Source organism: Pseudorca crassidens, chromosome 8, assembly GCF_039906515.1.
Source record: "Pseudorca crassidens isolate mPseCra1 chromosome 8, mPseCra1.hap1, whole genome shotgun sequence".
NCBI lineage: Eukaryota > Metazoa > Chordata > Mammalia > Artiodactyla > Delphinidae > Pseudorca > Pseudorca crassidens.
Window position 1 is genome coordinate 81,773,556 of NC_090303.1, and position 72,089 is coordinate 81,845,644.

General features: G+C 35.2%; 1 long non-coding RNA gene across 1 annotated transcript; it reads right to left on the minus strand.

The window, feature by feature from the left end:
• Positions 1-7,301: 7,301 nt before the first annotated feature.
• LOC137228635 (uncharacterized) lies at positions 7,302-33,752 on the minus strand. Its single transcript, XR_010945323.1, has 3 exons — positions 33,642-33,752; positions 26,921-27,126; positions 7,302-7,327 (listed from the first exon to the last, which is right to left on the minus strand). It is a non-coding gene; the product is annotated as an uncharacterized lncRNA (long non-coding RNA).
• Positions 33,753-72,089: the final 38,337 nt, after the last annotated feature.

Here is a 72,089-nt window from a genome sequence, read left to right on the forward strand (position 1 = left end):
TCTTTACCACGGCAGCTCACTATATACCTTTAGACATATACACACTTATTACAAGTCCTTAATCCTTAAATGCCAAGTATCTTTTGAAGACACTTTCAATATTTTGTTGATTTTCCGTTTTGTTCATCCTACCTCGGCAAGGTAGAAGTCTGAATTTGCCTCTCCAGCCTTGCTTAGAGATACAGTATAGGTTTGTGTGTGGCTTAGAATCCTTCAAAGCATCACTCAGAAGAACGTAACAGGAGGATGGTGGCCTTGAGCAGATTCAGTATGGCTGGAGCGGGTGGTGGTGTGCTATCAAAAAATTAAAAGCTCTCTGCAGTAGTGCCAGAAGCCCAGCGACACCACTGCAGGCCTCCTGACACAGCGTCAGATGTGGAGCCCATGCAGAAGGAGGAGAACAGCTCCCATGATCAGCCTACAGGTATGATCTGGCTGTTGTTCTTGGTGGCATAGCTTCCAAGCCAGATTTTTGGCTTCTCCTACAGTTTATGAAAACTATCTACTCTCTGTTATCAAATAGTTTTTGCTGAATTTGTTAGACTAGGTTCTGACGTTTATAAATCAGATCCCTAACTGAACTGAGCCCTAACATATTAAGGAACTTGCAGTTTCTCAGACCTGTAGGCTAGCATTCAAATCTCAAATGACAATGAGAGACAGATCTTTTAAGCAGAGCGGACCCAGTATAATCCGTTAGTGAGTGAAGGGGAACTTAATGATTGGGGCTTTGCCGTACCGCCTCTAGTGTACCCAGCTCTAGCTATTAGGTCATGCTGTTACACTGGCTGAGTCTTCTAGCTTATGAAAGAAACTGGAAATATATTTTATTACTTAAAATCTTCCAACTTTATATTGTCTGTTAATAAAAATGTTTTAAAGCATGATGGGATCAGAGAAAACATATCTATATTCTGGATGGGGCCTGTGGCCTTCCAATTTATGCACCTAAAATGATTTTTCATGCTGCTACCTTCCTCTGGGATATTAAGCTGAAATGATTCCTTGAGAAGTAGTTCCTGACCACCACCCATGTATACATGCACACATACGTACATACATACCTAACACATACATACATGCCAGGGGTAGGAAGCTGAACTTATTCTTTTAGGGTTAAAGATAGAAATTGGAGAAAAAAATAAATTTACCGCCTTCTTATACCTCAAATAGTACACTAATAAAGAAATAGAGTCCATATTTCTTGTTGACCACTGCATCCCTAGTGCCCCAGCTGACTAGAAACTCAATATTTGTTAAATCAATTATCATGTATTTATGGGTACACACTTCAGAATAAAATGTGCACGCTCTACTGGAAGAACTATGTGTTTAGTAGAATTATTGAGCAATAGCCATGTAGAACCAGAGAACATTTTAGACATAATCCAGTCCAGCTGTATCAGTTTACCCATACGAAACAGAGACACAATGAAATAAGTCAGCTTGCCAAAATCATAAACATTCCTGGGGCAGAGCTAGGACAAAGCCCCACAGACTCAAGATCACAGACCCAACATGGCTATAGAGCTGGAGTTTGTGATATGCCCTATAAAAATTAAGTTATTTTTAAACAAGTATATATTTGTATCTTGACTTTAAGGCCTTCTAATGGAGAATATACAAATCCAGACACTTCATATATGTGCAAAAATTGAAATACAGACATGTATAACTTTATGCCTCGTGTTTGGTTTAGCTCCATTTTAAAAAGCTATTTTTCTACTGTTATTCTGTATATGATGTTTAAAATATTAGAGTTCATCTACATAAAGTTTGAAAATAGTTTTAAACAGGAAATATCCTGTTTAGTAAGAATGTTTCAGAGATTTTCTGGAATGTTCTTTAATTATGCCTCTGTGTTGCCATTTTCACATATTTTTGCCACGTGCTCTCCTGATGATTGCTTCTCTTCCAGATAATGGGAAGCAGTTTCCAGCCATGCATTTGCTGCACAGTTGTATATGACATGCCAATATACACAGCCAAGGGCTATGACTACTATGCTGGTGATTTCATTAAATGGAGTCCCCATGTTCATATTCCTCAGCCTCTCTAGGGACCATATACCACTCCCACACCCATTCTTTTCACATAAATTTTACAATTTTATTTTCAAATTATATATTTTCTATTTCTTCCCACATTGTTAAAATCTAGAAAAATACCTTAATTTCCAAATAAAACAAGATCATCTACGTGGCAGTTAGACTCCTACATAACACCAGTTCTCTTCTAAAACTATAGTTGCTCGCATCATCAGCGTTCATTATACTCTGGCTCCATTATACACCAGCCTGCATTGTGGAGGTATTGATCTTTCACAAGCTCCTGGGATTGAGACCTCACCCCTCCTTGACACGGTAGACTAGCTTAGGAAGAAACAAGTTGAGTTTTCTAGTTAAAGCCCTAGACTTTCATTTAGCAATTAGAGGAAGAGAGACTCTCTACTTCTGGATGTTTTTAACATTAGCCAAATCGAGGACAAAGCAAAAACATGGAAGAGAGCCTGTATAAGAGAAGTACAGAGAAATAATTTTAATATATTGTTGGTGAGCATTTTATATCAATGCGTAACACTGAATCAAGGCAACAGACTGCAAGTAATTTAATCATATTTATCTTATTCAACATCTACACCATTTCCTAATTTTTATGCTTTTTTAAAAAGATACTGAAATATATATTTTTTTGCCTGTCTTTTTCTTGTTTCCTTGAGTTTGTTTCCCGGGAGTCAAATTATTGGGCTAAATAATATGAATGTGTTTACAGTCTTGTAACATATTTTCACAGTGCTTTCCCAAACTGTTGTGACCATTTATTCTCCTTCTCTTTACTGATGTGTGAGAAAGCGTGTTTCTCTGCATTTTGTCCACCGTTAGGAATTATCTTTAAAAATCGTTTTACAGAATTGACAGGCAAGAAATGTTCCAAATCATATATTAATTTATGATTCGTTAAGAGTTGATTAGTTGAAATGTTTTCTTTAATATGCTTAATCATCATGGCATTCTTTCTTTCTTAAAAGGGTCTTTTCGAGATTTGAGAGCAGGATTTTTAAATAATGATAAATTAAAAAGGCAAAATTTTAAAAATGTGTATAACATGTAATTGCAACTAAGTAAAAATCAGCTAGTCATAGGAAAAATACTAAAAGCAAACAGAATTGGGTCCTGGTTTTTGTCCTTAAATTGCTGTACATTAAACTTCCTTAAACTGACTATGTTCCATTAATATAAGATTTTAAATTAATGAAATTACATGAAACTTTAAAAAATAAATGTTAATGAATATTGGATTTTACATTTTTCACAGGGCAATTATGAACTTCTTTGTAAACCACAAAATAACAATGCTAGTTTTTGTATCACTGTTACTACTACTACTGCTACTAATAATGTGATGACGATGATGACGCTAGACCATTTGCTAAACAATTATGACAAAAAACCTAAGATTGAAAACTTCCAGTCAAATACCTCACACAGTTTAAAGGAAAAAAAAATTACTTGAAGATTGCTTGGAAACGAACTCCATAAATATATAAATAGACAAGTGAATTAAGAGATAATTATATCTGAATAATCACTTAGTCTAATACTGTATATGAAGCATGCTTTAAGATGCTTGAAAAAGTAGCCAAAGAATAAATATCAAGATATTTTAGCACATTTTAATATTGAAGAATTAAATCTTTATTTAGTTTCTCTAAAAATGGGCATGGCAATCATAAAATCGTATTTAAACTCTACACAATCCCAGCTATTACCGCACAATGCCCACTCCTGTCTACAACCAAAGGTAACAAAACACATTTTCTCTTCATCTTAGGAATGTCATGTGAACAAATGAGTCATTCCCTCAAAATAAATTGAATGGAATGTAGGTACAATTCTAAAATTGATATTTCTGGGGTTTTATGAGGAAACTCTCACTCGCTCGCTCTCTTTGTCTTTGGCTCTTGCACTTGTTCTTTCTTTTCTAAAAAAAGAGTTTTTAAGAGAATTTAAGTTGCATGAATTCATATCTACCAAAATCCCCACAGCTGGGAGATGGGGAGATTTCTGGAAGGACAGAGAATAGAGATTCTGAGAAGGAAGGGTAATGAAATGTATTCTTTTTAGTGTTGATGATTGTGCATGGACGGATGATCTCAAAACTAAAGAGACAGCAGTCGTTTTGAGAAAACCTGCGTGGAACCAGTTAGGACTATAATTTGAATTTTTTTTTTATAAAGATCATGTTACTCTCTCCATGTTTTGACTGCTACCATGGCTCCCCCACTACTTCATAGATTAGCACACTGAGTGTCCTTTGTCTGTTTGAAGAGGATACAAGAGATCTAGCTGCTAGTCGAACTTGTCATATACAGTCTGGGAGACCTTAGTTTTTTAGTTTCCCATTATGCATAAGAAGCCCATATGTTCTGAACAAGAACACAATGAAAACTCAAAAAGATTAAAGTATTCCACATTTTGCACCCTTGTTCTAAAGATAACATTTCCTTTGAATGAGTTTACAAATTTGAAATGATTGGGGTGGAGCTAGTCCAATTCTAATTAGCAACATAAACCTCCGGTAAGGTTTTATTTAATGGATTGTTTCTGATTCTTTATATGGTGCATTTCCTAGGTAATGTTAAAGAGAAATATGTAAGTGATGCACTTTTTAAAAACTTCTGCTGAATTAAATGAACAATAATTTACAGACATGAGTCCAAAACCATAGATATATTTTTATATAAAAATAAAAGAAATTTTGCTTCAGACCAGTTTAATCGTATCCAAATAATAAGCATAAATGACCAGAAACTATACAGATGTGCCTTTTTCCTTATATATGCAATACAGGAGTTAAGCACATGTATCATGACTCCAAAAGAGATGTGCATCATCATGTGAGGAAAAAATAAATTAGTTGGAAAGAAAAAAATAACAAGGGAGAGCAACAAGAGAAAATTAATCCAGCCCAGTTTGTCAAGTCTATAGCAAATGGCCAGAAAAACATGTAGCTATTTTTTTCTGCCCTACGAAATTTTAAAGTGACTACTTGATCCCAGTTGACATAAGTCTAGTAATTACTAGACTTACCAAGTCTAATAATTTAGTAAATATTATTGTAGTTTAGCTAGATCAGTTTTCCATTTTCAATCCATTTATTTAAAAAAAACAAAAATCTAAGTGGCTATTTTAGTTATGTAGGAAAATTCCTGTGGCTTGTTTCCATTGAAATTAAGAGTGGGTTATTAAAACATTCTTTATATAACTCATCATGATAAAAATTCTTCTGTAAGAGCTGAAAGGAGAGGAAACTTTCTTATTCTGTTTTATTGCAGGGTACATGTTACTTAATTCAAAATATATATCACATTAGCCATATTTAATCTGCTATATGATAAGAAATATGTTTATGTGTCTATATATAATTAATTTATGTAAATGTATATATAATTGACTTGCACAATAACTACTTATATATGTCAAAGACTTAGCTACCATCAATCTAAATTATCTTATTTATTTAGTAATGCACATACATGCACACACACAGAGGTATGAAATTCAGACTGTCTTTCTGAATCCAGAATTTGGGAACTTCAAGAGTGAATTTACAAATGGTTGCACTTAGTGGAATACAAGAGAAAAAAATTTCCAAATTTGTGTGACATTCTAAATCTGTGATTATTAAAAACATCTCAGGGATATATTTACCATAATTAACTATAGTGCAGAACAAAAGAAATTAAAATGGATAAGCTCAGACACACAAAAATAACAATGAAACACTCTCAGACATAATTAACACCAAACCCTTTGGGATTGGTAATGTTGTTGTATCTTGGTCTATACAGTGATGAGAGAGAAAAGTAGCCTCTAACATCTGGAAGCTGTCTGGACACTCACAGACAGATTTTCATGTACTCCGAGTGAGGATAAACAACTTTATAAAACATCAACATCAGACAAGGCCACTCCGTGATCATGGAATTAGACAGAAACAAGACCCCTCAGAAATCACATCTAAACACAGAAAAAAACTTGAGCAATTTTCATACGACAGAAAACAGCGATATCCTCCTATCTTGGCAAAGATGAGTGATTGCTACTTCTTTACCAGTTACAACTTTAGTCTCACTCTGTTCTTTCCTCCCTCTAGAAAAGATTTGTTAAAGTGATCAATCGTAGAATTACCCCTGCTTCCTGACATGATCCGATTCAGAGTAAAACCCCATTTCCTTAAAGCCTTCCCCAAATCACCAACACAGGCCCAAATCCTACAATAACTCCTCTTTAACACCCTCTTAATAAGATAACCAGTGGTTCCCCAAGGAATGTGTTCTCCCTCAATGCAGTGATTAATAAGCACTACCTGTTCAACCAGTAATCGTTAGCAAGAGAGCATTGACAGAGAAAAATCATCAGATAGGCATTTATAGACATGTTATACCTGACATCAATTGTATTATTTATTAATGTTCTTGCTATTTATTTTTATAATATATTCTCAGATGCTAAAAGTATTAAAGTATCCATAATTCGGCTTACCATTTTTGGTTGAGAAGGGTTTACATCGTATTTATTTAGATAGATTGTTTTGAGTTGGATGCACAGCAGGTTTAGGATGTAAGTAGATAAAACCACACATGATAACTAAAGTTATCTAACCATCTAAAGTTAGAAAAAATGAAATATTGTTTGTATATGACATGTCAACCTAAATACTTAGCATTATGAACAAATGTTTGATGATATAATAGACTAACTGGAATCTATTAGAATTAATGAGATAATTCAAACATTGAAAAATCAACATTTTCTTACATATCTAGGAGACTAGAAAATAGAACAGTATCCCCATATGCAACATCAACAACAATAAATAAGTAGGAATAAGCTCAGTAAGAAATATTTGGAACATATTTGATGGAAATTTAAAAATGTTATACCCACATTTTTATAAAGATTGAATGGAGATGTGTGTAGGAGGGATGTTAGTTCCCCTTGTACTAATTTACAGGATCTATGCAATTCAAATTAAATATATAAAGAATGTTTCTTGAACTTAATTAGTTGTAAAACAGTTTCTAAAATAAATACATGAGAACATTTTGAGAAATAAAAGCTAAGATGATACACTAAGGCCTGCCAGATTAAAGTGTAATATAAATCATCAAAATTCAACATATTATAGCAGGAGTGGACATACCAGACCAGTAGAATAGAGTGAAAGCCTCAGCGATAGAACATGGTATGCAAAAAAAAAACCTTACCAGAATGTAGTAAGCAAAATGATGTCCCCCCTCCCAAAAATGTCTGTGTACTTCTTCCTAGGATGGATGAACATGTTACCTTATGTTGCAGAAGAGATTTAGCAAGTGTAATTAAGATTATGAAGCTTGAGATGGGGAAATTATCCTGGATTATTCAGGTGGACTCAATCTAAACACAGGAGTCCTTAAAAGCACAGATGCTTTCCTGGCTCTGGGGAGAAAGAGAATCAGTGATGGAAGGGTCAGATCAATGCAACATGAGGAAGATTTGATTCAACCTTGTCTGCTTTGAAGATGGAGGAAAGGGGCCACGAATCAAGAAACGCAGGCATCCTCTAGAAGCTGGAAAAGGCAAGAAAACAGACTATTCTCAGAAATGAATGCAGCCTCGCAGATACTTTAGTGTTAGCCCAATGAGACCTATATTGGACTTCTGACTCACAGAATCATAAGATAATAAGTGTGTGTTAATTTAATCCACTAAATATGTGGTAATTTCCTATAGCAGCAAAAGAAAGCAAATGCACAGAAGATATTGTAGCTTCATAAATCCGTATGGCAAAAGTGTTATCGAATTAGTGGCACTGAGACAATAGGTTAAATTATGTTAGAAGAAGCAAAATTATAGATTTCCACCTCATACCTTACAATGACAAAATCCATATCAATTATGAAATCGAACAAAAAAGAAACCGTCCAATTAGAAGATGATGTAAGGGCCCATTTATTTACTCCTAGGATGGTTAGGATCTTTTAAAGCACAATAGCAATTGAAAAAGTGGTAAAAGAATAGAACAATAATCTATGAAAGTTATAATGGCTGGGTATCAAGAAACACTGTGAGAAAGTACTAAAAGGCAATGAAAACACTAGGGGACAATAACTTTAAAATAAATATAACAAAAGGTTAGCTTTCTTAATAGGCAAAGGGCTTACATAAATGAATGACGTCAATACAGTCTGCCCTCCACATCACCTAGATTTTGAACCTGAGGATAGGGAGGACCGACTAACTGTAAGGGGTTTGAGCGTTCAAGGATTTTGGTTTCCTTGGGGGTCCTCAAATTATTACCCTGCAGATACAGAAGGATGACAATATTCCCAATTTAACATGGTCAGACCCATAAATAATTTGGAAAAGAAGAAAAATGTTATGAAAACTGGTTAATTATGACTTGTCAATTCCATATTTGTGAATTCACCTACTTGCTAAAATTTATTTGTAACCGTAAAGTCAATATTTGTGGCACTTTTGCAGTCTTTTTTTTTATAAATTTATTTTATTTATTTTGGCTGCGTTGGGTCTTCGTTGCTGTCCATGGGCTTTCTCTAGTTGCGTCGAGTGGGGGCTACTCTTCGTTGTGGTGCGCAGGCTTCTCATTGCGGTGGCTTCTCTTGCTGCGGAGCACGGGCTCTAGGCACGCAAGCTTCAGTAGTTGGAGCACACGGGCTCAGTAGTTGTGGCTCGTGGGCTTAGTTGCTCCACGGCATGTGGGATCTTCCTAGACCAGGGCTGGAACCCGTGTCCCCTGCATTGGCAGGCGGATTCTTAGCCACTGTGCCACCAGGGAAGCCCACTTTTGCAGTCTTTTATGGAATATGCAGAACAGTGAAAAATTTGAGTGACCGAATGCACACATTCCTAGCTGAGGTCAAACAAGCTGACCTCTACCTTCTTGTTGCAGCTCTCATACTGTAAACAAGTATCCTTTCCGTGGTCTATTTAGTGCCACATTTTTCACATTTTTATGCTTTTTGTTGGTGATTTCACTATGTAAAATGGCTCCCAAGTGCTGAAATGCTATCTAGTGTTCCTAAGTACAGGAAGACCTGATGTGCCTTATACAGAGAGAATGCATGTGTTAAATAAGCTTCATTCAGTCGTGAGTTACAGTGCTATTGGCCATTTTGAGTACGGTGTTAACGAACCAACAATATATATTTTAAAGAGTGTCTTTAAAGAGAAGCATACATTACAAATATTGTATAATGATCAGTTGATGAAAATGTTTGGAACTCAGGCTTCCATGAACCTAATTCGGTATTCCCGCTGGGAGCAATGGTTCAGTATTCACTATGTCAGTGTTCACAACAACTTTGTAGAATTAACTACCATGAATAATAAAAATCAATTATAATTAATACTATGAAAAATATTCTCACTAGTAAAGAAAAGATGCAGTTAATAGAAGTAAAATATATTTAAAATTTCAAAATGAATGACATTATCTCTTTTTTAAACATTGTGTTAGTGTCAGGTGTACAGCATTGTAATTTGACACCTGTACACACTACAAAGCAATCATCACCACAAGTCTAATTACCTTACAGTTGACCCCCTTCACCCATTTCGTCCACCCCAGAAATTATCTCTTCTTAAATACTTAAACTTAATGTAAAAAAAATAGTAGATAAGATATGCACATATACACTGTGTGTGACAGTGGAAATTAGTAAAGTCTTTCCATCAAAAAAAGATGCCTTTAAAATCTCTACGTACCTTGATATACAAATCCTATTTCTAGTAATTTATTCTAAAGGTGTAATCAAAGATGCAGATTCATATAAGCGCCTCTTTATTCCAACAATATTATAAAAGTAAAAAATTGCATCTTAAATAAATGTTTCACAATAGGGTAGTATGGTACACCTATAAAATATAAAGTTTAGAGAGCAATAGAAAATGTCCAGTTTATTACCTTATTAGAAAAGTAAAATACAGAACGGTATATTCAACATTATCTAATTTTTTAAAAAAACATACATGTGATGTATGTATGTTTTGTATGTTTTCTATATATATTTTATATTTATAATAACCTAAAAATTATCACAAATAATATCTTAAGAATTAATACTATTTATTGCTAAAGTGACCATGAGTGATTTTATATTCTTCTTTTTAAATGTATTTTCTACATTTTCTTCAATATGCATGTATTTTGGAAGACATTCCAAAAGGCCTATTCAATCTTTAATAACCTGAAGAATCAGCTGTTATAACATCAATCTGAAGTTTTATTAAACTCCTGTGGCACTTCCCGAGTGAGACATCACTCTGAATCTATCACATTTTTGTCCTCTTACAAGAGCTGAAAAAGCATAAGTGATGGTATCTACACTATTTTTCCCATTTGAGTATTTTGGGTAAGATTCCATCTTTATAGATTGCCATTATTGTTGTTTCAGTTGATGCTTTTTTCTAACTTTCCATTTTCCATCTTTGGGAATCACTTTGATCTAGGTATATAAGCCACGTAGAATTGGTTTGCTTTGTTATCAACCTTGAAAATTATTTTTCTTTTAATAGGCAAGTTTAACACATACATTTATTAATATTACTGACAGTTTTCTTCTTATCACTAACATTTTTTGATGTTATGTTTTCCTTTTAAGTTTTTGTTTTGCATAAGTCTTCATATATATAAGAAATTTCGTATTTTTGTTCTAGTGGTTGTTTTAATATAATAGTTGAGCCCTTTCCTTTTAAACAATATCTATGTCTTGCCTATTCTATAAATAATTATTGATTTTGCCTTTTTCCTCCCTTTCCCCCTTTTCACATCCAATTTAATCAATAATATTATTTTTCTTCATCTTTACCTTTGTACTGTTAATGTGCTTATATCTCTACAATGAGATTTGTGAGTTATCACATATGAGGCAATCAGCTAGATTATTCTGCTGACTACCTTATTCCCCTGACTCCATCTGCCAACTCCCATTATTATTATTTATGCTGTTTCTATACTTGCTGGATATATAACATCTACATTATATTCTATTACCATTACATGCACCTTTGTTTCAGATTTGCAGTAAAATATATCTGGATCTTTTGCTGAGACTCCCCTCAGTAACTTTTTGCTTGAAGTTTATCATCTAGTTGTTTCCTAAGAAGAACTCATGTGAACGATACCCCGTGAGTTCTTACATGTTCAAAATTCTTTGGTTGTAGCTTTCATCCGGTAAGCACTACTTGACTTGATATAAAATGTGTGGCTTACACAGTCTTTCCTTGAGTATATCATAAGTGTTCTCTTCTGTTCTGATTGTTTATTCTTAAATGTAAGGGAGAGATTCTGATCTACATTGCCTACAGTCTCAACACAAGCTCTATAGAGAAAATTTTAATTAAATACATTTCATTCTCAAAATAAGGAACTATATCTGTTAGGAGAAAAGTCACAAAGAAAAGTATGTCTCTGATAAGACAATCACCCTAAAGCCTTTTCTTCTCTGAGGAATGGCTTCACACTGTGCTAATATACGTACAGCAGAAGCATTCACAAGCTGTTAACTAAAATCATGTTTGATTTTCCTATATTTAGATATTTAGCATGAAAAGCATTATCAAAAGAATCTCAGTTTACCATAAAGTGAAAATTCTGGCTGTATGATCATGTGAAATGTCTTTAATTTCATTTATAATACACTGGCAACCCCTATTTCCTCTGTAGCAAGTAAGCTGTTATGTTATTTCTGTGGCATCATACATTCGGATAAAAAATTAAAGGCTCCTGTTAGGAATGTCTGTTTATGTAGATAAATTGACAGGCCGATTGACATTTACCCAAGAGTTTTGAAAGAACTCAAGGGTAAAATTAGGAAACCACTATCCAAGATGCACAAATTTTAATTATAAACAACTATATTATTGAGGAAAAAGATAAGTTTTTAATCAGATTTTCCATATACAGCAAAGATGTAAAAATCACCCTTATTTGCAGTGACTTTCTTACTGATCTCCCTCCTTTTAGATGATGTTCCTATAGTTCAGCCCAATCACAACCACAGGAGTTCTAATCCTCAAATATTGTTTTGTGTATCAGTCCCTGGCTCAGAAACCACTTTCTGTATAAAAGTCAGACTCCTCCGTATTTAACACCATACTCAGTATGATATCCATCTGTTCTTCCAATTATATCTCTCATAAATTTCTCTTACATTAGACCTCTTTGAAAGATCTAATCGTTGCTCATGGAACATATAAAACAGAGTTCTGTCTTTGCTTACATCCTTTGCTATTTTTTATCCCTAAATTACCCTTTAGGATTTCATGCCATCTTCTCCCGCCTTCTTTCTGTGAATATCCATCATTTCATTGAACAGCCAGTACAAATCGACAACTTCTGTGAAACTTTGTCCAAATGTTGCCACTGTTCCTTGAAATTCTATAACTCCTGTTGAAAGAGAGACAAATGGACACTAGATTTGGAAGAGAAATACTAAAAGGGGCTGCTTGGACTTGTATATCATGTTTTTAAATTTTAGAGGAAAATAAGCACATAATAAAATTTCCAAGGCTGTGTACTTTTATTTAGCACCACATTCATCAGATAAGGCCCAAATAGGGTTTAAGAACCAAAGGATGTTTAAATTAAGAAATCCATTATTATATTTTACAACTTCAGTAGGTCAAAGGATGAATTTGTCCTATCCAGAGGTACCAAAATAGTTGATAAACATATAATTTCTGATAATAGCTCTTAACAAACTAGGACTAGAAGGGTACTTTCTCAGCATGTATCTCAAAGTAACTGAAGATAAATGTCACAAAAGTCATCAGTGACTTTCTGAAGATATTTCTGTTAGGCGAGAGACAAGAATGCTGCTAGCACAACTTTTAAAACACTTTTCTGGAAGACCTAGACAATAATATAACAAGAATAAAGATAAGAAACCAATGTATCTTAAAGGATATGATAAACACAACTATTTGCAGGTGATAGAATTCTCTGCCTAGGAATCCCAAAAATATTACTAAAAATATAATGCATATTAAAAATGAATAAGCAAAATAAAACAAGTCTCCTTTGTATCAGTGAAAAAATAGTTCCAAAATATAGGTTAAAATTATAATGTATTAATTTAATGCAGTTGAAATAAAAATTAATAAGAAAACGTTAAATCAATATAAAAGGGTATAATGGCATGAAAAATACTCATTCACTCTTAAATGAAAAATATCAGTTTAATCAAATAAATACCATTGTTTTGTTTAGTGAGTAAAAATGAAAGTAATTATACCGAGTGTGGAAATAAACAAAGATCGCACAAATTAGAACAGCAAAGTTTACTTATTCAGAGCTTTCTGTAACAAGGGAGTCAGCCACCATCACTTGATGGGTCCACATTAATGATACTGGGCCATGTCCATAAAATAGGATTCATTGGGACCATTCATGAAGATGATAGTTTTGATATAGAAAGATGATCAAGTGAAAATAGCATTATTACCGTATTATTCAATTTTTGTAATATACATATATGTATGTATGTGCATAGAAAAAGTCCGAAAGGCTATAAAACAAAGTGTTACCAGCTGTTATCTCTGAATGATAGAATTACAAGTTTTTTTTTTAATGCTTTTCGGTAAACTATGGGCATTTTACAGAGAAAATATATGACTTTTGTAATCACAGAAGCACAGGTGAAACTGGTTAATAAAATATTAATCCAGAGAAACCCCTAAATCTACAAAAAAAAAAAAAAAATCATGGTGTTAAGCTATTAGGCAACAGAGAGGTATTGAGAAATACGGCTTTATATGTACTTTAGCTTTTTTATTGCCCTAGCCAAATGGTTTTCAGTATGGGCAACACAAACTGATAGAATGTCGGTTAAGGAGGCACTTTGGATCTATAACTGGAGTAGAACTGTGACTTTGTTTTGTCTCCCCTATACTACTCAGACCCGCAGGGCAGTGGTCCTTCAATCTGGTTGGTTAGGTATACTTTGGAATTCACTGAAAAGGAAGAAGGAAGGAAAGAAGGGAGGGAGGGAAGGAGGCACAAAGAAAAGAAAAGGGGAAGGAGGGAGGGAGGAAGGGATCCAGCCACTGCCACTTTCATTTGACAGAGCCTCAAAGGCAGGCAGAAGAGTGGGAAAGCTTTACAGTAGACAAAAGAGAAGACTTCAGGTATGCCCCGTTGGAGGTTATTAGCATGGGGAAATTGTGGGCAGGCTAACTAGAAGTGGGTCTTCCTACGTGATAGGCTATGGGTGGATATTTGGCTTTCTCTGGTTGGTTCTAAGTTCGAAGCAGGGACAAAAGTTAGAAAAGTTGTCGGTTATTCTTCAAGTCCCGGTCATTCAGGGCCAGTTGTTACAGGGCTGTTGTTTGGCTTCCTAGACTGGCTTTCAGAGATAGAGGTCTGACTTTCTAACATGTCTGACTTACAGATAGTAGCTTGGCTTCCTAGGATGATTCCTGCAGGTTGTGGGTCAGAATTCTATTTTTATGTATGGTCTGGCCATTGTCTGATTATATATTCAGTTTCTCTCCAATGTCACAATATTCGACTAGCAGTAGGACGCACATACACTGTCAGTGGATGTACAAATCAGTAACATTCCAGGAAGACAATTTGGTATTTTACATTGAAAGCCTCAAATTTCAAACTATATTTGAAATGGTAGTTCCACATCAGAATTATGCTACAGAAGTATTGATGATTCATGTACAGAGGTACTTACTGCAGCATTGTTTAAAGTAATTAAAAATTAAGAGGAAAAGCTAATGTCCAACAATGGAATGAGGAGGAGGGGAACTGAATAACTTAAGTTAATTAAGTTAATAAATTAAGTTATATTTAATCTATAATTAAAATATTACTCATTTACTAAAAATTAAAATCATGTAAAATTATTTATTCGCAAGAGGATTTTTTAAAGAATGTATGTAAACTTTATATAAGGAGTCTGAAAAAAGCAAACTACAAAATATCATTATAGATAAAAGGTGAGGAGAGAGAGACCAAAAAGGAAAGAAGTTAGAGAAAAGGGAGGGAGGAAGGGCAAGAATTAAAATACATTTTAGAAGGAAAGTAATGATCTTTGGATCCTCGTAACTAAAATAGAATTTTACTGTTTACCAGGTAGTCTTCTAAGCATTTTACCTGTGTTAACTCATTTAATTTTCATCTTCGGCCCAGAAAGACCAAAAACCTTGCCAAAATTACAGAGCAAGTAAATAGTTGGCTTGGAATTTGAACTATTATTGACTGACCCTGGATCCCAGCATGTAATTTTCTCCTTTATGCTTTTTGATGTTGACCAAATGTTCCGCAGCTATTTATTAGTTCCAACCCTCTTTAGAGATTTTTTTTTTTTTTTTTTTTTTTTTTTTTTACTGAATATAAAGCCTTTTCTCATTTCAAGTATATGGTGCTGTGCCCTTCTCCTATTTATTTCCAGTGAATAGGGTCTCTCTAGAAGTACATTTTTTTATATTGCTGTAGTGCCTTTAGCATAAATAATAGCAGTAGAAATTAAAGTATTTATGGAAATTACAGTTAATTATTGTACATGTGTTTAAAATTAAAGGACATTGTCCCTAGGGCACAGTAAGGACTAAGATTGTAATAAATGATAAATAATGATTAAATAATAGATGAATAACTTTACGTATCTACTAGTCAATAATAGTAACTAATAGGAAAAAGGTTTCATAGGAACTCTCTACTTTTGGATAGCTGGGGAACCTCTCTATATACGTTCCTTCTATTTATTCATATATTGAATAATGATTAAATAGCAGCTAAAAATACTCAGAAATTATAGAATCAGCCGTATTATATGTATGAAACCTTGCTACTGTCCATGTGACTTGGAGCCACTTAAGCATATTGCTGCTTGGTTTTTGTATATGTATGTTGGGAAAATATACCTATGCCAAGGGGGTAGTGATTTAGAAGATTAAATAACATTATATATGATTCCTACTGTAGTATTTGTGAATTAAATGAAGGATAACCTCCTCCTACTACTACTTATCACCATAATTATTATTATTCTCTTCATAATCATAACTATTATTATATATTTACATAATCAACATACATTTATTTTTTTTCATAATACATATCAGGAGCAATACTGGGTTAATACTAGTGGTTAAGGTGTGACTAAAATTCTGGGCTTCCCTGGTGGCACAGTGGTTGAGAGTCCGCCTGCCGATGCAGGGGACACGGGTTCGTGACCCGGTCCGGGAAGATCCCACATGCCGCGGAGCAGCTGGGCCCGTGAGCCATGGGCGCTGAGCCTGCGCGTCCGGAGCCTGTGCTCCGCAACGGGAGAGGCCACAACAGTGAGAGGCCCGCATACCGCAGAAAAAAAAAAAAAAGAAGATGTGACTAAAATTAAACCAAAGCCAAATCTACAACCACAAGTCGAAATATTGGTCTATCCAGGAAAGATAAACTATATTTCAGAATGCCTGAACAACACACTAACACTTAAATCAATTATTTAAACAATTTACTCTCAGGATCTAACCTCTCTTTGAAGAACTGGCCAGAAGCCTACATCAGATGATCCTGGAGAACAAGAGCAGGCTTCCATGATAAAATAAGTTTGGAAACACTGCATTGTGTCTCCTTTGGAAATCCGCAATGTGTAGTAGCATATTAACACCTCTGGGAAGTTTTTCAGAGAAACACTATTTAACTGTACTTATCCCCAGAGCATTAAGAAAAACATTAGACTTTGGAAACCTTTTTAAGTTACGACTTTTGACATCCTTTGGAGCTACTTAATGTCAAGGTACCTAATTGTTACTCAATAAATTATTGGTAAAATTAATCAGACATATCTAAATAATAACTATATAAACCTTCAAACGTCAAGTCCCTAAAAAAGTTTTACAATATAAATAATATCTGCGTGCATGTGTATATATGTATAAGTAAACACATATTTTAAACCTGTAAATCAGTTTTAAAGAGTGGGATTACTGGTGATTTCATTTTTTAAATACTTTTTCAGTAATCCATATTTTCTACATTGAATAAACATTTCTTAATCAGGAAAATTAACAAATAAGGTATAGACTTATTGTAATTTATCTGAATATTAAAAATTAAAATCTTAATAATTATTATACATGTCCTAGTATGAGGATTGTTAGAAGACACAAAATGAATTTTATGAATGAGCAATAATTATCTAAATATTTAGTATTTATATAATTTAAAATTTATGCCTTCCATTGTCTATTACTCATATAAAGAGATCGGTGATTCTCTAATGATCCCCACATTCTAGAGACACTATGCAATTCAAAGGCAACTTAAAGTATTGATCCATGAGTCTCAGATAGTTACTTTTTAACTGTAACACTGCCTTAATAACATAGAATAAAGTTGCCAACTTAAATATGACACAACCATGAGGTACACATATGACAATAAAACAAACATATTGATTCCATTGATTACTGAAATTGAAGCACATACAGGTTTTTCATGTGCAAAAAAACATATAAAAAAACAAACAGAGAATCATTCACTTTTATGCTAAGTTTTAATTCATTAAAAACCTTTTTGATTCAATTTTATTTTAATTAGCTTTGTGGTATTATTTATCTCTAGTGAAAATTAAATAGAGCTGGTTATTTTTCACTGGAAAAAATTTATAGCCAAAAATTTATTTATGGCAAAACTTTGAGGTGCTTACAAAAAACAAAGCATTATGTATAATAAAAAAGATTTAAATGTAATCTTTTTATATAGTTTGGTAAATCAAACGAGCTGGACTACGTTGCCAGGCACTGATAGAAATTCACTCTCTAGTCAGTCGACAATATTTACGGAATGCCCAAAATTTTGCAGTTCCCAGAGTATATAGGACGATAGTATTGTTTATATTTATTTTCCTGTAATTCCTTCACATCTTCATTCTTTAAGGCATGTAATCACTCTAGGAAAGATATGAGATTTTTCGCAGCTATTCAATTCACACACATGTGATATCTAGAAGCAAAATTCATTTCTTCTACATAGGTGTAAAAAATATCTTACATATTTTAGGTCATCAAGATCTTGCACTGAAATTCGTGATCAGTGAGTACTTCTTAGCTCAGCAGTCTGTTAGGTCTTTTCATAAGTGCCTTGAAACTGAAGGAAAATCAAAGGAAAAACTGGCACTCTGCTCCTCTGATAATTTTTAGAATTGCCATTAATGAGGAAAAATATTTGAGAAGTTGTCTTCCACTACTCTTCTCCAATATTAAGGTTAAATGAGTCAAGAGTGTGTGTGTGTGTGTGTGTGTGTGTGTATCACAGGCAGGGAAAGAAGTCAGGATGCATCATTTCTACAACACAAGGATTAGAATCAATCTTCTCTGTGAAGGACTTGAACTTTGGACTAAAGTGTAAATCAACATTGATTAAAAATAACTGAAAGCCAAAAAAGCAAAGAAATTTTGCAAGACCACTTCCCTGCTATAAACGAGTTTAACTTTCACTGCCAAGGCAAATTTACTCCAAGGCATTGTGGTAAGACACAGATGAGGAGATGTCAGTTACTCTTAAGAAATCACAAACTTTCTCAAAGATATTGAGAAAATTTAAATTACAGAAGGAATAAGAAGATGGGGTGAAAAAAAGCTAATGAAATTTGGTGCTAATTTTGTATTTTTTTAATTTTATTTTTTATTGTGGTAAAAACACTTGAGAGATCTACCCTCTTAAAAATTTTTAAGTGCACAATACAGTATTATTAACTATACACAGAGTGTTGTACAGCAGTTCCTTAAGACTTACTCATCTTGTATAATTGAAACTAAGATTTTAAAGTGAATTAGTAAAACGATAGTTTGTGAGCACTATGAATGCAGTAAAATTCATGAAGACCAAAGAATGTATTCACTAGGAACAAGTAACAAGAAGAGGTTTATTACCATTTTTTGCCAGGGTTTCTAGATTAATATATCAAAGAACTGTGGTAAAAACAGTTTATCTGAATTTCAGCGAAAGATTCCATATGATTATTTAAGTAAGGGAGAAGATTTGGTTGAATAACCCATTTCAGAGAGGTGGATTAACAGACTGATTTACTTAGAAAAGAGGCATCTTTTGGCATTATGTAAGAGCCCAGTCTCAGCCCTTTCTTGATTCCTTATTAAGCAAACATTTATCACGTGACAGCTATATGCCAGCCAATATACTAAACACCTAGATAAAAGGGGCATACCATCAACTGGGGGAGATTTGCATGTAATCAGGAAATGACAGCATTGGGGGCACATGGAGGGGATTCAAGGAAAGTCTGTAGAAAGTCATATACTGAGCTGAGTTATTGAGTAAAAGCAAAGTTAGGATTACTTGCAAACTAAGAAGAGTGTCCCTGGGAGAACAATTAGCAAGTACAAATAAAATAATAGCAAAAGGATGTACAGTTCACAGGAGAAATTGCACGTAAAGCATAAAGCAAGGGAGAAGGTGGAAAAAAATGTGAGCCTAGCATTATGATAAGAATTCAGAAGAAAAAATGGACATAAGTCATGCTGAGAAGTTCACACTTCATCTTGAAGGCGCTAGGAAAATGTTTAAAATATATAGATGGTATCTGTTAACTTGAAAGATTATTCTAATTGATGGGAGGGGACTCAAAGATGGGAAGCGGGAAAAGCAGTAGAGAAGTCATTGCAGTCATTCAGGTAGGAGAACACGATGGCCTCAGACAAAGTCATTGAGGATGGAGGGACAGGGGCATCTTTTAAATATAGAGGTTGATGATTCATTGAACAAATTTATTGAGTATTTATTAGGTATATGCAGCTAGGCACTAGGACTTCAGTGCTAAATATCACTGATTCCATTTTTGCCCTCATGAACCAACAGCTGACAGGTAGTGAGTGTTTACCAGGTGCCAGGTACTGTGATGAAAGCATATTCTCAAATTATCTAATTCTATTTTAATCCTCACACCAACCTGTGAGGCAGATATTACAATTCCCAGACACTGACATGAGGAAAAATAGACTCCGAGAGTCTCTTCTGTCCAAGATCACTAATGATTATAAAGATGAGGAACATCTGGCTCGCAAAACTCCATATCCTTTTTAACCACTGAGATAAGTTTGAGAGATGCCCAAAGATTTTATCAAGCAGGTTTCAGTCCGTGAAAGGGCGTTCATTCCAGTTAGTTAAATTGAGGGATAACAAATTAATTCAAAAGGTGATTGAGGAGAGGAGAGGACAGAAAACAAATGGGATGTAGTCCAGAGATTAGCCATTGAAAGAAATCATTACTATCCTAGGGCTGGAGGTCCAATAAAGAGAGGAGGGACCCCTGCCACAGCAAAGTCAGGGCTATCACATTGGCAGCTGACACCACAAAGGAGTTGCAGTCATTTTAAAGACGAAGAGGTATTTCTCTCCTGACTTCTCCTCTTCTTCCAACGTGCCTCCAAGTCTTGCCCCTACCCCCCCCCCCGCCCCCCAACCAGTGTCTCCCAATGACTGAGCCTAGCCAGAAGCAGAGAGAGCTGGTAAGAGAAACAGGGAAAGGGAGTGTCCAGTATTGCCCAGGTTGGACTTAATCCATAGATGTTTGAAAATGTCGTGATTTTCCTAAAGTAGTAAGCGGTGGGTTAAGATTTGTGTTTTAGATTGATCACATTCCAATTGTAGTATAGGTAAAGGAATTGAAGAATGCAAAACAAACCAGAGGAGCCAATGGAAGACTTTTGCATTAGTGCAGGAAAGAGAAAGGATTCAAGGGCAGCGGGATACCATTAATTCAGAAAGAGAACAGGGGAGCAGCAATAGATTAGGCTGAGGAGAGAAGGTGGTGGGTTTAGAAAAATACTAAGTTTAAGTTGCTCCAAAGGAGAAGTGCAGAATAGAGAGTCTGTAGCTTAAGCACTGTCAGAAAAGAACATTTTATTTTTGAAAGCCCTTGGTTAATATAGATAGTAGTTGAAGCCGTGGGTGTGGTGGAGACAATTTAGAGTGAAAAGAGAAATAAAATGTCAGGATGTCCCCAGAATGATATCATCAATTCTAACTAGTGTAAGGAAAATCAAATAATACACCTCTCCGTAACATTTTGTAAAAATATAACTTATATGGATCAATGGGCAGAGAGCAATGGAGGTGAGCTAAGTGGTCTGTGAAGGGCACTCTTTGCCCATTTAGTGCCACTAATGTGCACTAAGTAAAGGCAGGAAGCAGAGGTGGATAAAGTCTCAACCTTTTTAAATAGACAGGGGGTGGCTATCAAGTGTGAAGTGTGTGAAATATATATCCTAAAAAATAAATTCCCTTCTGAGATTTTAGATTTTAATATGATTCAATGGATTTGTATTTCTGTAAACCAGATAAAGCCTGTACTTTGTCCTATGGATAATGAACATGTTCGTAGATACAAAGACGTTTTAATTCACATCTTGATAGAATCAGTTAATACAAATCAAGAATTTTAGCTATCAAAGAGATTATATACATATTAACCATGTGCAGCTGAATATACACCATTAAAGAAGTTTGCCTCGAACCATAAATTTCAGTGATACGAAATGCCCCACAATAACCTGAAGCAGATGCATGATATATGCCAAAAGTTATAAAGGGAACATTACTCAGTTCAAAACATTTAAAATGTCTCGTATAAGTAACACCTGAAAATTAGTGAAAAAAATGTAGAAGGCTATATATTTATAATCATAATAGTGAAAACCAGAAATTTATCTGATCACTTGATGAATCAGAGAATATTTTAAAAATAACTGGGAAATCACCAGGTGAAGAAAACACCCTTCCCATCAGAGCAGTTTTAAAAGACACTAATATGCAAGTTATTTACACACACTCACCAGATGTATATTTTAAGAACTACTCGATATCTTAATAGCAATCACAAAATCAGTCGTTAGCTTGTAACCTCATCTTCATTTTAATGATTTCAAAATATAGCCACGTTATTGGGCTTGAGGTTGCATATTGCTGCATTTCTCATTTCATAGCATTGTGGCTTTCCATCGTGGTAGCAATAAATTCTAGTAAACAGAGCTATCGACAGCATTTTTATAGAGTCAGATGGAGCTGTGGCACTAGAAGTGTGGTGCTAAGTAAAATTTGAAGGCTACTATGTTATACTCAATTATTTATTAAGGCATTAAAATCAGGTCTTCCCGGGGATGTCTGAACGTTTTTCATGATCTTTTCTCCCCTTGACAGTTCTAGCTTTTATGTGGCGATTTGGAAAAAAAATGATTACCTAAGATTTCACAGAGTTTGAAGTTCTCATTAAAATACAAGCTTTACAAAAGAATATTGCATTCTAAATAAAAGTAATTAAAACTAGGTGTTAAGTAAAAATGCTCACGATCATATTTAGAAATCTGTATGTTACATTAATAGTTTGAGTACTCATAATAATGATTTTGAATATACATAAAATATGGAGAATCTTTAATTAATAAAATTCATCAAAATTGGGATTCCCTCGTTCTCCAAGAATGTGTCAAAGATAAGTTTTATCTTAATAAATTGAAATACCAATATAATGTTACCCTATAAAACCATTCTTTATTTGGGAAAATTGTTCTTCACTCACCTAAGCATCTTTTCAGGTTGTAAAAAAACGTGTGTAATAAAAAGTTTTATTGCACACATGTAATTTCATGTGAACATAAAAAACATATAAACTTTATTTTCTATTATGACTCTTATTTTGAACACATAAAAATAACTTACTCCTTGAAATAACAGACTACATAGTTAAATCTTAAATATCTTATAATATCAATTAGGTTTTAACGTAATTTGGAAAGATACTAGTGTTGAACCAAATTTCGTGCTGTATTACTAGTGATATGGGAGATTAGTTTGTTCATAGGCAAACACATTTTATATAAGCAAAATGTGTTTATTTTAATCCGAATTAGAAAAAAATATGAGTCAAATTTCATGATTTCATAGCTACTACTATTTGGGATGAGGATAAAGTTAGAATATAAGTTTTCGAAACTGTTGACAAAATAATATTAAGTAATAGCAAAAATGGCACATAGATATGACGAAAATCTTGAAGATGATATGTGAATAACTGATATCAGAGAAACACAGATGTAGTCCATTCTTAGATGATTCACACAATTTAGCAAAACTCTTAACTACAAACGCAAGTCAAATTACCTGCCTTCTAGTACAAGCCCTTCTGTTACAGGAGGATAAACCACCTCCCCTCTGCTATCCCCTTCACAATTGCACTAACTGGAATAGAACTGAGTATAAAAGTTATGAGTGCACCCGTATAATAACTCTTTTAAGAAAAATTTTAAACACTGATTCAAGCAATCAACTAAAAGCAAACCTACCCATAGATACATACCCTGGCACTTTCTAGAAACAAAAGGAGTGACACATTGTCTTAAATCACCTATACAGTTTTTGTTATGAGAGTGGGCGGTCATATTTTACTAAATTTTGGTAAAATCATTTTTGTATTAATTCTCTTACTAAATTTAAAATAAGCATTTGTTTAAAATCTGACTTTCCACCTCTTTACCTGTTTTGTTCTGGTACCTTTGTACGCCACTTCATACATAAATATTTCAAAAAATGGTCAACCCGAGTATAATTTACATACACTTATGCTTTATATGTATAAGACTTACTTTAAGCACAGTGATTTGGGTTATGCTTACATTATTGGTGTGTATTCACTACAAAACAAATGCAAGACTAAAAATTCAATAGGTGGCTAATAGCATTTGTACTGCATTTTCTATAAACTTTTCCCCATGGATCCTAATGAAATTCTTTATAAGATAATTTTAAAAGTGTTTTTCTCTTTGTATTCTCTTCTGGGGGATTATAATGAGCTATGCTTTCATTAAGATGTCTCTCAAGATTTGCAAGCCTTTAATACAACCATAAATTTTGGTAATCCATTCCCAAATAGTAGAACTTAGTAGATTTTAATGTAAAGAAAAATCTTCTTTTTAAAGTTCATAAAAAGAGAAACTTTTAGTGGGTGTTTGTTCTTTTATGTGTCTACCTATGAAGTCTTTTCTAAGATCTGTTCCCTAAGTATGTTCCCTCATTGTCAGGGAAAACTATTCTTATTTGAGTAAGTTATATTTATACGTGTCATGTATATAAAGAAAATCTACAGTCCCTTTGACAACTTCCCGAATATTCAAAATCCAGTTATATAAGTTGTTCATTATGAAAGTCCCACCCTTTTTCTCCTCTTCTTCAGTGTGGTAACCATTTTATGTATGACACACCCATAGAAACAGGGAAGAAGATGGAATACAAACTTAATCCCAGTATTTCGATCACTGATTAACATGGCATTTAACCAAACTTTCCAAAACTAAAATGAAAGATTTCAGTGTAAGAATTCCATATATGGACTACCCACAGCCTCTTTCAGGAAGCCAATTAAAATTTTATTGTAACTAATTAAATTCAAGAGACACTACCACACACCTTTTAGAATGTCTTTAAAAATAAAGTGACCGTACCAAGTGCTAGTGACGATGCAGAGTAATTAGAACTCACATACGTCATTGATGGGAAGATAAAGTGGTATAGTTACTTTGAATAACAGTTTCTCAGTCTTTTATGAGGTTAAACCTACACTTATCATCTGATCCAGAAATTCCATTCCTAGATCTTTACCCAAGTGAGAAGAAAAATTTCTTTACACAAAACATTATGTGAATGTTCCTAGTGTCGTACCTCAATTTAGGAATGGATAAACACTCAGTGATGAAATACTTCTCAGCACTAACACAGAATGCACTAATGTTATACCAGTAACATGGGTGAATATCAGATCTGCCGTGTTAAGTGAAAGAAGCCAGCTTCAAAAGGCTGTATACTATATGGTTAGTGTATACAACATTCTAGAAAAGGTAAAACTGTAAGGACAGAAGACAGATCAGCAGTTGCCATGGACTGGGAATGGAAAGCAGGATTGTATACAAAGGGCAGAGGGAAATTTGGAGACATGATGAAACTATTCTACATGTGGATTATAGTGCTGGGTACTTGAATGCATTAGTTTGTCAAAACTTAACAGAACCGTACACTAAAAAAAATGTACTGTATAAAAATTATACCTTAATAACAATATGGAAAATTTTCCCTATAGAAGTGTTGGAAGTGGTGTAGTGGAATCAGAGCCATACTTGAAACAGTAAGTTCTGGCTTTGACACTGATTCAACTCTTGGATAGAAGTATGTCCTCAGAAAGTTACTTCAACTACTTGGGTCTCAGTTTTCTCATTACATGAGTATAGGTTTTAACAACTTGAATAATATTAACACAGATGTCTATTATAAGGGTGAAAATGATATCACAGATGCGAAAGTACCTAAAATGAATTGGATTTCCTAAAATAATATTAGGGTGATGAAGCTTTACCACTGTCTGCATCCATTAAATACTCCAGTGTTTCAACAAAAATGATGGTCTCATCATACATGGCAATAAAAGTAATGTTTTGGTGGAATCATCTACATTTTATCCATCAGCACTCAACTACGTGAACTTGAAGTAGAACTAAGCAAAGGAAATGAGAATGCAGTATATTTTAGGCTTAGACTAACACTAACTTACAGGATTTGAATTTTTTTTGGAGAAAATAGTCTTGCTTTGTGTTCCCACGCAATGTGGTGCATAATGTTTTAGAATAATTAGCATACTGTTCAGAAAGAAATGTCTTGTATTCTTACCTGCCACATGGAAATTTGCCCAATCTACTAAGTGATTTGTCATTAAATAAGTGAGTTAGACATTAATTTAAATTTTTAACTGCGCTATGGTGGCCTTTAAATCTCCATATTTACATCAATTCCTACATTTGTGAAGCTGTTGATTCCATCCTGCCATGCTTAAAGGGGAATTTAAAGTACCCTTTGAGTTTATTTTTCTGAACTTGCTACAACAAAACATTTTGCTGCTGTTCTGAAGCAGGAGAGTACATTTCACAATACCATGGGGTCTTCCCTTGAACTAAATACCATGTGATCCTTGCATTCTTGAATTTAATATTGAGCAAGTAAAACATTTTACAGCTGAAATAGAGATAATGTAGCCAAGGCAATATCCAGATTTTTCTGGACTTTTTAAAATTAGTTTAAATCCCACCCTGAGATAGTTAATACAATTATATAGCTTTTCATTACTGTTTCAAACCAGAGCATGGCCAAAGGAAATCAAAAAATTGTTTTTATTTTAAAAACATTTCGCCAAACTCCTCACACAATGGTCATTGTAAAATTGGGGGTTGTGCATATTATTTAGATGTCACTTTTTGCATTCAGTTTTTCTGCACATTAATGTTATGAAACTAGTATTCAGTAAAATAGAGTAAGTTAAACTGGAATCCACACTTGTGAGGTGACATTTCTGTGCTTACCCTGGTCTCAGGAGGGCATAATGCTGTACATCCTCTATCATTGTTCGTTCATTTGTGATAGGCCTACGAGGCTTAGATGTGTACTCTCGCCGATGTACGCAATTGCCTTCAAATAGCCCCACTTAGATCTCTAATAAGCATTTAAAACTTACATGTACAAGGCCGAACTGTTGATTTGTTGACCCCAAACCTACTTATCCCCCAGTGTCCTCCAACTCAAGTTAAAAAAAAAAAAAAAGGGATTTAACTTTGACCTTCTACTTTATCTGTTATCCTCCATCCAGTGCATCAGGAAATCCTTGCAGCCTTACCTTCACAATTATCCCGAATCTTACAACATCCACCATTATTATTAATTCAGGTTATCACTATCTCTCACCTGCAGCAACCTAATGATGTCCTCACCTCCCAGTAGCCTTTCTATAATCTGTTCTCCACAGAGTCCTGATTCTTAAATATAAATTAGATCATAGAATGCTAAGTACCTCCCCAAAATTTTCCATCTGAGGTGACGGTCAGATTGCAGCTCTCAGATCTCTGACTGCAGGGATCATGATGGACTGATGATGGCCCCAGCTTCTGCCTCTGAAATCCATCATCTCATTGAGACAGAGACTAGATTTTTCACGGTCCACTCCCAGCCAGTGACTCAGCACCACAGAGATACTAATGCAGGCTCTTTCCCAGGCATCTGCAAAAACCAACACGGAAAGAATTATCCTCAGTGGTGAAGAACTAAAACCTTTCCCCTAAGATCAGAAAAAAGGCAAGAGTGTTTACTCTCACCACCTCTTCAACATTGTGTTGAAGGTCCTGGCACTGGAAATAATACAAGAAAAAGGAATAAGACATTTAATTGGAAAAAGATACATAAACTGTCTTTGTGTACAGATGACATGAATGTCTATATAGAAAATCCTACGTCTATGAAATGTTACAAAATCTAAAAAAATGTACTTAACAATTTTATAGGATACAAGTTCAATATATGTATAAAATCTATCGAATTCCCATATTGCAGCAACAAAAAATTATAAATTAAAACATTTTAAGTATCATTTAAATGTCATTAAAATAGAAAAAATTTAAAGGGGTAAATTTAACAAAATATATGCCTGACTTGTTCAATAAAATATACAAAGAAATCTTAAAAACCACAAATAAATATAGCAATAATAACAAACATGGATCTAAGACTCAATATTGTTAAAATGATAGTTGTTCCCAAAATTAATTATAGATTAAGTAAATTCCAATTTAAATAACTTTTTTGTAGGAACTCACAAACTAAGATTTTACATGTAAATGCAGTGGATCTAAAACAGACCAAGTGTGAAAAACAGCAACAAAGTTGGAAAATTTATACTCTGTGATTTTAAAGCTTATACTGAAAACTATAATAATCAAGACAATATAGTTTGATGTCAAGAAAACATGTAGATCAATGGAACCGAATAAAGAATCCATAAATAGACACACACATATATGACCGATTGATTTTCAACAAAAGGTGCTGAGGCAGTTCAATGGGGAAGAACAGTCTTTTCAAAAAGCCGTGGTGGAATAACTGAATAATGCAGAAACATAAATTCTCAGCCTTATCACACATAGTGTTTAAAAGTTAACGCTAAATGTGTCAAGGACCTAAACGTAACAGGGAAAACAACACAACTTCTGGAAGAGAACACTGAAGAAAGTCTAAGTGGCTTTGAGTGAGCAAAGATTTCCTGAGTAGAACACAAAAAGTAACTTAGGCTTCATCAAAATTTAAAACTTGTGTCCTTCTAAAGATACTGTTAAAAAAATGGAATAGACTGGGAGAAAGTATTTACAAACCATATATCCAGTGAAGGACTTACATCCAAAATATATAAATAACCCTTAAAACTCAAGAATGTCCAATAAAAACTTTGATTTATAGCGCTATTTCACCAGACCACAAAGAGAAATGGCAAATAAACACATGAAAAGATACTCAACATAATTAGTCGTCAGGAAAATGTAAATTTGAAATTAAAAATGCTATTAAATATACACTAGAATGACTAAAATGAAAAAGACTGACAAAACCAAGTGTTGGAGAAAGATGTTTTGAACTGAAGCTCATCCATTGCTAGTTAGAATGCAAAATGGTAAATCACTCTGGAAAACATTTTGGGAATTTCTTATAATGTTATGATTTCATTTACCATATGTCCCAGAAACTCCACTGTTAGGTTTTTTACCCAAAAGGAAGATATATATTCACACAAAGATGTGCACATGAATACTTCTAGAAACTATAGTCTTAAGAGCCAAAAAACTAGAAAGAACTGAAATGTTCATCGTCTGATATATGTGTAATCAGGTTATGTTAGAGCTAAACAATAGTACATTACTCAGCAAGAAAAAGAACAAACTACAAATAGATGCAACGACATGGATGAATTTCCAAAAACATTCTAAGTGAAAGGAGACCAGATGCAAAGAGTGCAAAAGATATGGAATCCTAGAAAAGGCAAAACTATCTATCCTGTTACAGAGGAGATTAAGGAACTTCTGGGAGTGATGGAAATGTTCTGTGTTATGATTGTGGTGATAGTTACACAACAGTACACATTTGACAAAATCACTGAATTATATGGCTAAAATTGATAAATTTTAGTTTTGTAAATTATATCTTAATAAAGCTGACAAAAAACAAAGGAAAACAAAAAATTATTGAGGATGCAAAATAGCTTTTGTTTTCATGGGTTATATCTATTGATATTTTATTATAAATTAATACTGTAAAAAATTTAAATATATATTAATTTATTAGAAAACAGTTTTTTCTATAAACAGTGTTCTGAAATAGTTTATTAATTAAAATATACATAATGTACAGAGATTGTGAACAGAAATAAAAATATATTTCACTGTCTTTCAAAAAATAAGTCTACTACCCTTTAACATAAAAAAAGATTTCATGAAAAAACTATATATTTCAAAACAAAATTCTATGAGAAGAATAGCATTATTTTACATTTTGCAAATCTTTTTAATGTCTGACTTAATAGGTAGCTGGATTTTTATGTCTACTTCTGTATTTAATTTGTTGTTATATGCTTATGAAGAAAATCTAGTCTTACACAGGCAAGTATTTTGAATTGTGAGGAATATTCTATAGCCTTTTCAAGTGATAGTTTCTTAAATGTGAGTTACATTGTAGAATATGAAACCCTATAAATCAACTTTCTGTATTGTTGCATTGCACTTTTAATGGATCTAGTATTATTACCCATGCATGCGATACCAAACATTGGCTAAGATATAAAGCTGTAAGACCTGGTAAGCATTTCTGGTGAGGGGAAAAATGCTATGTGCACACAGTGAAAGCAATTTGACATTATCTTTTAAAATGGAACAGGTATGGACCTTAGAAAAAACTTCCACACCTGTGCCCGTACAGACAGGTATGAAGATATTCACAGTGGTATTGTTTGTAATATCAAAAACCTGGAAACCTCCCGAATACCCATCATAGAATAATGTATAAAATATAACATAGCATAGTCATACAATGGAATATAATTATATAGCACTGATGAAGATTGACCAAAAGCTGTTCAGCAACATATACAGATTTCACAAAAGTACTGTGGGCTGAACAAAAATAAATTGCTTAATAACATGTATAATGCCATGTTAAAATCAGGTTTAAAAATAGGTAAAACTGCACGAAATATTGTTTAGGGATATATGTATTGTGACAACTGATAATCACAGCAGTAAATAAGGAAACAATTCAGAATCATGAGTACCTCTGAGGGGAAAGCATGAGAATGGAATTAGGGAAGAAATCAGTATCTTCACCAAAGAGTAATGTTTTATTTCTAAAGTTGATGTTTGTTTTATCATTAGTCATGATTATGATTCATAACTTACATATAACTTGCACATGTTATGCATTTTATCTATGTACATGTGATTGGATTAGAGAATCCTTTAATCTTGAGGTAGGCCTAAGATATAACAATGGCCACTTCCATGATGTTATGTTTTCTGAAGATTTTTGAGAAGAGGACTTTGCATCTTCTTTATAGCCTACGGAGATCTCATATGGTTGCACTTATTTAAAGTGGGACGTAACATAAAGTAGTATCATATATGATAAGATTTTACAAATAGTGTGATCAAAGAAAAAACATATTGGAACCATGTAGATTTTTTTTTCAAAAATCTACGTAATATGCACACATGTAGACATATACCACACAATTAATAGTCTTATGACTCTTAACACAGTTGAGACCAAATCAGTGACCCATATTCTTTCTTTCTATTGTTCCATTAATTTCTATTCTACACAAACACAAGCAGTGCCTTATATGAAATATGCCCAGGAATTGCCCCACAAACACCCATTCTTGTGAAAACAAAAATCAGAAGCAAACCAAAGAGAATCTCTCATGCTATTCACTGCATTTCATTTTGGCTTCTGAGGGGTTCTTTTTAGACCCGTGCAAATTCATTTAAGCTCTGGTGATGCAATACAACATTTATTTTCATGACTTCCCTATCAGATTTAACAATCAGGCAGTAACAAGAGACTATATATTTTCATGGCATTCTTTCAGGATATTAAAATATAATAACTTTGAATTCTGACCTTATTTTCAAGGTCAAATATACGGTTCATGAAAATAATATTTATGGTTCTGTAATAGAATATTTGATGTTATGCAGAAAAAATTCTCTGCAGGATTTTATAGGGAACTATCATGAACATATTTTATTTAGTAAGATCCATTGTTGAAAGTGAAGTGATATAAAGAACAGGCTCTTACTTGATACACAGCCTCAGTGGAATGCTCACAATTGCTATTTGGGCAACGTTAGTAATGCTCTTTTTTTTTCTGATTATCTAGCCCTTAATTTTACTTTGTATTGGCTTTAATGTCTTTCAGGTTTAAGACAGCTTTGTAAAAGAGTTAACGCACTCTACCCTCATTACAAAGGTGTCTTTAGGAGTCATATTTTGATCATAATAAGTAGGCTGTATTATGTTAAGGATAATTATCACTGATAAATTTACACATTTGGAAGCCAAAAATGAACCAGTAGTTTTATATAATTACAAATGCACTGAAAGGAAAAGAATACGTATTCTTTAATTGATAATACACCTTTCTTTCTTGAGTCTCAGTAATAAGAGAACACCAGAAGAATTATAATGTGTTGAACTATTTTTTCATTTTAAAAGATTTCCTTTTTATGTGCCATCAATAGAAGAAACCTATTTTGATAAATCAACTGTTATTGCTATTTACGTTTTTATAATATATAAAATATTGATTTTATTATCAAAACACTATAATCCTACATCATTAAAAAGAATACCATTCTTAATTACAGGATATCCACCTATTTTATTTTATCTTGCATAGATATAGATAGTAATAACAAATGATGTATTACCTTTATGTTCTCCATACTCAAAATTTTCATTCAAATATATAAAATGTCTCAATACTAATTATTTAAGAGTTATTAAACTTCTGGCACCTTTGGACTTTATCCTCACAGGCCATACCCTAGAAGACTGGAGTCAGGGATGCCTGATTACCTTATATTCTCTGGTTCAAAGAGAAATGTTATAAAAAATAATTCATCCACATATATTGCAGTTACCTCAATTAGGGAAAGACAAAACACAACCACACTTAGATGCTAAAACCCCTAAAATAGTAAAGAATAATGGATCTTCTTCTTACTAGTACAACAAATACTCAGTACTTTCAAGTTAGGGATGCTTGAAATATCTTCCCCAGTTCTTCCATAATTGTCTACACTTCTTCATTTGTAATCCCTGAGCTTGTTGTAATGCTGGATTTAACCCAATCACTAGTGTTCACCAGTCATATAGATGGCAATTTGGAAATTAGGCTGTGGAAGCTGTATCCTGAACTTGCATAAACTAAAATGAAATTGAAGAAGGCTGGAGATATGAAAGTTGAAGAAGGTAACATAGCACCAGAAGTTTCAATCTTATACCTGTTACAACTACTCTATTCTATATCTAACTGAAACAATTGACACTTTCCTCACTGGTATCTCAAAACCGCTATCTAAAACAATATAATTTCATCTCCTAACAAATATGCACATCATTAAAAATGAAAACTTGGGTTGTACATTTTTCTAACTGGTATTTCTAATTTGAAATAAATCAGAGGTTGGTGCATATAATGCCAAGTACAAAGGTCTTACCTAAGTCCATTTGAAAAATAAAAATGTTTTAGGATAAAAACACTGGCAAGACATTTTCCTGGATTTTTCAACTTCTTAATTATAACCTTTATTCCTCACCTTTCCCTGCACACCCTAACTCTTCACACTTGCCAAGTGACAGAAATAGACAACCATAAACTTTAAGATTTTCCTATGAGTATAGGATGGGGCCCAAAAGTGACATAAGGCTGGGGAAGGTACAGTCATCTCTGACTTGAAATATTTCTTACTGGCCAGTGGAACAATCTCACATCAGGCATGCAGTCCCAATGCACACAGAAGATTATTTTCAAAGTAGCTTAGACTTCTTCCTAAATAAACGTTTGGAGGCTCTGCAGAATTAAACTCTCTGAGAGGCACAATATGAAAGGTCCTAAATAAAAGCATGGCACAGGGAGAAAAAAAAATGACTTGTGTCCAATTTCTCTCTCATTTTTTGATTCTCCATTTAAAAAAGTAAATACACTTCAAAAATTCTACTAAAAAATAAATGAGAATTCCAAATAATGTCAAAAGGTACTGTTTTTTTTTAAGTATTTCCTGAATTTGAAGACTTATGTTGTTTCATATACCTATTTTTATACAAATTTTTATCCTTTTGTAAGAATACAGAGTTAGAACAGTCGAGTGCATCTTGTGAAAAAGTAAGGTATATTTAGATTTTATAATAAATATATAATTGTGAATAAAAGAGTAAAAACATAGGATGAATAACCATTTACCTAAAAATCTTATTGGAAAAGTCATAATTGGTAAAAAAAACAAAACAAAACCAATCTGGATCTACTTGTCTTTTGCAAATGAACTAATCAAATTTATCTGATAATTTATACCATACCACAGTGTTTCTGGAAGAGTATATATAAAATTCGGCACAGAAAGATTTTCTTTATCTCAAGAGACATTAGAATAAAATTTAAGACATCAGTAGGACATATTTTTCATTGTACTTACTATATCTCCCTTAAGATAATGAACATTTTGGTAGCTTGAATCCAAAGGCTGGGATGAGATCCAGGGTGGGAGGCAAGATGTAGGACAAATGTCTTTGTAGGTTAACATCACGCCAAAACCCTGCAGAACTGGCTCGTGGGTTTTAGTGCATCAGAGCCAGTTCTCCTGAAGCTGACAGAAATCTCTGTATCTCCAATTGTTATATAATTGCAGAGAAATAATATCACCCTGTTTTGATTTAGCAAGTGGAATTTTTCCAGCAAACTCCATATCCAGGTTCAGTTGAAACAGCTGTGCAGCTCTTGCATGAACCAAACAAAAGCAGACCTTTAAAGCATAGACAAAATTTCATGCTTTCTAAGCTCCTTTGACATGGAAAAGAAGCCTTTTCTTCCCAATATGAATAATATGATATCCTCACAAGGTCATTTTCAATAAAATGAAAAATCAAGTTACAAGGGGATTTTTCCACTTTTCTCCTATGATGATCAAAATGTATGACTAAAACTGAGCAGAGGGCAAGAGTCATCTGCAGTGTTTACACCACACCCACTTTGTCACAGTGTCTCCTGCATTATCAATTTATAAAGCCATCAGTCATGCAGTTCAGACCATGGTGAATAGGCTCTTTGTAAATATGTGTTGAATTATTCTTGGACTTCTTTTTTGAAAATCACTTTTGCTGAACTCATTTTTAGCATAAGTAAAAATTACTTTTGACTACATTAAAAATTTTTGGACAGTGTTGAACAATTCCTGATATAAAAGATGGAAAAAATTAGCACTCGTATGCCCTACCTAACATCTCCAAGCTTCTTGATTTTTAAATTATACTTTTAATATTAAAATGTCTCAGTTAAATAAGAACTCAATTAAGCCACAAGTTATACAGTTCTCAGGGTTACAAAAACGGGTGTAATGTAGACCTTAAGATCAAAGAGCCTCATGTGGACAAGAACAAGTAAGTCACAGCCTAAGATGAGAGAGACTAGATGAGGTAGTGCAGGGCAGAGCAGCTTGTGGAATGTGTAAGACTTTCCACCAAGATACACAGAATGTTGTGCTGCCGTGGCAAGTAGGACCTCATAACCCTAATTGTTGGGAGAAAATGAGAACATGTCAGTATTAACCTGTACTCTTTTTGTGGCTTTAACTCCCAACTTTAGCATTTCTATCCACTCTATGAATCTTTTTGAGAAAAATTTCAGAGGACTTGGAAACTAATAGAGCAAGGTTTAACTGGAGACTAAACTTTGAATCAGTCATATCTATAGATGTGGAAAAATATTTAAACAAATGAGGTTAATACAGAATGATAAAATCTATATTACTAAATATAACATTAATTAAATATAGTTAATCTAAGCAATTGTTTATATGCAACAAGTCATAAATAATACATAGTGAGAGGCCGATATAATTTACCACATTTCCATATTTACCACGTTATAAACTAGAGAAAATCTACCAAGGTATGACTAAGGAAAATATTTCTCTTCTTGTCTAGCTTTTATTTTCTTCTCCCTTCATCACCAATAACTTCAGCTTTCTTTTGATTTCCATTTGCATGGAATATCTTTTTCCATCCCCTCACTTTCAGTCTGTATGTGTCCCTAGGCCTGAAGTGGGTCTCTTGTAGACAGCATATATACGGGTCTTGTTTTTGTATCCATTCAGCCAGTCTGTATCTTTTGGTTGGAGCATTTAATCCATTTACATTCAAGGCAGTTACCAATATGTATGTTCCTATTACCATTTTTTCATTGTTTTGGTTTGTTTTTGTAGGTCTTTTCCTTTTTTTGTGTGTTTCCTGCCTAAAGAAGTTTCTTTAGCATTTGTTGTAAAGCTGGTTTGGTGGTGCTGAATTCTCTTAGCTTTTGCTTGTCTGTAAAGGTTTTAATTTCTCTGTCGAATCTGAATGAGATCCTTGCTGGGTAGAGTAATCTTGGTTGTAGGTTTTTCCCTTCCATCACTTTAAATATGTCCTGCCACTTCCTTCTAGCTTTCAGAGTTTTTGCCGAAAGATCAGCTGTTAACCGTTTTGGGGATTCCCTTGTATGTTATTTGTCACTTTTCCCTTGCTGCTTTTAATATTTTTTTCTTTGTATTTAATTTTTGATAGTTTAATATGTGTCTTGGCATGTTTCTCCTTGGATTTATCCTTTATGCGACTCTCTGCACTTCCTGGACTTGACTGACTGTTTCCTTTCCCATATTAGGGAAGTGTTCAACTATAATCTCTTCAAATATTTTCTCAGTCACTTTCTTTTTCTCTTCTTCTTCCAGACCACTATAATTGGAATGTTGGTGCATTTAATGTTGTCCCAGAGGTCTCTGAGACTGTCCTCAATTCTTTTCATTCTTTTTTCTTGATTCCTCTCTGTGGTAGTTATTTCCACTATTTATCTTCCAGGTCACTTATCTGTTCTTCTGCCTCAGTTATTCTGCTATTCATTCCTTCTAGAGAATTTTTAATTTCATTTATTGTGTTGTTCATCATTGTTTGTTTGCTCTTTAGTTCTTCCAGGTCCTTGTTAAATATTTCGTCTGTTTTCTCCACTCTATTTCCAAGATTTTGGATCATCTTTACTATCATTACTCTGAATTCTTTTTCAGGTAGACTGCCTATTTCTTCTTCATTTGTTTGGTCTGGTGGGTTTTCACCTTGCTCCTTCATCTGCTGTGTATTTCTCTGTCTTCTCATTTAGCTTAACCTACTGTGTTTGGGGTCTCCTTTTGCAGGTTTGTAGTTTCCATAGTTTTTGGTGTCTGCCCCCAGTGGTAAGGTTGGTTCCATGGATTGTGTAGGCTTCCTGCTGGAGGAGACCGGTGCCTGTGTTCTGGTAGATGAAGCTGGATCTTGTCTTTTTGTTGGGCAGGACCACGTCCGGTGATGTGTTTTGGGGTGCCTGTGACCGTATTATGATTTTAGCCAGCCTCTCTGCTAATGAGTGGGCTTGTGTTCCTGTCTTGCTAGTTGTTTGGCATGGGATGTCCAGCACTGGAGCTTGCTGGTTGTTGAGTGGCACTGGGTCTTAGCATTGAGACAGATATCTTCTGGGAGACCTCTCGCCGATTGATATTACACGGGGCCAGGAAGTCTCTGGTGGTCCAATGTCCTGAACTTGGCTCTCCCACCTCAGAGGCTCAGGCCTGACACCCGGCCGGAGCACCAAGACCCTTTCAGCCACATGGCTTACCTGTAAATGGGTTAAATTCTCCAATCCAAAGGCACAGGGTGGCCGGCCTTCTTTGCTCCGCTTGGTCCTCCAGCCAGCTGTTGTCCTCCAGGCCTGGTTGTTATGGAGAGCCTGCTTTGGATCCAGGTCCAACTTCATTCCCTAGTGTCTGTAAGAAGCAGCTGAGCCCCCCATCCTTCCCTATCCCTGCTGCAACTCGTCACGATCCTGGAGTGCCCGAGGCTCCGCCCCTCGATATATCATTCTTGACCACCATCTGTCTCTTCACTTAAAATTTACAAAAAAATGGGTAGAATCAAGGTTAAGGTATTTTTCATGTTTATCCAGATTTAAGAAAAAATTGTAACCATCAAACACAGCTGTGATTTCTATCATGATCTGTTATTTTTATATGCGATTCCAGAATTTGTAGGTTTGTCATGTTTGTAAGCTTATGAAGATTGCTTTTTGCATATTTGAGAAGTGCTTTGCAATCCATTTCTGTGTTACCATTTCTGTGAAAATGTCTACTAGGCTGCTGTCACTCTTCAGTCTGTTGCCAGAAAACATGCATTGCTCTGAGACATAAATCTCCATCTTCAGTGGTGTAATGGGTTATGGATGAGTAATCTAAATTTTTAAGCTGAGAAAGCAAGTAAATACCTATTCCACAAAATGTCATAACATGCTGTATACCTGAGAAAGATCTCTTATGGAACCCCCTTCATCATTGTAGCAACTGTGATTGTAATCACAGTTTTAATTGATGTTTTCCACTGAAATGGATTGATCACACACTTTATGCAAAGTTAGAATATCCAAATATATCTCCTTGTTTTGTCATCAGATGAATGAAAGCTTATCTGCTGCTCTTCATGAAGTCTAAAAATATTCTATACACCTCATCAATGTAAAACAGTGTCTATCCTTGAGACCTAGTCCTCAATTACTCAGCTGTGATCCATATGTTTGATGCGTCCCTTAAAAGTAACAAACTATAAATACATGTAAATGACATGTAGCTTTAAAAAAATAATTCTAAAACTTCCTCATTAATTATGGCAATATTCCACTCTTCATAAACTTGAATCGATATGAGAAGGTAGTATTTTCTCTCTTAAAGTATTTCTAGAGAACTTCTAAATTTTCTCTATCTCTTTATCCATAAATTGGAATGCATTAAATTATTTCTCTTGGGTTGAGGATACTACTGTCTTGTCACTTTGAAAACTATAACGGGGCAATAAAGGTGATGTATCTACTACATGTCTATTCTACAGAACTGGAGTGTATAACTTCAACAGAGAATATTCTTGCAGCATCCATAGAATCATGACTTTCTTCTGAAAGTGTTCACACATGTAACTATGAACTAGATCCACCCCTATAAGAATGGTCCACATCTTTGCCTAGAGAAAGTTAAGTGTGCCTACTTGAGATTCAGTACTTCCTGCACTCACCCTTCTTTTGACGCCAGCCACACAGGTTATAATGTGTCTATCTTTAACCACATTTCACAGGGTGTCTAATTCTCCTTGACATTACCTTTGTCTTTACTTTTTATCATCCACCATAGCCTATTGGTTTAGAACCTGGAGTCACCACTAGCTTCTGTCATGTTCCTTCTCTGTAATTTGGATTCTGATTTAAATTTGCTTTCTATCTACTTCTGACCTTAGACTTACCATTGGCAGAGAAATCCTCATGGGAAAATTTGTGTAAGATGATTACTATCCACAAAACTGTCAAACTTTCAGCTGTCACCCAGATTGCCTACTAAACCCTTCTTACCTACTTTTCATATCACAGCTCTCTGTGTGCTGAACTGCCTGTCTCTGCTCTTTTTTGGCTGTGTTTTTGAATTTGGGTTGGTTATTCCAGATCTGTTCCTAGAGGCAGATTTCCACCCTGGTTTCTGATCATCCCTTCTCCCTGACGGAGTTGCACTGATATGAATTTCTCCATACTTCATGCTTACACCTGTCTGGTGGCATGAACCGTAGGAATAACCCCCTGGGACTGGACTTGAAATTAATGATCTTAACATATATTTTGTGCACAGAGACTGTGGGATGTTGCTAAGCATAAATCACATGTATTTATTATATTTTATTGCATTATTAAAAAAAATAATTGATGCAAAGGCATGTTAATAAAGCAATGAATAGCTAAATTCCAAACTAATAACATGGATGCTTACTGTTTTTGTTTATATAATACATAATAAAATTATTATGGCTGTTCTTACATTATCATTAATGAAATCTTTAAGTCCTTTATACACTAAGTCTGAGATTTTAGCAAGGCCTCCATCTAAGTAGCCTAATTTAGATACAAATCCCATTTTGTTCTCTTTGAAACTAACTGCTTTTTATCATCTCTAACTTCTTTTAATATATTTCATTGTTTCTTGTAATTTTATTTTGTTAATTTGTAATGTAGATTGCCTATTATTAGAGTCATAAAATAACTATCACTAATTAAATATAATTTGGTAATAATATAATCCATTTTAATTTGCATACCTTTAGGAGATAAGTATTTTAAATGCTATTATGTAACGTAAAGAAGCTGTAAGTTGGAGAGAGAAATTTCTTGTCCTAAGTTGCTAGGTCAGACTGCAAAATCCATGCTCTTTCCTCTCTTCTGTCGCCTTTTAAAACAAGCCTGGGCACCTTGTCCCTTTTTTATCCTCTTCTACACCTGTCGCATTTATTCACAGGCTGATAATTGCTTCAATTCTACTTAAGAGCTTATCTAGTTATTTATATATGAGAGAGTATGGGGATGGTATTGCCAGAGCCAGACAATACAACCAGAAAGGCTTAATCTTGTGCTTTCCAAAGTATCATTCACCTTAATTGGAACCCCTTTCAAACATCAACATATTTGGGGGCCTTTACATTGTGCCAATACCTCCAATATTTACAGAATGAGGAAACATATGGCTAAAATCAAATTATGTATTCCATTACACCTTTTCATGTTTTTATTATATTAATCTACCTAGTATATACACATTCTAAAAGTTTTTATAGATTAATATTTGAATTATGTACATTATAAACACTAGTGCTATACACATTAGAAATATATAGCACAAGTACATTATTATACACGTTATACATATGTATATATAATTTCATGTAACAAATTATATATAACTAGTAGACATAAGTATATATTAACATATGTGTATATATTAAAGTGCTTTTTAAAATTCTGTTTCCAGTCTTGAATTTTCATGACACTCAGAATGATACTGTCCTTTCCTTTCTCCCACAAACCCATCTTCTCAACACACGTACCTACAGGTACACACACATACACACACACACAAAAAAACAAGGGTGAGCCAAAAGTATGTTTTCTCTAAGGATTAACTAACTTGGTTAAGTTATAAGTGTATGTTCTTTAGTGATTCAAACATTTTTCTCTTCTAGAATCCACATTATTTATGCCCACTTGTTTATAGTAAATGTGTAACATCAGCGAGAACCAATCACCTCTAAATAAAGAAAACTCCTATTTAAATTGGCTTAAAGAAATATTAAACTCATTGTGTCAGAAACAGTAACATACTCTTCAGAGCAAAAGAATTAAGAATCTCTACAATTTAACAGTAACAAACTAGATATAGAAGTAATCTTCCTCATCTTTATCTCTGTTAAATACTAACATCATATTCAACAATGAAAGACTAAATTCTTTCTACCTAACTTCAAGAACAAGGCAACAATGTCTATTCTTATTTACTCTATTTAATATCATAGCCAGTGCAATAAGGCAAGAAAATGAAATGAAATGAAAAATGATTGGGAAGAAAGAATTTAAACAGTCATTATTTTCAGATGACATGATCACGTATGGAAAACCCAAGAGGATCTACAAAAGGCCACAAATTACTGGAACTAATAAGTGAATTTAGTAAGGATGCAGGATATAAGGTCAGTATAAAAATTAATTATATTTCTATACTAGCAATGGGCAATTAGAAGATGAATTGTTAAAACATCCTCATTTATATATAATAACATCAAAATATTTATGAATATATTTAATGATAGATGTGAATGGTCTGCTCACTACAAAAGATTGCAAAGAGAAATTAAAGAAGATCTAAATATTAGGTTGGCCGTAAAGTTTGTTTGGGTTTTTCTGTAACATCTATGGAAAACCCGAATGAACTTTTTGGCCAAGCCAGTAAATGGTGAGCTGTATTGTGTTTATGCATGGGAAGACTCAATATTGTTAAGATAGTGATGTTGCTAAGTCAAAGACATCACATACAAAAGAGTACATATTTCATGTGGAATTCTAGAAAAGGCAATACAATAGTGAGAGAAAAACACTAAAAATAGCATATTAGTTCTGGAGATTTGGAAGGAGCATCATGCTTGGAGAGGGAAAGGAGGCTCCTTATCCTTTCCCACATACCTTGCTTTATGCATCTCTTCCATCTGACTGTTGATTCATATCCTTTCATATCCTTTGTAATAAACTGTTAATCTAGTCAGTAAACTGGTTTCCTGAGTCCTGTGAGCTGCTCTAGCAAATTAATAGAACCCAAAGAAGAGGCTGTGGGAACCTCTGATTCATAGCCAGTTGGTTAGAAGCACAGGTATCACACTGGACTTGGAATTGATATCTGAAGTGGAGGGTAATCTTGAGATTACCCTTGAGAACTGAGCCCTTAACCTGTGGGTTCTGATGCTATGTCTGAGCAAATAGTATAAGAATTGTGTTGAGTTGTAGGATACAAATCTGGTACCAGAAAAACTGTTTGATGGTGTGGAGAAGAACACACCTACACACATTGGAATTGGTGTCAGAATCTTTAGAAACCACGTGTGATTTTTACGTGAATCAATTGTTAATACAGAAGTTGCAAAATGGTGTTTTTCTCACTCTGTTATTCCTTCTACATTTCTTATTTTGCATTTTACTGTAAGGAAGAGCTTTTCTCCTTCCTCCACTTAAGTGTGTATGTATGTGTATATGTGTACAGCATTTTTAAAGTAACACTATAGATTCCTGGATTGTATTTTAATTCAACATATTTCAATCCATTATTGTATTACTCATTTTGATGTTCTTCCTCTCTTTGTATGTGTGTGTGCATGTGTGTATATTTTTTTTTAATTTTGCCAGTGTGAACTCCTACAGTCTGGCTCCTGTGTACTTCTGAAATGTCCCCATCATTTTATGAGCAATATCTTACTTTCTAGAACAAAAAGATCTCCCAGACCCTTCCACTTCCCCTTCCCTTTCCCCTTCCCCAACCCTAGAATCATCCTGTAAGGGAATTATGTTGATAGAAACCAAGATTTGGGAACTAGCTGTGCTCATTGGCCTAGGGGTGTCATAGATTCTAGAAAACAGAGCTAGTATATGTATATTCAAATCACTAGTTCATCCTGATACCTCAAATTTCAGTCCAGTACAACAGGGTACGTTCTTTTCTTCCCTCTTTCCTTAGTTATATCCCCCTCCTCCCACAATGAAAACCCTGACTCTGAAGAGCAGCAATATATTTACTCATTTGCTGAATCCAGTGGTACACACACACACACACACACACACACACACACACACACACACACACAGCTTTAGAATGCTGGATAACAGCAAAGACATTAAGTACACTTCAAGATGTTTTTCTCCTTTTTTTTGTCTTTAGACTGAGCTTATACTGCAATTACTTGGAATAGGTTATTTTGTTCTGACATGTGGTTATGTTATCAAGTGGATATACAGTTAGTTTCATGTTTTATCTGTTTGTTTTAAATGTATATTTGTTACCATCCCTGTTGATTATGTTTATTTCTAAACTAAGTAAAACTTTAGCAAAATGGTGGCTTGAGAAGACATAACTATTCAGAAATATACACATGTATACACAGTGTATTGTCACTCCTCCCTATGTCTCTTCCACACACTTCCTGTGTTCCACTCTGTTGCCAACAAACTTTATTCGTTTATTCATCTTTTGTTTTTTCAAACACAAGCACATTTCTGCACACCTACACACTGGAAATAACATCAGTTTATTAATAACTGTATTGTACTGTATTACATGAAAGTGAAATAGTTCAATCAGTTATTTTTATGTCTAGACATTTAGGTTATTTCCAATATTTTGCGATTATTTTAAAAATGCCTCAATAAATACCATCATGTATATGTGTGGATATATTTTGTATGATTGGATGTGTCAGTTATAACAAGTTCCTAAAAGTAAGGTTGGTGGTGTCTTAGTCTGCTCAGGCTGCCATAACAAAATACCACACACTGGGAAGCTTAAACAGCAGCAATTTATTTCTTACAGTTCTGCAGTCTGGGAAGTCCAAGATCAAGGTGCTAACCAAGTAGCTGTCATTCGGAGTTCTCTCCTCTTTGCTTGCAGGCAGCCACCATGACCTTTCGTACTCAGTGACCTCTTCTTTGTGCATGTGTGATGAGAGTGAGAGATATTAGACTCCCTGGTGTCTCTTCTTATAAGGACACTAATTGCATCAGATCAGGGGTCCACCCTTATGATCTTACTTTAGTTACTTCTTTATAGGCCTTGTCTCCAAATGCAATTTCATTGGGTGTTAGGGCTTCAACAAATGAATTTGGGGAGGACACATTTTAATACATAGCAAATGTGCCAAAGGGTATTTTTTTTCCTGCCATTGTTTAGATTTTCTATCATTTTTTTTCTTTCATCTTTTTTTTTGTAAAATGTATATATGATAAAATGTAAAAACCTTGATTATTAGTTCAGTAAGTTTTAAATTATCCAATGCAGAATATAGAACATTTCCATCACTTTAGAGATTTCACTCATGCTCCTTTCTGGGACATTTACCCCCTTCCAGAGGCAACCACTTTCAGGCTTCACTTAGCACCATGTTTTTGAACTATAACTGTTAGTGTGTATATTCATATTCCACTCCTATTCATTCAAGATAGTGTTATTGAAATTCATCCATGTTGCTATGTGCATCTGTAATACATTCCTTTTCATTGCTAAGTATCATTTCATTGTATGAATATAACACAGTTTGTTGATTTAATTTCTAATTGATGGATATTTATGTCCAATTTGGGGCTACTATAAATAAGGCTAATATGACTTTTTGAGAACATATATTATCATTTCTCTTTAATAAATATATAGAAGTAGATATGTAAGCATTATATCATAGAAATGTGTTTCATTTATAAGAAATTTCCAGCTTTCCAAAATGATACATACTGTCTTATGCTCCTAGCAATGTATGGGTATTCTAGCCATTCCATTTTTTACCAACATTTGTTATTGGCAGTCTTTAATTTTAGCCATACTTGTGTATTTTAATTTGCTTTCTCTAATTAATAATGATTAATATTTTTCACGTGCTTATTGCTTTTTATTTATCTTCTTTTTTTGAAACATCTGTACAAATTTTGTGCCTGTCTTTGAGGGTAGTTTTTCTTTTTAACGTTGTTCTGTAAGATTTCATTATATAGACTAAATACAAATCCTTTGTCAGATAAATGTAATGTGAATCTTTTTTCCAGTCTGTGGCTTGACTCATTTATTTTCTTTATGGTATATTTTAATTCAGTTGCTTGCTTTGTCTCTGAAAGCCTGGTTTAGATTTCTCCCATTGAGTATTACATAGTGCAAACATCTTGGCAGCTTCTCAGAACAAAGAAGGGCAGGTAAGGGCAGCCGGAGCATGGGTTCACTCCTGATAGATCCTGGAGGTGTAGAATCACTTCCATTCAAGCTGCCTTGACCTTAAAGTAAGTGCTGACCTCCTAGTATTGCCCAAGAGACCCTCATCATGACAGAGAATGTGTATACCTTTCTTCACTGTTGAATCACTAAAATAAATTTACTAGTCTTAAAACACCGCTTATGCAATTATAATGTTTACAGTTAATTGATTGTTATAACTATACACTGTATATTATCGAAATGAATAAAATGATGTGGAGGAGGTTTGTTTTCAGTGAGCCTCTTTTCTTTTGCGTAACCAAAAAGAATAAAGGAATGTGAGGTGTGTACTAGTAAATCTCTGGGTTTCTGTGGGATTAGGTTTAGACATAGGTTTAGACTTTTTTTTTTAATCACTAAACTTCTTCTTGTGTATAGCCCTGGTCACAGGTGAATTTGCCCTTTGTCCTCCAAGCTGGACTATGGTGAAGAATTCTAATCAAGGGATTCTTGAAGAGCTTCTGTTAAGTTTCCCTAGCTGCAACCAGGGGAGAACACAGCATAGAGCTTGTTAACTGCCTCTGATTGCTGACAGTGTGTGCCCTGAGGGAACAGTGAGGAGCTCTGTCTCTGAATAATGCCTCCAGCTATGTAAACCTCCCAAGATGCTTCATTTGATATTAATGGCTGAATCAAAACTCTTATTTACTGTAAATCCTCTTTTAGCCACTTGAAGATGGAGAATTTAAAAACTTTTTTAAGAAGTCCCTACCATGTCTAGGGCTTTTCCATTTTCTGTCTTTATCCATTTCAATTTGAAAGTCAGGGTCAGGTCAGCCTGAAATGAAACGGTAAGCCTACATATTTCTCTCCTTCTTTCTTTTCTTTTCTTTTCTTTTTTTTTAAGCTACAGTGACTGCTAAGTATCTTTGTTACTCTTAAGACCAAAAAAAAAAAAAGAAAAAACAAAGCAAAAAAAGCACCATATACTCTTAGAACAATTAACCTTACAGTTCCATTTCTTTGAAGTATATACGTATGAAGTATACACATATTTTTGTTTATGTATAATGCGTAAATATATATTATCTTATGTACATGTAAATGGCAAAGATTTAACAGTCAAAATTATAGCCCCAATGGCAGAAATTAATGATGCTAGTTATAACACATTTTGGCATAGCTATCCCTTTGAAGCCATTTGATATCGTAGTACACAGACCATAAAGTTCAGTATTTATGGCCTATGCCTTTCTGAGCCCTCTCCTGAATGAGGAGAGGATAAATGCAAAAGTAAAGCCTTTTCGCTAGCAAATATTTTACAGAGTTGCTAACAAGAAGTCACATGCAGAATGGAGTTTTATCTCAGCTCACATCCCTCCCTCTTGCTTATACTCTGATGCTAATGAGCATGGCAGTGGCCAAAAGGTCAGAAGCAAGAGCCAGGAGAATGCGGAATAGGGTCCTAGATGAGAAGATTTGAATAGATGGTTATTGAACACTCAAGTTTTTCCTTTAGGTTATCAAGTATGAACATACCCATATTCTGTCTGCAGCGAAGAAGGTAGCTCATGTTATCTAGGTAGTTTATTAATCCAAATGCACAGGGTTATTAATTTTGTTTGTGCTTTTGTAGTAAAGAAAGCATTCTAGCCCACTGATAGACTACTACCTAAACAGTACATCTTCGATACTTTATATTTGTAAAATACACTCACGTGTAGAATATCATTTAATCTGTTTTACAATATTTCTTTTCTTTCGTAACTGAGGAAACAGGCTTGGAGAAGTTCTGTAGTTCTTTATTTTATAAGACTAGTAGTATCAGGTTATTGATACAAATATGCCATTTAATCTGTATTTATAATAACTCTACCATATCCATATAATAAATAATGCTGAAAATTAGGTCTTCAGTAATTAAGATATAGGCAAAGGGAAAACATCTGATATCAGTGGGTTGTGGTTAAGGACACTGTCCCTACAATTGCACTGGAAAGCCATGACAAATGGGCTTAAATTATTGGATCTGGTCTGGCAGACAGAGCCCTAACTGCAATTTCTAAGAAAGGTGCATTTTTGAGGTATAGTGGATAGCAGCATCATGGAGCAGGGCTCATCAGAGGGGAGAGTGAAGGAGTGGAGAGATAGGTAGCTAGGAGTCTGGGCCTCATCAGAATGTTTTGGGTCTCAGGAGGTTTCAGTGTACATTTGTGTTAATTGAAAAAAAAAAAAATCAGAAGACAATTTGAATGAAAATAGACCATGGAGAGTTAGGAGAAGGTATACCACATACTTAGGTATAAATATTTGGAAAATAAGAGAGGTTGGAATTTCAGTTATTCTAATGTGGTAGAGACACATCATGTAAACAGTTGGTTCTCAATAGTTGACTCCTCAAAAAGGCTACCAGAGAAATCTGTTTGTTTGTTTTTTTAAGAAATTTATTTTTATTTTTTAATTTTTTTATAAATTTATTTACTTTTGGCTGCATTGGCTCTTCATTGCTGCGTGTGGGCTTTCTCTAGTTGCGGTGAGCGGGGGCTACTCTTCGTTGCAGTGTGCTTCTCATTGCGGTGGCTTCTCTTGTTGCAGAGCACAGGCTCTAGGCACATGGGCTTCAGTAGTTGTGGCACGTGGGCTTCAGTAATTGTGGCACATGGGCTCAGTATTTGTGGCTCGCGGGCTCCAGAGCACAGGCTCAGTAGTTGTGGCACACAGGCTTAGTTGCTCCGCGGCATGTGGGATCTTCCCGAACCAGGGATCGCACCCGTATCCCCTGCATTTACAGGCGGATTCTTAACCACTGAACCACTGCGGAAGTCCTGAGAAATTGGTTGATCAAGTTAATTTTATTAGATTTACTACAGTAAGGGAGAACACAACCTTGACAGAGTCTTAATAGTCTCAAAAGGGAAATTAAGGCAAGGGATTTATAGAGTTCTAGGGACTGAACTAGGTGATCTTAAAGGGGTCTTGCAAAACTAGAAATTAGTTAGAATTTGGTAACATTTACGACTAACCTTGGATTGCTGGGCATACAGAGGCAAGTCTTGATCAGGAAGCTATTAGACTTGGTAAGTAATCCATTTAGTTGGTTCTTACTCTTATCTTCTAGAAGCAGGTATTTCCTGGAGCAATTAGTTAAATTATTTTTGCTTGGTTTCAGCATAATTTAATACAAGGAGAGGGAATTATCTTGGGTTCAATTCTCATAGCCTAGAAGAAGTGAATTCCAGTGGCCCTGCGCGCGTGTGTGTGTGTGTGTGTGTGTGTGTGTGTGTGTGTGTCTGTATGAGAAAGAGACAGAGAGAGGCTGAGAGAAAATTATAATTTAATTAATGTGGATAGTCATCATCTCCCAGTTATACCTGAGAGTTACTGAGATGAAGAACATAACTCTGATATTCCTTCAGTTATCTCAGTGTGTTGAACATACGATTCGCAAATCTAAGGTATTTTTCATAAATTAGGACTTATAAATAAGTTGATTGGCCTGGTACTCAAATGAAGAAATGGAACTATCTTTCAGTCTTTGAAGGTTTAGAGAATTTTCAAAGATCAATTTCCTATCAGCAGCTTTCACCTTACCAGTTAACCATAGCATCCCATCCTGCATTACTTACCAGTTAACCATAGCATCCCATCCTGCATTACTTACCAGTTAACCATAGCATCCCATCCTGCATTACTTATCATTCACTCTACCAAAGTATATGGCACTTGGTTTCAATGTGATACCTACTGTGGTCAAGGGACGCCCAGGTAGGTCAAGGGAGCTTATAGCTATCTACCTAGTCTTAGGAATTCCAGCTAATTAGCGATGGAGAAGGAGGAGCTGACCTTAGTTAATATTTATAACCATTACTAAGTCTTTTCAAGGAGGCAGACAGAGGTAAGGAAAAGAATGCTTCATAGACAGGCAAATTTAACTGCGTTTAAAACAGAGGTTTCAGGCACATTAAAACAGCAACATATTTTTATAGCCTGGCACATTTCTCTAGATGCCTTTGCTTTTTTGCCTAAAAATGTATGAAGGAAACTAAGGTGTAACGAACATCAGCAAGTTACTTCACTGATGACTGTGATGATTCCACATTTCTATCAAATATTTTGACACTTCTATGCTAATTGTTGGTGTTTCATATATTATCAAATATTAAAGCATTATAAAAGCTAGTGTTTATCCACAGTTGCTTCACATGCCCCTAAAATATCTATCACCAAATTATTTTTTGACAAAAATAAGCTTCACATATGCTCCCAAATTAAGAAAACTAGTATCTGGTAATATATTGATTTTATTCTGAAAATAGAAGCTCGGATTTCTTAACTACATTATTTTTGTCTAATTTCTCATGGAATAGTCAACTTAGAAGGTTCTAGTGAGAAGTCTTTGTGTTACAATTATAAAGCAATACTGAAATATTTTTTTTTTAAAGTTAGAACCGTGCAAAGATAGAATAACTGCTTTGTGAGATAATCACTTTAATTGTCAGAGCTGATAAAGAATTTTGTGAATGACTGACTCTCAGAGTCAACCAAGAAGAAATTCCTACACTGGGAGAAAATTTGGAGTAGATGACATCTGAAATTCTTAGCCTTTCCTAAAGAGAGTTTAGTGTAAGAACCAGCTCTAAAGCTTTGTTAGATAACTTGGTATGGTGTCACATTTCAAAATACTATTTTATACTGACCAAGGTAGACTTAACGTTTCCCTCAGCTTGACCAAACTTTAGACGGCTCCTTCCTACTTCCAGGTCCCTGGTCTCCCTTTCCTTAGAGCATTTACTTTGGAAAACTGTACTTGTAAATTCTGCCCCTTTGAGATATAAGCTTTTTAAAGCCTCCTGTCAGTTTTACAACCCAGGACTGCCTTTCTCAAGGACATGGGCGTGATCCCTTTGAAACCTGATCATCAGGGAAGATGGTGCTCCATCACCCTGTCTCTTTGGGAGGATAGGACGAGCCTAACTCCAATAGCAGCCAACTTCAGGAGGCACCTTGGTCCAAGTGGTGCAGTGTAACTAAAACAAGGTTTCCTGAAGGCAAGTAAAACCAGAAAATTAGGTTGAGCTAAGTCTTGGAGGGTCTTGATCACCAAGCCAAGGATTTTGGATTTTAGTCTATGAATAATGAGAAGCTGTTGAAGTATTTTAAACTAGAGAGAAAAGTGGTCATATTTGCATGCCAAGAAGCACAGTTGGCAATGATGCAGTGGGTTTTTTGTTTTGTTTGTTTTTTCATTTGTTTGTTTTTGCAGTACGCAGGCCTCTCACTGTTGTGGCCTCTACCGTTGCGGAGCACAGGCTCTGGACATGCAGGCTCAGTAGCCATGACTCACGGGCCCAGCCGCTCTGCAGCATGTGGGATCTTCCCGGACCGGGGCACGAACCCACGTCCCCTGCATCGGCAGGCGGACTCTCAACCACTGCACCACCAGGGAAGCCCGATGCAGTGGTTTTAAAACATTTTTGTGTAAATATTGCCTAAAAAGTATTTTGAAAAAAATATGGCAGCTCATAAAGACCTTTTCTCAAGACCAACGTTTTGAATTGGCATCTTGTGAAGAGGACATGGGAAAGAAAAACCATCATGATGCCTTGATCACAGGAGCATTCTCAGGCAGATCAGTTTTGGGAAGAGGAACCCATGGAATTAGAGGATGTGGAAAATGATTCCCTTAAAATTATCTGGCCTTTTTCTTGGTAAATCCTTGCCATTCCCATCAATACGAATACAGCATGTTGAAGACTGCTGAGGGACAATGCAATGAAGAATATGAATACTAGAGACAGAGCAAGAGAATATTTTTATATTAGTCCAGACAAAAGTTGTTTAGTACAGAAAATTGGGTAGTGGAAGTGGGTTTTAGCTATTGCTAAATAAAAAAATCACTCCAAACTTATTGGCATAAAATAACAACCATTTGTAGTTGCTCATGAATCAGGTAAAGTGGATGGTGTTGGCTGATCGTGGCTTGACTTATTCATGCATCTGTAATGAGCTGACAGGTAGGCTGGGCTTCCCTGGTTTGAATGGCCTCATTCACAAATATTGGCTACCTGTCAGTTGGGAAGACAAGGGTAACTGGGGCATGTGTGTTTCCTTATCCATCAGGCTAGTCCAGATTTGATCACGTGGAGGTGACAGAGTTGCAAGAGAGAGCAGAAACAAACAAGACGTCTTGGAAGCCTAGGCTTGAAATTGGCACAACATCACATCCGCTACATTCTATAGACACAAATATGTTGCAAGACCAGCCCAGAATTAAGGGGTCAGGTTGTAGACACTAACCTCTTGCTGAGAATGATTACAAAGTCATATTTCAAGAAATGCGATCACAGAGAAGGGTTACTTTTGTGGTTCCTTTTGCAATCAGCTGCAATGGTAATATAGAGGGCCCTTCTGAGATTTTAGAATGGGACTACTTTAAAAAGAATATTCTTGTGAGAACAGGTAGGTTTTATCAGTGGAAAGAGTCTAGAGTATGGAGATGAATGAAACAGCTGAAGTTTGGTTGGTCTAATGTCGTAAAACAGACTTGGTAAAGAAAGAGGATTGGGCAAATTGTTGGCTATAGGAAGACTAAAGTTCTTACTAAAATTCATTGAATTTTATTTAAATATGGATTTAATTAAATTCACTTTAATTGAAAAATCCTTAGTCAATTAATCTGTACTTAAATTTGGCCAAATTTATCATCGATTCATAGAAAAATTGACTACTAGTCTTTGAAAAGACCTTCGAAGACATCTAATCCACTTTTCCTCACTTAACAGATGAAAAAATAGAATATATTATTCAATAATACATAGAAATGATATTATTTTAACCCCAAAATAAAGAGCATTTGATAACACAACTGAGTCCAAAACCAGTGGTTATAGAGACCAAGTAATTTTCAATTATGTGTTCCAAGAAGTATTGTCAAGGTATAACTAAAAGAAATATACAGTGAATGTAAAATTCAGTTTTCATCATTAACTGCAACCACTTTCCTTTTCAAGTGTTTAATAACTGTTCTGCATGTTATCCTGAATCATAATATTTAAGAATGAAAAAGACCTTGGAGAAAATCTAGTCTAGTTCTAAAATTATGTTTTTAGGGCTTTGCAGATGTACCTTATGTGCTGCTGAGAGGGCAGGACTCCAGACTTAGTCTAGAACCCAGAGCAGTTTTCCTGTTATCTGCCTTCCATTCAGTCATTGAGTGTAGTTTTTTCAGGTAAGGTTTTTTTAAGGATACAACTGCTTTTCAAAAAGTTAAACCACACAGTGGTCTAGTCCAACACACTTTTACATGAGGATATTGAAGTGTAAGTAAAGTATAAGGTAAAGTCACTTGCTGAAGGTAATAGAGCTAGTTGTTGGCAGAGCTGGGGCAAGGACTCCTTTTCCCAGCTGCCGGCCTCCTTCCTCTACCTTGAGGCAGGCAGAGGAGCAATGGCAGTGAAAGGAGGAAAATAATAAATGGTATTCAAAGGCAGAACATGAATCCCAGCTGACTGCCTGAGGAATATAGATATGACTGCAGCTAGAACACACATTTGTTATGTAAACAGGAGTGTTCTCTCTCTCTCATAAGATGCAGATCTTTGGACTCACAGGTATATGAGAAGAATCCATCTGTGAGTCTTGTATCATACCCATTTTTTTCCTCATTCTCTTCATCAGATACGATCAGACGGTGGCTAATCAGTGTTCTGTTTAAGCAGGTCTCCCGATTAATAGTAACTGTACATATTTTGCAGATAATTAAATTTCCAAACACTAGAATTCAAGTAAATACCTTTGACATTAACCCAGTACCAAACAAAATATAATTTTTCTTTGTTGAATCAGCAACCCTAGTAGTTCAGGGTTATTATGATGGGCTTCATCATCACCTTACTGCTTAATTGCCAAAGGGTCTATCCACAGAGTTCCCGGAGCTCCGGAGTACCACACAGTAGGCACATCGTGCGTAAAAGAAGACGAGAGCAAAAGAGATTTCCCTTTTTGCACATCCTGCATAGAGTCTCCTGTTTCTGTTTATAAATATTACACATTTGCAAGTGTTCATTTTAGATAGTAAATAAAGACTGAGGAAGAAGCCCGTTAGCATCCTGGTAGTTACAACAGATGGCATTAACCGTGTGGGGATGCTTGAAATACAGAAAAATAAATTGTTACATAGCGAGGGCTCAGTCTTACACAAATGCTTGGTATAATGCAAATCAATTAATTCTTATAGTATTTTAAAACAACATCTAGTGAAAAATTTAGTTACTAAGAATTAGGGAATAGTATTAAAATGGTAGGTATTAAGTAATTTAAATATTCATTCTGGATGCAAACAACATAATAGAATCTGGTAATCCTCAGTCTTCAAATATTTTCTGAAGCTAAATTTGAAAAGGCAATATGATCTCTGAAGCAGACAAGTTTTATTAAAACCATTCAGAATTTTCCTGTGACTAGAGAAGAAGAAACAATTTTCCTGTGACTAGAGTATAAGCTATTAGGAAAACCTCAAGGCAAAAATATTTTTCAAAACCAGTTTCTCCTACAAGGTAGATACAGGAATAATAAGAAGCTTTCAAGGTTGAAGAAAGAGTCATATATATAATTATTTTCAAAAATGAAAATCAGATTTCTGATGGGGTCTTTGTAAATTGCAAAATAAGCTTATGCCCAAGGATATGTGTGTTTGTGTGTGCATGTACAAGTTATTTTGTGTATGTCTTACTGTGGAGGAAAAAATTGTCGACTATCTTATCAATGTCCAGGATTACTTATTCATTCAAAAAACCTTCACTGCATGCCCGCACTGTGCCAAACGCTGTACTAAGCACTAGTATGTAACAGTGGTTTCCATGAATGGGTCAGTGTTGTTAATCAGATATCAGAGAGGGCTGGATTGACCTTGTCATTCTGGAGACCTTTGTGTCTCTATATGTTCTTTTTCATTCACCAATCATTGCTATAGTTAAATATCTAAAATCAGTATAAAATTTTAGTGGTTTTAGGAACAGGATACCAAGATCAGATACTTTGCCAGTCATCCTCCCGGTCAAATGCCAATAGAAATACCAAATCTTCCCTACATGTAAACTCAGCTTACAAATTCCGTAAATGGAGCCTGAGATCTTGCTAGTCATTGGTCTAGACCACTGGTCTTCAAACAGTTTGCTCATATACATTGTTAAAAAGATTCTTAAACCATGTATTCCCCAATGAATTTTAATTTTGAATCTCAGATTTTTGTCACATTTATTATAGTTGAAAAAAATGTAATTTCTTTAGAATTACAAATAAATATGGCCCCTATCTACTCTGCAGAGAGTCGACACCCACAATCAAACTTTTTAAAATACACATGATCAGAGTTTCTCTAAATGGTCAGAAATATCATATCCTTTCTTTATTACGGGTGTGTTGAGAATGTATTGCTATATAGGCACCACTAACCTCATCCTTTCCAATATGTGCAAAGGCAGTGAGGATATGATTATGATGAAAATTAAGAAGAGACAACAGAACATTCCATAACAATAAAACATTCCAAAATAGAACCACTCTGAAAGGCAAAGTACAAATCATTTAAGAAAATGACTGTGCCTCGTTTAAAAATATCCAGGGGCAAAATGTATAAATTCTTCTTTAGTGATTTAGAATTTATGAACAGTCTTTTGGAACCCAAACCACTATCAGGTAGAAAACCTTCTGTATTTACAAAAAGACAATGGCAATAAGGAACAGTTCATTAATAACCAGTGCCCATTATTCCAAAGATCGGACTCTTCAGTAATCTGAACTAGAATAAATAGTTTAGACACTAGCTAATGGGCTTCTACCATTTCTCAAACTTAAAGCCTTAACACTAACCGGTACCAATAACTCCAAAGCACCTAACAACTTGTGTAAGAGAAGAAGAGAAATAAGCTGATTTGGATTCAGCTTTCTCCATCTACCTTGTGAGTGTGGAGAAAGACTCTGAGGTCACCATACTCATGTATGACATAATTTAATGTGGAATAATCTTGCCCATGTAAAATTATTCTAACAAAAACTCAGAATATGACTAAATCATGTGAGTATTTCATCCTATTAAGTAGGAGTGAGGAGGTGTAGAGAGAATCCCCCCATAATGTAAGACAGTAGATTGACGTAAATGCAAAGAATTACCAACTTCATCCATTCCAGGTAGTAGGTCTGGCTGTCCAATACGGTAACTAATAGCCACATGTGACTATTTAAATTTAAATTAATTAAAAGTTAAAAAAATTAAATTTTAAGTTGTTCAATCATCCTAGCATGTCAAGTGGTTAATAGCTCCATGTGGCTAGTGGGAATCACATTACACAGGACAGATACAGAGCACATCCATCATGGCAGGAATGTTGCATTAGGCCATCGTCAAACAGGTGGAAAACTGGTTTCGATTTTTTTTTTTATAATACACACATGGGTTCTTTGTAATAAATATTAGAATATTTAAATGTTACAACATATAAAAGATATATGAGTAATATTATATGGCTCACCCCAATAGAAAGGAATAAATGATTTATTTTAATAGACATTAGCACCTTTAAAATCACACGAATATCATTTGATGTGTGAAAAGATGAGATTTTTGTACTAGCCTGCAGTTTAATAAATTTCCAAAATTGAGCAATTTATAGGAAAAGGTCAGGTCTCTAGTGTTTAAAGCAATCTCATTATGCAAAAATAATTTGTGCCAAGTCACTCGTCTAATACTGAGAAGTAGATAATTAACACAGATAATTGAATAGTCATTTTAACTTGACTTTAAGCCTTTAAAATAGGCGTATGATTATTATATTGTGAATAGATGTAGGTGTGTGTATGCATGTATGTGCATTCACATGTGTCTGTGTACGTTAGGGTTTTTTTTTAAATCAAACTTTATACTTTACATACTGACCCATTTATGAATTTTGAAAAATGTATGGTTATGTAACTGTACCACAATCAGGTTATAAAATATTTCCATTATCCCCAAAGTTCCTGTGACCCGCTTTGCAGCCCTTCTCTACACCAACACCAGTCCCTGGAGACCACTGATCTGCTTTATATCACTGTAGATTAAACTTACAGTATGTACACTATCATGTCTGGCTTCTTTCATTCAGCATAATATTTTAAAGAATAATCCACTTTGTTTTGTGTATTAATAAGCAATATTTTGATACTGAGTAGTTATTATATTGTGTACTGTACTTCATGTAATCATTTTTTTAACACCTTTATTGGAGTATAATTGCTTTACAATGTTGGGTTAGTTTCTGCTGTATAACAAAGTGAATCAGCTATATGTATACATCCCCATATCCCCTCCCTCTTGTGTCTCCCTCCCACCTTCCCTATCTCACACCTCTAGGTGGACACAAAGCATCAAGGTGATTTCCGTGTGCCCTGCAGCTGCTACCCACTAGCTATCTATTTTACATTTGGTAGTGTATATATGTCAATGCTACTCTCTCATTTCGTCCCAGCTTACCCTTCCCCCTCCCCGTGTCCTCTTGTTCATTCTCTACGTCTGCGTCTTTATTCCCATCCTGCCCCAAGGTACATGAGAACCTTTTTTTTTAGATTCTATATATATGTGTTAGCATACGATATTTGTTTTTCTCTTTCTGACTTACTTCACTCTGTATGACAGACTCCAGGTCCATCCAGCTCACAAAAAAAAGTTCAATTTCGTTTCTTTTTATGGCTGAGTAATATTCCATTGCATATATGTGCCACATCTTCTTTATGCATTTATCTGTTGATGGAAACTTAGGTTGCTTCCATGTCCTGGCTATTGTAAATAGAGCTGCAATGAACACTGTGTTACATGACTCTTTTTGAATTATGGTTTTCTCAGGGTATATGCCCAGTAATGGGATTGCTGGGTCATATAGTAGTTCTATTTTTAGTTTTTTAAGGAAGCTCCATACTGTTCTCCACAGTGGTAGTATAGTCATTTTCACAATGTTGATTCTTCCAATCCAAGAACATGGTATATCTCTCCATCTGTTGGTATCATCTTTAATTTCTTTCACCAGTGTCTTATAGTTTTCTGCATACAGGTATTTTGTCTACTTAGGTAGGTTTATTCCTAGGTATTTTATTGTTTTTGTTGCAGTGGTAAATGGGAGTGATTCCTTAATTTCTCTTTCAGATTTTTCGTCATTAGTGTATAGGAATGCAAGAGATTTCTGTGCATTAATTTTGTTTTTTTTTTTGTTTTTTTTTTCTGAGGATTAACTATAATTTTTTTTTTTTTTAAACATCTTTATTGAAGCATAATTGCTTTACAATGGTATGTTAGTTTCAGCTTCACAACAAAATGAATCAGCTACATATATACACATGTTCCCATATCTCTTCCCGCTTGCGTCACCCTCCCTCCCACCCTCCCCATCCCACCCCTCCAGGCGGTCACACAGCACCGAGCTGATCTCCCTGTGCTATGCGGCTGCTTCCCACTAGCTATCTACCTTACGTTTGGTGGTGTATACATGTCCATGCCTCTTTATTGCTTTGTCACCGTTTACCCTTCCCCCTCCCCATAGCCTCAAGTCCATTCTCTAGTAAGTCTGTGTCTTTATTCCTGTTTCACCCCTAGGTTTTTCATGACATTTTTTTTTTCTTAAATTCCATATATATGTGTTAGCATACGGTATTTGTCTCTCTCTTTCTGACTTACTTCACTCTGTATGACAGACTCTAGGTCTATCCACCTCATTACAAATAGCTCAATTTCGTCTCTTTTTATGGCTGAGTAATACTCCATTGTATATATGTGCCACATCTTCTTTATCCATTCATCCGATGATGGACACTTAGGTTGTTTCCATCTCTGGGCTATTGTAAATAGAGCTGCAATGAACATTTTGGTACATGACTCTTTTTGAATTATGGTTTTCTCAGGGTATATGCCCAGTAGTGGGATTGCTGGGTCATATGGTAGTTCTATTTGTAGCTTTTTAAGGAACCTCCATACTGTTCTCCACAGTGGCTGTATCAATTTACATTCCCACCAACAGTGTAAGAGGGTTCCCTTTTCTCCACACCCTCTCCAGCATTTATTGTTTCTAGATTTTTTGATGATGGCCATTCTGACTGGTGTGAGATGATATCTCATTGTAGTTTTGATTTGCATTTCTCTAATGATTAGTGATGTTGAGCATTCTTTCATGTGTTTGTTGGCACTCTGTATATCTTCTTTGGAGAAATGTCTATTTAGGTCTTCTGCCCATTTTTGGATTGGGTCGTTTGTTCTTTTGTTATTAAGCTGCATGAGCTGCTTATAAATTTTGGAGATTAATCCTTTGTCAGTTGCTTCATTTGCAAATATTTTCTCCCATTCTGAGGGTTGTCTTTTGGTCTTCTTTATGGTTTCCTTTGCTGCGCAAAAGCTTTTAAGTTTCATTAGGTCCCATTTGTTTACTTTTGTTTTTATTTCCATTTCTCTAGGAGGTGGGTCAAAAAGGATCTTGCTGTGATTTATGTCATAGAGTGTTCTGCCTATGTTTTCCTCTAAGAGTTTGATAGTTTCTGGCCTTACATTTAGGTCTTTAATCCATTTTGAGCTTATTTTTGTGTATGGTGTTAGGGAGTGATCTAATCTCATACTTTTACATGTAGCTGTCCAGTTTTCCCAGCACCACTTATTGAAGAGGCTGTCCTTTCTCCACTGTACATTTCTGCCTCCTTTGTCAAAGATAAGGTGACCATATGTGCGTGGGTTTATCTCTGGGCTTTCTATCCTGTTCCATTGATTATATTTCTGTTTTTGTGCCAGTACCATACTGTCTTGATTACTGTAGCTTTGTAGTATAGTCTGAAGTCAGGAAGCCTGATTCCTCCAGCTCCATTTTTCGTTCTCAAAATTGCTTTGGCTATTCGGGGTCTTTTGTGTTTCCATACAAATTCTGAGATTTTTTGTTCTAGTTCTGTGAAAAATGCCAGTGGTAGTTTCATAGGGATTGCATTGAATCTGTAGATTGCTTTGGGTAGTAGAGTCATTTTCACAATGTTGATTCTTCCAATCCAAGAACATGGTATATCTCTCCATCTATTTGTATCATTTTTAATTTCTTTCATCAGTGTCTTATAATTTTCTGCATACAGGTCTTTTGTCTCCTTAGGTAGGTTTATTCCTAGGTATTTTATTCTTTTTGTTGCAATGGTAAATGGGAGTGTTTTCTTGATTTCACTTTCAGATTTTTCATCCTTAGTGTATAGGAATGCCAGAGATTTCTGTGCATTAATTTTGTATCCTGCTACTTTACCAAATTCATTGATTAGCTCTAGTAGGTTTCTGGTAGCATCTTTAGGATTCTCTATGTATAGGATCATGTCATCTGCAAACAGTGACAGTTTTACTTCTTTTTTTCCAATTTGGATTCCTTTTATTTCTTTTTCGTCTCAGATTGCTGTGGCTAAAACTTCCAAAACTATGTTGAATAATAGTGGTGAGAGTGGCACCCTTGTCTTGGTCCTGATCTTAGTGGAAATGGTTTCAGTATTTCACCATTGAGAATGATGTTGGCTGTGGGTTTGTCATATATGGCCTTTATTATGTTAAGTTCCCTCTATGCCTACTTTCTGGAGGGTTTTTGTCATGAATGGGTGTTGGATTATGTTGAAAGCTTTTTTCTGCAACTATTGAGATGATCATATGGTTTTTATCCTTCAACTTGTTAATATGGTGGATCACTTTGATTGATTTGTGTGTATTGAAGAATCCTTGCATTCCTGGGATGAACCCCACTTCATCATCGTGTATGATCCCTTGAATGTGTTGTTGGATTCTGTTTGCTAGTATGTTATTGAGGATTTTTGCATCTATATTCATCAGTGATATGGGTTTGTAATTTTCTTTTTTTGCAATATCTTTCTCTGGTTTTGTATCAGGATGATGGTGGCTTCATAGAATGAGTTTGGGAGTGTTCCTTACTCTGCAATTTTTTGGAAGAGTTTGAGAGGGATGGGTGTTAGCTCTTCTCTAAATGTTTGATAGAATTCGCCCAGGAGGCCATCTGGTCCTGGGCTTTTGTTTGTTGGAAGATTTTTAATCACAGTTTCAATTTCAGTGCTTGTGATTGGTCTGTTCATATTTTCTATTTCTTCCTGGTTCAGTCTTGGAAGGTTATACTTTTCTAAGAATTTGTCCATTTCTTTCAGGTTGTCCATTTTATTGGCATATAGTTGCTTGTAGCAATCCCTCTTGATCCTTTGTGTTTCTACAGTGTCTGTTGTTACTTCTCCTATTTCATTTCTAATTCTATTGATTTTGAGTCTTCTTGCTTTTTTTCTTAATGAGTCTGGTTAATGGTTTATCAGTTTTGTTTATCTTCTCAAAGAACCAGGTTTTAGTTTTATTGATCTTTGCTATCATGTCTTTCTTTTCTTTTTCATTTATTACTGATCTGATCTTTATGATTTCTTTCCTTCTTCTAACTTTGGGTTTTTTGTTGTTGTTGTTATTTCTCTAATTGCTTTAATGTAAGGTTAGGTTGTTTATTTGAGATGTTCCTTCTTTCTTGAAGTAGGATTGTATTGCTATAAACTTCCTGCTTAGAACTGCTTTTGCTACATCCCATAGGTTTTGGGTCATCATGTTTTCACTGTCATTTGTTTCTAGGTATTTTTAAATTTTCTCTTTGATTTCTTCAGTGATCTCTTTATTACTTAGGAGTGTATTGCTTAGCCTCCTTGTGTTTGTATATTTTACAGTTTTGTTTTGTTTTTTCCTGTAATTGTTATCTAGTCTCATAGCATTGTGGTCGGAAGAGATACTTGATACCATTTCAATTTTCTTAAATTTACCAAGGCTTGAGTTTTGACCCAAGATATGATCTTTCCTGGAGAATGTTCCATGTGCACTTGAGAAGAAAGTGTATTCTGTTGTTTTTGGATGGAATGTCCTATAAATATCAATTAAGTCCATCTTGTCTAATGTGCCATTTAAAGCTTGTGTTTGCTTATTTATTTTCATTTTGGATGATCTGTCCATTGGTGAAAGTGGGGTGTTAAAGTTCCCCACTATTATCATGTTCCTGTTAATCTCCCCTTTCATGGTTGTTAGCATTTGCCATTTATATTGAGGTGCTCCTGTGTTGGGTGCATAATTATCTACAATTGTTATACATTCTTCTTGTATTGATCCCTTGATCATTATGTAGTGTCCTTCTTTGTCTCTTGTAATAGTTTTTATTTTAAAGTCTTTTTTGTCTGATATGATAATTGCTACTCCAGCTTTCTTTTGGTTTCCATTTGCATGCAATTTCTTTTTCCATCCCCTCACTTTCAGTCTGTATGTGTCCCTAGGTCTGAAGGGGGTCTCTTGTAGACAGCATATATACAGGTCTTGTTTTTGTATCCTTCATCCAGTCTAGGTCTTTTGGTTGGAGCATTTTATCCATTTACATTTAAGGTAATTATCAATATGTTCCTATTACCATTTTCCTCATTGTTTTGCACTTGTTTTTGTAGGTCTTTTCCTTCTCTTGTGTTTGCTGAGAAGTTCCTTTAGTGTTTGTTGTAAAGCTGGCTTGGTGGTCCTGAATTCTCTTAGCTTTTGCTTGTCTCTAAAGGTTTTAATTTCTCCATCAAATCTGAATGACATCCTTGCTGGGTAGAGTAATCTTGGTTGTAGCTTTTCCCCTTCCATCACTTTAAATATGTCCTGCCACTCCCTTCTGGCTTGCAGAGTTTCTGCTGAAAGATCAGCTCTTAACCTTTTGGGGATTCCCTTGTATGTTATTTGTTGCTTTTCTCTTGCTGCTTTTAACATTTTTTTCTTTGTATTTAATTTTTGATAGATTAATATGTGTCTTGGCATGTTTCTCCTTGGATTTATCCTGTATGGGACTCTCTGTGCTTCCTGGACTTGATTGTTTTTTTCTCTTCTTCTTCTGGGACCCCTATAATTCGAATATTGGTGTGTTTAATGTTGTCCCAGAGGTCTCTGACACTTTCCTCAATTCTTTTCATTCTTTTTTCTTTATTCTGCTCTGTGGTAGTTATTTCCACTATTTTATCTTCCAGGTCGCTTTTCTTTTCTTCTGCCTCAGTTATTCTGCTACTGATTCCTTCTAGAGAATGTTTAATTTCATTTTTTTGTGTTATTCATCATTGTTTTTTTGCTCTTTAGTTCTTCTAGGTTCTTGTTATACTTTTCTTGTGTTTTCTCCATTCTATTTCCAAGATTTTGGGTCATCTTTATTATCATTACTCTGAATTCTTTTTCAGGTAGACTGCCTGTTTCCTCTTCATCTGTTTGGTCTGGTGGGTTTTCACCTTGCTCCTTCATCTGCTGCATATTTCTCTGTCTTCTCATTTTGTTTAACTTACTTTGTTTGCAGTCTCCTTTTCACAGACTGCAGGATTGTAGTTCCCATTGATTTTGGTGTCTGCCCCCATTGCATAAGGTTGATTCAGTGGCTTGTTTAGGCTTCCTGGTGGAGGGGACTGGTGCCTGTGTTCTGGTGGATGGTCCTGGATCTTATCATTCTGGTGTGCAGGGCTGAGCCCAGTGGTGTGTTTTGGGGTGTCTGTGACTGTATTATGATTTTAGGCAGCCTCTCTGCTAATGAGTGGGCTTGTGTTCCTGTCTTGCTAGTTGTTTGGCATGGGGTGTCCAGCACTGGAGCTTGCTGGTCTTTGAGTGGAGCTGGGTCTTAGCGTTAAGACGGAGATCCCTGGGAGAGCTCTTGCCAATTGGTATTACATGGGGCCAGGAGTTCTCTGGTGGTACAGTGTCCTGAAATCGGCTCTCCCACCTCCGAGGCTCAGTCCTGACACCCGGCTGGAGCATGAGGACTCTGTCAGCCACAGGGCTCAGAAGGAAAGGGAGGAAAAAAAGAAAGGAAGAAAATAAATAAAATAAATTTATTAAATAAAACTATTATTAAAGTCAAAAAATTTAAAAAGTAATAAAAAAAAGAGAGCAATGAAACCAATAAATCCACCAGTGATAAGAAGCGCTAAAAACTGTACTAAGATAAACATAAAAATCAGAAACTAGTCTGTCATGTACAGCACACCCCAAGTCTGCTGTTGCTCCAAGAGTCCATGGCCTCAATTTGGGATGATTCGTTGTGTATGCAGGTATTCTGCAGGTGCAGGTATATCAAGTTGATTGTGGAGATTTAATCTGCTGCTCCTGTGGCTGCATGGAGAAATTTGCCTTTCTCTTCTTTGTTTGCGCAGCTCCTGGGGTTCAGCTCTGGATTTGGCCCCGCCTCTGCGTGTAGGTCACTTGAGGATATCTGTTCTTCGCCCAGACAGGAGGGGGTTAAAGGATCTGCGACTGGGGGCTCTGGCTCCCTCAGGCAGTGGGAGGGACAGGACGGTAGCTATAATTGGAATGCAGGCGAGCCTGTGGTGGCAGAGGCAGGCATGACATTGCCATAGCCTGAGGTATGCCGTGTGTTCTCCTGGGGGAGTTGTCCCTGGATCACGGGACCCTGGCAGTGGTGGGCTGCACAGGCTCCTGGGAGGGGAGGTGTGGATAGTGACCTGTGCTTGCACACAGGATTCTTGGTGGCTGAAGCAGCAGTCTTAGCATTTCATGCCCATCTCTGGTGTCCGCGTTGATAGCCGCGGCTCACGCCTGTCCCTCAAGCTCATTTAGGTGGTGTTCTGAATCTCCTCTCCTCACACACCCCGAAACAATCGTCTCTTGCCTCTTATGCAGGTCCAGGCTTTTTCCTGGACTCCCTCCCGGCTAGCTGTGGCACACTAGCCCCCTTTGTGCTGTGTTCACACAGCCAACCCCAGTCCTCTCCCTGGAATCCAACCTCTGAAGCCCGAGCCTCAGCTCCCACCCTGCACCCGCCCTGATGGGTGAGCAGACAAGCTTCTTGGGCTGGTGAGTGCTGGTCGGCACCAATCCTCTGTGTGGGAATCTCTCTGCTTTGCCCTCTGCACCTGTGTTGCTGTGCTGTCCTCTGCGGCTCCGAAGCTTTCCCCCTCCGCCAACCGCAGTCTCCGCCGCGAAGGGACTTCCTAGTGTGTGGAAACCGTTCCTCCTTCACAGCTCCCTCTCAGAGGTGCAGGTCCCGTCCCTATTCTTTTGTCTCAGTTTTTTCTTTTTTCTTTTGCCCTACCCAGGTATGTGGGCGGTTTCTTGCCTTTTGGGAGGTCTGAGGTCTTCTGCCAGCGTTCATTAGGTGTTCTGTAGGAGTTGTTCCACATGAAGATGTATTTTTGATGTATTTGTGGGGAGGAAGGTGATCTCCACGTCTTATTCCTCTGCCATCTTGAAGGTTGTAATGCCTGTCTCTAGAGTTTTGCTTATTAACCATTTCAGTGTGCTTGAATGAACTTAGAACTTCTTTTCCTTTAAGCTTAATATTACAAACCACAATTCTAGCATAGTGTATCATCATGCAATTACCTTTCTTCTTCACAGCCTTACACTATAAGTGAGTGATATTTCAATGCAATTATCAGGAAATGTGAGAGAAAAAGAGTACTGTCTGATTGGGTATCTGTGTGGAACGGAAGGGGTCTCTTGGGATTGTGACTGATGAACTTTCTCTGAGATACTGCTTTGCTCACATTTTGAAGGAAGTGCAACTTTCTTCAGTGTTTTTTAGAGCAGAAACGTGAATAATTAGGACACCAAACTTCTGAAACAAACATTTTGACTTAAACTTCCCACTTAGGGGAAGAAATGAGTTAATTTTGCAAAGCACTGGAGTGTATTTTGGGGCATTTATTGAGATAAACACCTTTAATTAAAGCTTGAAATATAGAATACTATCTTAGTTGCCATAAATTAAAAGCAAATTGTCTGAAATTTCATTGTGATAAAATACTGAGCAAGTGCCAATCTTATGGAAGTGACCTCAGATTGTAATACAGTAAGCTTTTAATCGCTATTCTAATTGTAAGAAAGAAATATAGTGTGTATAGATGATGCCAAAGAATATGTATTTGTTAAAGCTTAGGTTATAGAATGAAAAGCATATATCACTAAATACTTAATCACTAAAACTAGATACAAATATATCACTATACATAATTATTTAAACTTGGTGTAAGCAAGATGCTTAATAGCAAATATTGGTTTTATCAAAGTAGAGATCTTATTCCATCATGAATTCCACTTGCTTAGGTATTGGTAAGACTAACAGGCTATTTAAGATGAGAATCCTTAAAGCTATTTTTTCTGGTTACGATAAGCAGATAAGCAAGTTTAGATGATCAAGTAGTATTAGGAGTAGCAACAGTTAATATTTATTGAGCACTTACCAGGTGCCACTTTTCTAAGAATTTTATATATGCTAACTTATTTATTCCGGTTTGTTATTCTCATAACAACCACTTGAAGTACATATTATTATCCCTCTTCTGCAGAGAAAGAAACTGTCTTCTGATTTGCCCAAGGTCTTGTAGCAATTAGATAGCCTATTAACACAGAGTCAGACTCAAGAGCCTGGCCCTCTTAACCACTACACTGTACTTAATTATATCAGTGTATACATGTTTGAAATGGCCATGAGAAGCTAACTTATTATAGGCAAAGCTCACAAGAGAATAATTTCCTATCCAGGTGCTAATTCATTATTTGATAACTTGCAAGCTAACTTGGATAATTCCATCCTCACACAGCTCTTTCTGATGGAGAATTTGATACAAACTCCAAATTAGGTTGGATTCTAATTGTTTTGTGAATATAGAATCAGAACAAGAGAGGCTAAATATTATTATGGGTGTTTCTGTCAAGTTTCAATAATATGAATAGGTCATTCATTTGGGGATATTTTTAAGAGAAATAGAACTATTAATCTATGGTTATTTCTGGGTGATACTTTTTCTCTAGACATCATAATATTTTCTCCCTGACAGTGATTCATTTGTCACTTCTGACCTCTTTAAAATAAATGATTGAAGATTTTTTTTTCTTTTCTTGTTTAAAACTTTCCACTTTTGGCAATAGAATTTGAATTCATTTTTATTAACAATAGTTTTAAGTATCATTATCCTTGACTCTAATTTTTATAGCACAAAAAACTTATTATGCTCCTTCATACCTTAGAAAGTCAATATAATTCTATAGATTGTGGATGAAATTCAGAAAATATTGAATCTGAAGAATAGAATGAAAATTATGCTGAAATACCAAGCTAAACATTTATTTGTGACTCAAAGTCTTCGAACTTATCTCAAAATTAACAAATTACGGAAAATTAAGAATTACTAGGATAATCAGAAAAGTAGACAATTCTATTTAGTAGAATAAATAAAATAATGTAAAAATCTGTATTACAGTTTGAAGTCCCATGCCAGATTCTGAATTACCTATGACATAGGGCACATGTGATTTAGTAATAAGAATCGAAAAAACAACCAGAAAAGGGCAAAGTTAAGTAACATCAAGGAGATTACCATTAGTTTTTCTTCCTTCTAAATTTAGACGCACTTTTCAGAAGCCTACGGGCTTCTAGGAATATCTATTAATAATTTTAACTATTCTCTACAACAGTCTCAACTATGGCTTTCTATTTTAACCCACATTTTTCATGTTATAAACTATATATATATATATATATATATACATTATATAAAACTGAAAATTTTGGAAATTTTTAAAGCAGAATCTTTAAAGCACTCATATTTCTTTAATCAACATAAATTCAAAGTTTTGATGTATTTCCTCTCTTTTATATTTAAGTTAATGCTTGGTTTGTACTTCATATGTTATTTTATAGTTTGCTATTTTTTATTTTAATATTATTTTCTAAGTAACTTTCTGTGATATAGATCTTCATAAAACAGCCTGCATAATGGCAGCGTAAGGTTCTCATTGAATAGAAAGATTATTTTTTGAGGATTTTCTTATTATTGGATATTTTGATTTAGTAAAATTTTCATATCTATAACTAATAATACAGTGATTGTTTTTTAACATTTGTAGTGGTACACATTTCTGATTACCACTTTAGATTCTTAGAGATATAACTACTGGGATAAAGGATATGCCATTAAAAAATCATATTCTTTACTATTATATGAAAGATGTTTTATTTCACACTCCTTCCTGCAACGTATGAAAGTGCCCAATTCACTACATCTTCAGTAACATTGAATATTTGCATTAGTCATGTTTGTCTAGAGAAAGAGAGAGAGATAAAGATACACGAGGAGGCGAGAGAGAGAGAGAGAAAGAGAGAAAGGGGGAAATTTATCAGGAACTGGCTTGTGTGATTGTGGAGGCTCTTACATTCCGTGATCTGCCACTTGCAAACTGAAGACCCAGGAAAGTCCGTGGTGTAGCTCTAGTCCAAGTCTGAAAGTATAAATCCCAATCCCAAGCTGAGGGCAAGAGAATACTGATATCCTAGCTCACACAGACAGAGAGAAAGTGAACTTTTCCTTCCTATTTTTTAATTTTGTTCAAGCCCTCAACAGATTGGCTGATGCCCACCCACATTGGAGAGGGCAATTTGCTTTACTCAGTCTTATCGATTAAAATGCTAAACTCATCCATCTAGGAACACTCTTACAAACACACCCGGAAATTATGTTTAGCCAAATACCCCATGATTCAGTCAAGTTGACACATAAAATTAACCATCACAGCCTTATTTTTATTTTTCTCTTTTCTGACTTCGTGGATGAAAACTGGTCTTCTATTTTTTTAGTTTGTTTCATTATCATATTTTAGAACTTATTAGCAAATTGTTTCTCTTCTTATATCAGCCTTACACTTTTTTTTTTTTTTTTTTGCGGTACGCGGGCCTCTCCCGCTGCGGAGCACAGGCTCCGGACGTGCAGGCCCAGCGGCCATGGCTCACAGGCCCAGCCGCTCCTCCGCATGTGGGATCTTCCCGGAACCGGGGCACAAACCCGTGACCCCTGCATTGGCAGGTGGACTCTCAACCACTGCGCCAGCCACCAGGGAAGCCCAACACTTCTTTTCTATAGAGGTGTTAGTGTTCTTCTTATTTCTATTAATCCTTTACATTCTAAAGGTAACATATAGCTATGTATGTTCAAATATTACTTTCCATTTGTTTAACATTTCTAATAATTTTGTGTGTAATTTTAATTGATGATTATATTTTAAGCATGGTGCCCCCGGGGAAGAAGGCTATTATCTTCATTTCATCTTGACATTGTAGAATGAGTAATGTCTGGTAACTTTTGAGAGTAGTTAACTCTGTTTATAGAGTGTGGCTCTGTGTAGTTTCGGCATTATGTTGTGGCACTTTTTGAAACTGTCTCTACACTTTTTTCATTAGCCCCTTTTTTGTGTTCTATGGAATCTATGCCACACAAGCTACTTTCAGTGTGGACATAGTCAATAAAGGCAAAGAAAATATTCACAAACAAAAGTGTGTAGAGTAAAAGGGATGCTCGTGGATGGATGTGGATTAATGAAGCTTGACAATGGACCAGCTCATCTGAGGGCAGTTCAGCTTACCTCTGAGAAACGTTTTGTGGATAAGCTCAGACCTCAAACTTGCGCTATACCACCATTATCCTGTCTTCTCTTTGCCCTATTTCTTCTACTCAAGGAACAGTCAGAATTTGTCTCAAAATAACATGTGCCTTTATCTCATTGCAAATAATTTATGTAAAAGAAACCATAATAATATGTATTTTATGGAAGAAAATTTAAAGCTTGTGCCTGAGAGCACAAATGAAGTACTATAATAATACCCAAAGAAACAAAACACAGATCGGTCCTACTATTCCACCTGATTATGAGCTCTGAATTTCTCTTCGTGTAAATATGTTTGTAGCTTTCTGTTCTTCCCACTTGTGTTTGGTTCTCTGTACACATAGGTATACTTGGTTGTTATGGCAAAATTCCTGGCATGGATCAGCCAACTGTGTTTACTAAACTCAGTGTGCAGTCCATGAGACAGCACTGGAATTATTACAGAATCATCAGTGCTACTCTGTGCTTATCCTGTTCATTTTCCACAGCTTTCAGTGAACTCTCTGGAGTCACTGGAAAGAAGATATTTTTCACAGCAGAGCCTTAATGAAATCCAGGAAAGGAATGGTCTCTGCTGAGGTGACTTAGGATACCTCATCTCAGGGGACCTGTAGGCTTACCTGACAGGCTACTGGCAGAATTTCACCTTAGAGGAAAGGAAGAAAATCTTGAGAATGGGTTTTAATTTTTCTCTTTATTTTAAATATTTTCATTTTCTTAAAGAAAATTGTATAACATACTCCATGGTTGTTTAAAGCCATTACTAATGCTCTTTAACAATTCACTCAGGCATAATCCTTCCCATGATGTATCTGAAACACACAAGAAACCTTTTTATTTAGTAGATATTACCAAAAAATCTTGTTTACCTTGATGTTTAAAATAATGCAGCCCATAGCTAAGCTGCCAGGCTTTAATGTTTAGATGTGGAAATAGATGAAGCTAGAGGAAAACCAGTGTTTGAAATGAGAAATAGTATATATGGCGTGGATTGATGTTATTAGGAAGTGATCCAGCCATAAAACCTCCCCCATCTTACTGATGCCTGACAGTTCACTGTTAGACCTCTGACTTTTTTTAAGTTTAGAAAAAGTAGAAGTTTCCCACTTCCTTCTGAGAAAGTTCAAATGCCTTGCTGTACCCATAATACAGTCCCTGCCTATCTCTTTAACCTCATCATCCATCTCTCTCACATCTTTTCTATGCTCAAAGTGATCATATAATGTCCAAACTGAACATCCGTGACCAAAAGCGAGTATTGTTCATTATGCCAGAACAACAAGTATGAGCTAGGAGGGCCCCAGGAAATTTGAGACATTGTTACCATGTCACTTGCTCTAGACTTCATGTCACTTATAATTTCCCAAGTGGATCACTGTGCCCACTTCCATATCACTAATCATGCTACTCCTTCTGACTAACTTGTATCCCCCCTACCCCATTTCAACATACCCACAGGGCAAATCTACCTCAAGTTCATGTGAAGCCCCTTTCATAACACTACTGTGTCCAGTACGTGGCTCTCAATGCACACATGGTATAGCGAGTAGATTGTATAGCATTTGTCCCATTAGAGATGCCCACTGAATAAATAGATGGAAATACTCTGTGCATTTGTTAGAATTGTAACTCACGTATCTCAGAGTATTGATAAATTTACCTATCTCCCTGAGAGAGTATTTCAATGAAGAGAAGAAGAAGAAATGTGGATGTTGGTTGCCTTGCAGAAAATAGGAAAAGGAGCATCATTTTTAAATGGAAAAGAGTTCAGTAAAACAACTTTATGCATAGTGAGAAGACTTTGCCTTCTTCAGTTACACAAAGGTCCAGTCCCACGTGAAGCTAATTGTTAGGTTCCAGGAGTTGGTTTATTCGTAGAATGAAGTGTTTTGTTTTAAGTGAATGAGCCTAGTACTCATTGTGCATTTAGAACTGATTTCTAAATTAATTTTTCATTTCCTCTTGTCATCTGAAAGCATCTAAGTTAATGCAATTTCCAACAATTTAAAGACAAATGGCTGCAATTCAACTGCCCTATATTTTATGCCTTTTAAAAAATTAACTGTTATCACAGCTCAATGTGCCAAGTGTTGTCACCCTTATCAAATTTCTCAGTGCCCAAGAAAATGAATGTAATTGCTTCCTCTCTATGATATATTATACATAATTGGCTACCTATCACAAAGCAGCTGGAAAATATTCACAAATTCTGAAAGAAGTCTGCATTTACATTTAGATCATAGGCTCAAATGTGTATTTTCACTGGAATGTAAGTTGTGACAAAAGCAAAAATAAAGTTTGGGTTGATATAAGGAAAGTAACAAAAACAAATAGAAAAATCATCAATACTTTTGAAGAGTTTTTTTTAAAAATAAAGCTACTGAGGTCAACTCTATAATGTCTCTGACATCTTATAATCCTATTAATGTAATTGCAATTGCATGTGACTTCAAATGTTCTAACAGAAGTAAAAGTGTTAGTATTGAGATTTAGATATTTTCTGTACCACTTAGAAACCCATGTGGAACATTGATTACAATAGTGATGTTTATTCAACTATCATTTATGGAGCACTTGTAGTTTGTCAGGTCTCCTGAATGAGAGCTCGTACCCCTTATTTGCTTGATTGTACCCCTATCATGTTAACTACTAGCATGCTCCAGGTACCTCAGATAGTGACACAGGGGAACCGGATGCTAAGGGAACATAGTTGGCTAATGGACCCAGCTGCTGTACTGTGGATCCATCGTTGTATTTATTCCAAGGTCATGCTTATCACTTGCTGCTTCCGGTCAATGTAAAAACATAGCAGGAGTACCAGAGAGGTCCATTCTTGCCCAACCTGGTCTGGCTAAATTTTCTTAGAATTCTGCTGCAGTTTGACACTCTTCATACACATTCTTCTTCCATTCTTCCCCCTCTCCTTCACAGGTATCAGACCTGCACAACTTCCAATAAGCTCTGTCTTTCTTCTTCTGGTCCCTCTCTTTTTCCTTTACCTATCTCCCAGTATCTTAAATGTTAAGTATCTTAACATGTCCCAGTATCTTAAATGTCTAATTGCTTCTTGACATCTGTTCTCTAAAGCCCCTGAAAATACATTGTTTACCCTTGCCTTGAGGATTTATATCTCATATACTATCTGTTCTTGGGCCCTATTGAGTAGAACAGAACCAGGCACAACCCTTGGGAACCATACGAATCTGGTGACCTAGATCCCCACCAGGTTTGAGCAAGTACAGGCCATGTATTCCTGCCTCTGGGCCCCATTCTGCCCCTCTGCCCCTACTTACTTCCCAGTGCAATGGTCTATAAAATTTTTTTGAGGTTAGTGGCCTCTTTGGAAATCTGATGACCCTTTCCCAGAGAAAAGTACACATGCACACAAATACAAAATATACATTTTCAGAGCTTTTATGTATTAAGGACCCATAACTAAATGTTACTCTTCTAAAGAAAGAAAAAGCAATTGTAATTATACTTAACTATAATTATAAATTGGCAGGACATTATTGAGATAACAGGTAAACTCTGAACAGGTATATAAATGAGATAATAGTATTATATCAGTGTTAGTTTCCTGTTTTTATAATTACACTGCAGTTATATGAAAGAATATATTAGTTTATAGGAAGACATACTGAAGTATTTAAAGTTAGGGGGCATCATGTCTGCGACTTACTCTCAAATGGTTCAGAAAAAATTGGATTTACATAATAAACAATAATAGAGAAGGATATGGCAAATATAAAATGTTAACATTTGAGAAATCTGAATGAAGAGAATTCTTAGTTTACTTGCAAATTTCTGTAAGTCTGATACCTCATAAAAAGTTTTGAAAAAATTAATCCCAAGTGATAGCCAAAAGCATATTTTTTAGTATTTTATTTGAGGCATATGGGACCAATCACCTTTATTCATTATACTAGCTAAAAATGCACATTGTAACATTGTTGCTGTTGTATTCTACATCCTAATCAGTGAGTTAATAGCTAATAACTCTAGATAAATAATTATAAGCTCTAAAAAAGTATAAACTAAAAATAATAATTAAAATGTTTTAATTAAAAATAAATAAGTCCACAAGTAAACATCTGCTATTGGTAATTATGTTTAGA